Here is a 72,089-nt window from a genome sequence, read left to right as displayed (position 1 = left end):
ACTGAAATCATAAACAAACAAAGTTAGGAAAGTAAAATATAAACAGACAGTAAACAAATTTTGATAAAAGAGGCTTTCATTTAAATTGAAAGACAAGCACAAACTTTGGCCATGGCCGAGGGCCATATTGCCTTTTTAAACATCACAAAGGAATTTAAAAGCTTCAAACAAATAATAGTTGCATAAAGGATGGGTCTCGGGCCTCTTCCGAACTACCACCGATTTTAAAACAAACAAAGACACATGTCTTTTCTACCCAGATGAGCGGGAAATCAAGAGTGGTGTGGAGGTCCAGTTCTTTAATTGCTCTTCAGGTTCTGCATCACGGATGCCTGATGTCCCAGCCTCTTCCTCGATGACCGCATCAATCTCCTCAAAAAGGCCCAGATTCCTTCCCCGAGACCACATCGTTGACATTTTCTCGTACCGGAATGATTGGTATAGATGAGGAATTGGCCTGGCCAATGCTTGGTCAACACTCTTGTTCTTCATCTCTGCTTCGTCATCTGTTGGGACATATCCCAAACCAAACTTTGCTCCTTTGGCGGGAATTTGGATAGGCTCGACGATTCCTTGGAAATGCTTCCCCAATCCAAAACCTGGTTCGAAACCATTCTGGAGCATGACAGTAGCAATCATCTTGTACACGGCGGCATAGGAGGCTGTGGAGCCAAGTCATCACCGGTGGCATTTACCAGCTCCACTGTGTAGAAATCACAACCTCGAGAGACATCATCAGCAATCGGTGCATACCCATTGGATGACTCCCTTCACCATAAATGACCAATTCCTGTCCTTCCAAACAAACTTCATTAGTTGGTGAAGGGTAGAAGACACAGCCCCAGCCATATGAATAAACGGTTTCCCAAAAGCAAGTTGTAACTGGTGTTGATATCCAACACCTGGAACTCCACATTAAATCTGCAGGACCCATCTGAACATCCAAATTTACTGCCCCTATGTGTCTCTTTGTACTCCATCAAAAGCCCTCACATTGACTGGTTTTGGTGAACCTTTCCCAAGTCGAATTTCAACTGCTGAGAGTTGAAAGCGGCAAATATTAAGACCGGACCCATCTCGACCAAAACACGATTATTATCTTTTCCGCACTTATGGTGACGTGCAGAGCTTTGTTGTGCATCCTCCCTTCAAAGGGCACTCTTCGTCACAAAACTGATTCGATGTCCCCGATGACCTGGTTTATCATGGCTGCTAAATTGTCACTATTAGTACCCACAGGCACATAAGTATCATCCAAAGCCCTCATCAAGCTTGCCTATGCAACTGTGAACTCATTAATAAAGCCCACACAGAAATCTGAGCTGGGTCTTCTCCAAATGCTTCACAATCGAATAATCTTTCGGCTGCATTTTCCTCCAGAACTCCTCGGCTCAGCTTCACTGATCGGCCTTTTGTTGATCCTTCTTCTGCCCCCTTGAGCTAACTCTTCCGGTGTGTAGCACCTCCGGATCTGGTCATACCTTGGGTACAGCCGTTTCAATCACAAATTTTGGTCGGGTAAGAGTTTCTCGTGGCACCAAGGCAACAGCCTTCTCGGGTGTCAGAATCACAAACTCTTTCTTCTCTCTGATGCTCAACGAAGCTACAGCCTTTCCAGTTCATCAGGAGCAATCGAAACTATTGCTTTGTCACGCACCAGTCATCATCTGTCTCTATCATATTGATAGTAGCGCCTCCATGATTTGGCAAAGGATTTATTGACATTGGGCGCGACTGTCTGAAGAGAGACCACATTCTGGTCAATTAGGTCTTGGATCTTATGCTTTCAGGTTGATACAGTCTCGGTATCATGTCCAACACTGTTGGAGTGATACGCGCACCTCTGATCAGGTCTGTAAAACTTTGAGCTAGTGTCAACCGGCTTGGGCCCCACTGGGTGAATATATCCTGCCGCAGTTAATCGTCGAACAACTTTGTTCGGCTTTCAATAAGCGGAGTGAAAATTCTAGCAGGCTTCTTCTCAAATCTAGGACGGGGGGGATCGTAATTGCCTTGTTGAGGAGGAGGCATTTGACGATAATTTGGAGCTTTGGACGGGGGGCTTGATATCTGGGATATGAGTTGGTTTGGTAGTTTGGTTGTGGAGCTTGGTAGTTCGAGGGGGTATTTTGGTAAAGTGGAGCTGGGGTTTGGTACATTGGGGGAGGCGTTTGGTAATTTGTCTGAACGTTGGCACAGTTGGGGCGCTTTTCGGTAGTGATGAGATGGAGTCTGGTAAACTGGAGGGGGAGTTTGGTAATAGTAGGGGGAGTTTGGTAATTAGGAGGGGGTATTTTGATAGCTAGGAAGAGGGGTTTTTGGTAACTGGGGAGGGGTATTTTGGTAATCAACCTGTGCATAACATGCCGGGTACAAACTCTGTGAAGGTCGAGAACGACCTTGGTATGATGATGATTTCCTTGGGGTCTTCTTCCCCTCATAAGAGATAGAGGACACATCCTCTCTTTTCTTTTCAACAAGCCCGAAGATCCGGGCGAGGCAGCAACACGGGCAATCTTCCCGGTTCTCAATCCATCTTCGATAGTCTCACCTACCTTGACTATCTCAGCAAATTTTGCTCCAACGAGCAACATAATTCTGTCATAATATCGGGCTCCTGCACCCGCACAAACACTTCACAATTTCCTTTTCTGACATAGGAGGTCTAACTCTAGCTGCCTCCTTTCGCCATCTATATGCGAATTCTCTGTAGCTTTCGGTCGCTTCTGCTTCATTTTCTCCAAGGAGTAACGATCAGGAACGATCTCCACATTGTAGGCGAATCGTTCTATGAAGTCCTTAGCCAAGCATTCCACTAGACCACTGTTTCGTTTCATGAGACGTAAACCATTCTAGAGCCTCTCCGCTCAAACTTCGGCTAAAAAGCCGCATTAACAAAGCTTCGTCTCTCCCAACTCCCACGAGTTGGTCACAGTAGGCCCTCAGGTGCGCTAAGGGGTTCCCTGTTCCTCCAAAGATGTCGAATTTTGGCACTTGAACCCTTCCGGGAGGTCCAAATTTGGGTGAATGCACAGGTCTTCATAACTCAACCCGCGACCTCAGGAATGCAGTTCAACTCCTTCATGGCTTTTCTAATTTCCTCCTTCATATCTATCTTGGTGGTCTCTTTCTTTGACCTCCACTCTCTCTCCCTCTCCTCATAGTGGTCGAGCTCCGAACCATGGGCATCATGCTCATTGGGGACCGGTATTTGGAAAACAGCTTTTTGCGGTAGTGGTGGAGTGATAGAGGGACTCTGGCCATTTAAAGGGGCGTGATAGTTTTGGGGATAAGTCTGGGGGTTGGTGTACAGGTTTTGGTGAGGGAGGGAAGTGCGTGGGTTATTAGCGTTTTGGCCGTGGGGGGCAGGCTAGTTTGGTGGTTTGCATTAGGGGGAGGGAGTGGTGCTTGGAGTTGGTTTTTGAGGAGGGGGTGGTGTTTGGTAAGAGGCTGAGGCGTAGTGGGGGTTTTGGGTGGTAAGGTCAATGACGGAGGGATTACGAGCAGGACTTGAGAGTGGGTTTTGAGCTTGTTCCACGCTAGGAGGGGAATTTGAGCTGGAGGTCTTCCGTCTGGTTGAGTGTTGACAGCAAAAATCGGAGGAGGCAAATCTTGTCTTTTCTGCATCTCGACCCTCATCTCAGCAATTTGTTGCATCAACTGCAGGATCAGTTCATTCTGATCAGCAAGGGCGGGCTGAGCCACCACGACATCAGTAAGGCCAGGTTCTTCGTTGTTATCACTCATTGTTGTTTTTCCCTTTTGTGAATTTTGGCTGGGAAAGGAATCTGTAGGCCCTTTTGATATGGTAAAATAGGGATGATCGGCCAGTGTATCAACACAGATCAGTTCTAACTACCTGTAGAGAAAAACAACTCAAAGGCAAATCTGTCAGTATTAGTTATGGATAAATAATGCAAGATATCACATAGAAAGCAGATAAACACATAGAAGTTGCTTCGTTTGAGGACACGTTAACCCACGAGTAATGGGGACTGATTTTTTTTGAACAAGCAGGAATTTGCTCGTTTTATTTTGGGGCTAGTGACTCAGAAAGGCTAAATTGAGTTAGTTAAGGTCTTCTTGCTGCATCTTCTGTCATCTGTTGATCTGAACTTAATGTTTCCATGTAAAATTAAAGAGGGGGAAAAGAAAATTTGAAAAAGATAGGGGCCGGGCCTTGAAAGGCTGCCTACGTATCCCCGAAGGAGAATTCAGGCCCTACGTAGTTCGAATACAAAGGAAATTTTCATTTTCATTCATTCATTTCTGGTGATTACAAGGAAAGTGAAAAACAAATAAGAAAGCTCCTAAAAGATAGATGGTTCCTTCACCGAAGCTTCTTCCTTTGACTGCTATATTAGCCACGGGGGGTAAACTCATATGTTTCGGGGGCGGTTTCCTCATTCTCTTCTTTCCATCGTCCCTTGAAAGGAGGTCTATAGACAATTTCCTCTTCAAGTTCCTCTTCAACAGATTCAGGTCCAGTGCCTTCAGGACCACTGTTGGTGGCCTCTTGGTTGAAGAAAGGGAATTTTTCATGTAGTTTCTGAAGTCTCATGGTTATATCATTGTTGAAGTCGTCATGATCTTTCCGCATAGCAACCGTCTTCTCGTTCATGACAGCATATCTTGCCATCTTAGCCGCTAACTCCGCGTCCAGTGTTGCACTTTTGGCTTGCGCAGCTGCGGTGGCTAATTCTACTTCTATTCTTCTTTCTCCCATCTCTCGAATCTCTTGTTTGAGTCGGCGCAGTTTCATCCTTAGACTCTCCTCAGTCGTTTTCACTTCAACATTCTTGCCCTTTTCCATCTTAGCAGCAATTTCACCTTTCCTGAGATGATAGAGTAACGTTTTAGGATTTGGTAGTAGGATTTTATTTCTGGCTGAGAAACTCAAGACTCGTGGAATTTTGGTAGGACATTTTGGTAATGACTTGTATTTGGCATTGGGGAAATTTCAGAAAATTTTCGAAAAGGAGTGGGCTAAAAATGTCCTCATTCAAAGCAACAATACCACATAAACAGTTTAAAGCACACAAGCATATATCACGTCCTAAACAGATATGTGACCCTTTTGTGCCCAGGGTAGGCCTAGCGAATTTGAAGGATGTATTGCGCCATTTAAAACAATTGTTGCACCCCCCAAAAAGATTCATAAATAATTAGAGAATTCATTACAAAGTCAACGAAAAGGGTACATCTTTTAGGGAATGGATAAACTGCAAATACAATAAAATCAATCCCTCGCAGGGGAATAAGATAGCTAAAAGGCTGAATGTTCCGCTCCTCCTCTTGCTTTTTCCACTTCTTCGCGAATGAGGAACTTGCTAGTCATCACATGGGGCTCGGCGAACACAGCTTTGGAAGCCATCGGTACGCCCTGGAGAGTGTTAAGTTGACCATCCAAATTCGAGTCCAAACGTACCAGGCAGACTCTTGCGTTAGCTAACTCTTGTGTGGCAAAGGCTAAGGCCCTTTGGCTTTCATATTCACGATGTTGGAACTCTTGTTCCCTACGCATGTATTCTTGCTCCCTACGTTGAAACTCTTGCTCTCTTCGATCCCATTCCTGCTGAAAGTGGTAGGCTTGGATTTGGAGCCTTACCTGGACATCTTCAATTTGTCGGCCCGTGCGTGGCGTCGGGTCAAGTGTACCACGCAGATCATCCTGTAACCACTTTTTGTACTCGTCAACATACCCAGCGTCATATCTGTCTTCAGTCATGCTTTCTTTTAGGTTATCCCGCCCGACCCATTCATCGAGAATTTCCTTGGCATGAGGTATCTTGTCACACCCGTTGTAGTCAAAGACGTAGCGGCTAGCGTCTCCTTTGAAAGGCAGAATTTGTGTTCTGCCGAATTGCCGCATTACCCTGCTAGGGTTGTAAGGTCGCACACCTCTAATGCCAGGAAGAATTAGGAAAGGACACTTAGCCCCCTGAATGGCTATTTTCTCTGACATGAAATCTTGAAACATCCACTGTACATCTCCATCTTTTAAGCCGTGGAAGACTTTAGCCTATGCTTTCCTCGTGCTGTGGATCTCGAATCTATTGATACTCAAGTGTAACTCGTAATGGTCAAAGTGACTTTCTTTTCGTGGTTCGGCTAATTTCTGTTTCTGGGTCTCGCATGTCTTCACTAGATGTTTAGACATCCACCATTGCAGCAGGATATTACACCCTTGAAAAAATGGAAACCCATTTTTGCATTGACCCAAAGATTGATAGATATCAGCCACAATGATCGGGGACAGGTTGAAGTATTTCTTGACTTGTCCCTTTTTACCAACGCCTTCAAAGATAGCGTGAGTTACCATGACAATTCGAGTATCAATTTCATTCCCTCCGTCCTGGGGAAATACCATTGTCCCTAAGAGGCATACGGCAAATGCTAGGGTTTGGGTTTGACTCCAACTACTGCGATTGAGAAACTCATTTGGAAAATTCTTGTAATAGTTTTCGTGTCCCCATCGTTCGTAGAACTTCATAAGCGGAATACTCGGGGTGTCTAGCCAGTCTGCATTTACTAGTAACAACATGTTCTTCAGTTCCTTACTGGTCGGCTTATCCGGTAGCAAAATGTGATGATCTGGATGATTTTTCCTTTTCTGGCACATTCCTACGTTGTCTAAGCAATCCCTGATTTCTTCAACAGTTGGTGTCATTTCGATATCTCCGAAGCGAAACACCATTCTCTCATCATCCCAAAATCGAGTGACCACCTCAATGAACTCAGGCCATACTTTGAGATTCATTATCGACGGGAGGTGACCCAAGTGAATGGAAAGTTCTCTTTTCTGATACGCATTGAGATTGTACCACCACACACGGAGAAGGTTTGGCGTCTCGATGAACATTTTGAAACTCAAGTGTTGCTTGGCCATCTACAAAAACAAACAAAGAATTAGATACCCCCCAAACCCAAGACACAACAATTTGTGAAACGACGCATACATCCTTCAAACACGTAAGTATGAACGTCCGTTCGGGCCGTGGGCCCTTTGGACTCAAGGTGGTCTTTCTAATGGGCCCAACACGCCTTGGGTATTGGGTCATCTTAGGCCAATGCGCTAAATTTTGGGATTGAGTTTGGCTCTACGCTAGTCTTGACTAAGAGTGAGCTTTGTTTATAGTGGATAGGTGACCCAAGCGGACAACTTGGGCTGGGACAGTTAACGACTGTTGACTATCCAGTAGCCAACTACATTCGTCAGGGTGTCCCGAGAACAATTTGGTTAACGAACGACTGCGGCCCGCATAATCGTCCTTTAAATGGAAATTTAAATAATTGTCGTTTGACGGAGTATGTCATGCCATGAATGCAACAGTTCAATATATACGATAAATAAAACAAGTAGACAGTTAAATCACATAGCCAAATAAATAAATCTTAAGGTTAGAACCATTCAAATCCCCAGCAGAGTCGTCATTCTGTTTTATTTGGAAAATATATTTTGACTGGTTTAAGAGTCGCCACTTAATTTTTAAGAAAAATCAAGGAAACTATTGTTTTCAAAAAGACTAAAACAGGAATCTAATGAAAACTTAAAAAAAGGTTCGAGGTTCTTATTAATATTCTAGGAAGGTTTTTAAAGCACCTAGAATATCCGCTAATGCGGTTATCCGACAATTAATTTATTTGGCTAAAATAATTTTAACTTAGCTTAACTTTGCAAAAATTGAATTAGTTTATAGTTAGAACTATTTTTTAAGGGAAAAGGGGAAATATTGAAATATTATCTAAGTGAAATATTTTGTGAATTTATTTATTTATTTTCTTTTACGTTAAGTAGAGATGAACAATTTAGTTTTAAAAAAATGGGTGTCTTTTGGGGATTTGAATTCTTTTTAAAACCTTAAGATTAATAGCAAATAATAACGAGTGAACAAATATAATAAAAAAAAAAAAAAAAGAAAGGAACTTGGGCCCAAATCCGGTTTTCCTGTCCGCCTGGGCCGGCACTTGGGCCCATTTTCATATTGGGCCTTCGGCCCATTTGAGCCACCTGCACCTGTCCTATACTAACGTTAAAGAAATATTATTATTTTTTCTTTGGGTTTTAGGCCCAATTTTTCACCTGTCTTAAGCTTCTAACAAAATAAGAATAGCAACTAAATGGGCTTAGGCCCCAATAGATAACAAAATACAAATTTTGGAATTAAAAGTGGGCCTTTGGCCCAATCTTTCAATTCTCTAATTTGCTCCAATATTTTCCTCGACTCCGGGACCTGTACGTCGGTTTTAGGAAACCTATTCTTCGATTTTTGTGGCGGGCTGACTTGAGGGAAAGGGTTTGAGCCTTTAGGGCTCTCTCGAAATATGAGGAGAGGAAAATAGGAGTTCATGGCGAACTCGGGCAGATTTTACATGCAAACAAAGGAGAAATAAGGAGTTAAAATATTATCCAAGTTGATAACAAGACTAAACTAATTTAAGACACTTAACCCTATTAAAGTATTTCATGCCGAGTAATGTTGAGCATTAAAAAAACTTTGATGAAGTAACCACATTGATCATTGGAAACCGACAAAATCAATATAGTAGCTGGCAACATAGGCATATGGACAACAAAATAAAATTTTAAAAAAAAAGTAAAAATAACAAAAGGATAAATAGAAGCAGATTCGAAAGAAACAATTCAACCCTTCCCAAATACACACATTTGTTTATAGTCAGTTGAGCAGGGAGCAACTAAGGACAATTTTTTTCTATTTAAACCCATGAATAAACACATTCCACGTGAATATATACCAAACAAGGATGTGTCCGAGTGAGTAATCGATCAACACTACTTTGACCCAAAATTATTTTTTGCGTAGGGAGACAATATTGCTATATCCAAATAACCAAACACGATAACATCATTATTCAATTATTGAATCAAGCACGTCAAGCAAAAGCTCAAATAGGCATAAATAGACAAGATATTCACTGGAAAGGTCACTTTTTTGAGCAATATTATTTAACACAATGACAAACTATGCCAAATGCATGTCACACCCAAGATAATGCCATTTTTAAATCATACGGAGGAAAAAGGGTTGTTTTAACAATTGGAAAATAGTATTAACATAGGCAAATTAGCCATCACAACATCAAAATTTCACACAAGTCATTTATGAAATAGGAAGCTAGGGGGGTTCGACATTAAAGACGAGATCAAAGGAATAGAAAGCCGTTTTAGAAGCTTAAAATTGCAAACATTTCTCAACTACTACAGATTCATAACCGATGAAGGCAAACCAAGATTAACAGAGGAATATAAATATAAGATGTGCATCTATAAAGCTTCGACCCGATCATATAATGGAGTCACATAGGACAGATATATCACGTTGAAGCATTTAACAAACCGGCAATAATTAATAACAAATAGCCACATAACAAGCTTTTCCGACATCGAAAAATATCGAATCGACATAGGAGCAGATGTGAGGAGAACGCTGAAAGGGAAGGAGTGTCACCTTCTTAAGGGCAGCGACTGAGGCGGAAAACGAGCAGGGGCGACTTCACACCAAAAGAGGATCCGAGAACTTCAAAACTCAAACCACGAATTAGAATGTCCGAACCCTCTGCAAGCAAACACCCTTTCAAGAACTTAAGCTTAGAGGATTGTATTTAAATTTTCTCAAGTGTAAAAATTTAATTGCTCAAGAAACTCCTCCTTTTCAACTTCCTAACTTGGTTCAGAAAAATCTAAGAATTTCACTCCGAAAAAATAAAAACCCCCCCCTTAAGACTAAATGCAAAGAGAGTTTTTATACAAGGAAATTAGGGTAGAAAAAGGGGGGAAATCCAGATGGAATTTTGCCATTTGAAATTCGAAATCAAAAAAATCCTTTCACCATTTAGGGGATACAACTTTTTCTCCAAAAAAATGTCTCATTCCGAAAGAGGAAAAAAGGGGAAAAGCTCGTGCTAGCTGCTCACACAGTCTATGTGATGTCCTTCCGTCATTTGGTTGCTCTGGTGTTTAACATTATGAAAGCTGGAATTGTTGTCGTTTTCTGGGAATGGTACGTTGTCTCTGGGTTCCTCTTTGGAATAAAGGAAAAGGAGTATTGGAGTGGGCTGGGTCGGGTTGCTATTGTTGTAATATGCTGATGGGGACAATTGAGGTGGGCTGGGAATTGGACTGTGCTGCTGAAACGCTGCTACTGAAGGAGGGCCCAAAATTTGGCATAAATTGATCTAAAAAAAAAAAAAAAAGGTTTAAGGTGAGGAGAGAAAATTGGTAAGATTTGTAATGGCCACATAAATTGCAATAATGGCCAAGGGAAATTAAGAAGTTAGCCGACTTGAGTTAATTTAGTGAATTCGACTAGAGTTTAAATAGGATGAATTAATAGAATTAATTCACGAGCTTCTTGATCTTAACGAGATAAAATAATTAACTTAATTACAAGCTAATATTTTAAAATATAAACCATTATATAACCAAAATTGATTAACCAAATATTTAATTAAAACAAATCTTTTTGAGACTATTTTCAAATATTCATAAAATATACTAATTAATATATACATAATTATGTAAAACAAGCATATTATTCAAAAAATTGTAAAAATAACGAAATTACTTTAAACTAACTTGAAAAATATTTTGAATTTTATAAAGTCAATTATTTCAACTCGTTTGGAATTTTAAGAAACTCAAAAATTAATGATTATCGAGGAGGGTCAAAATTGGGGTTTCAACAATGGGGAATACAGAAAGTATAATACAAAATTTAGTAATGCATGATTATAACGTTGAGACAAACTAGTACATGAGATATGGTTTAAATCATATGTTTACATTTAAGCAAAATAATAGTATGTGTTTTTATTATTATGAAGGTTAATCCTTTCTCTAGGTGTTTAATTTATACATTACTAATATTCTATGTTTCTTCTTTCACACTATAACTTATATAAATTAATATATAAATTCATTCTAATTTACACATGTATTATAAATTATGAGAAAAAAAAAAGCATCAAGTGGATATTACTTATAATGATAAAATAAAATAAAATAAAATAATAAAAAATGCAATAAAACACAGAACATCACGGTAATCAAACGAAGGTTTGGTTGGAAAATTAGAACAGTTAAACTCCACATAAAAATTTGTACATTATTTCATATAAACCTTAATTTCATCATTTACCCCCCACAAAACCTTCTTTACGATGTTTGATATTTTTTCTTCCTTTGTATAATTAATTTCCTCATAAATTCTATGTGATTGAATGTAAAGATTTAAATAAGATTTATTTAACAGTATAAAGAAGATTTAAAAACTGAATATTCTAAATCATTTGAAATCTAAGAAGCTCAAAAATTAATTTCTACCGGGGGAGGGTCAAAATTGAGTGTCAACATATGAGACTAAAAATATTACGTCTCCAACCTAGGATTTGTACACAAAAACCATACTCCCCGGGTTTAATTTGTTTATCATGTTTTGATTTTGCACGCAATTTAAGAAAATGAAGAATATTTTTGAAATTTTTGTTGTCTTAAATGAAAGATATATCAAAATGTCCTTTAATTTTGTAGTTAACTCTTAAACAGTGGCGGAGCTAGGATTTTTAATAATATAAATTTTAGGAATCACATAATTTTAATATGAAATTACAATCTATCCCTATTTAGTTTGTAATTACATTAATCCTTGAAAAAGTAAAATAAACCAGATGAGGGGTTCAAAATCTAAAGAAGTAAACACACGAACTAACCGAAGAGGTTCCACAACTACTAGATATACATACAAATAATTTTAACCATGTATAAATAGTAATATTTTCCACCGAAGGAGGTTCAGATGAACCATCTAACAGTTTGTTGGCTCCGCCCTGCTCTTAAACATATCACATCGAAAGTTGAAATTAAAGAATTGTAATAGAAAACATGTTTTTAAACGAACTAAAGAGAAAAACAAGACAAACAAATTTGACGATTTTTATACTATAAAAATGTATATATATAATATAGCCAAATTAAAAAAAATGACAGTAAAAAAATAGGGATAATTTCGGAAAAATATAATTCTATAACTTGTATCACAATAAAATATAGCTCATAACTTACCTCGCAAATCTTTGACCAAAAAAAATGTGCAGTTTGTAAAAACAGTTTTTAAAACATGTATAACGATGTATAAATTTGTATATAAAAGGTAAGTTATGGACTATATTTTTGCACACCTAGTAGACAATATTTATAATTGTGTATACTATCGTACAATATTGTATACATTAAGGACCATTTTTTCTCACGAATTAGACAACAAATTAATAATAATAATAAAACTTGTTGATCAGTTACTCAAACACTAGTTGTGAATCTTGAGCTTCAGTTGTCAACACAAAGCTTGGAAACATTTGAGTTATTTCCCTGAAATGCCATCAACAATTTCTAGTTATAAAATGAAGGAATCATGTTTCAATATTGAGCTAATAATGGTCAAAAAACACACCTGAATTATCGCGAGTTTCACACTCCAACTATCAGTTGTTTTCTTTACTACTTGAACTATTACTCTATGTGTATTAAAACACACCTCGAAGCTGATTAGGCCAACTATTAATGATAGTAGTTGGTCTAATCAGCTTCGAGGTGTTTTTAATACATAGATGGTGATAATTTAGGTAGAAAAAAAGGAGTGAAACTCGCGAAGAAATGTTAGTTGAGATGTGTTTTCGACCATTATTTCTTCAAATATGAGATAAACAGAATTTCCACTCACTTCAGGAATGGTAGAGTCATGTTCTTGATGATAGAAGGATATCTTGTGACCAATTCCTTCCACTCTTCTGGATCAATCCGTCCATCTCCTTTCGTGTCAGCCTCTACGAATGTCTGTTTATTATATCATCGACATCAGAGCATATCGAAACTAGACAGGATACATGACTGACAAGGGAGTAAAGTGATCACTCTTCTGCACCTTATCAACAATTGCTTCGATAGCGTCATCTGGAAGTATCAATTCTGATTCCTTCAGTATAGCAAATACCATTTCCTTCAACTACAAGTTCAACAGTAGTGATAGTTATTCAACAATGTAATACAAAAGTACAACAATGACTGTGTTCAACACTTTGTGTCAAGAGTATTGTGTACTATTAACCGTGCACCACTAGCCCTCGAGGATTTCTGAGTTAAAAACAACAACAAACCCAGTGTGATCCCACAGATGGGGGTCTAGGCAGGGTACGTGGTGTGTATGCAGCCTTACCTTTACCTTGTTTCTGATAGACTCTCGGTTCAAGTAAAACATATCAAACTCAAGTATATATGGAAATGAAATGCAGTAATGAAGAAGTCATGTTAAAAGTAAAAGGAGAAGAACAGTAACAACAACAAACAAGGCGTAACTGAGACAAAGGAAACAACAGGTAAAAAATCGAAGAATGGGGGAAACTAGACAACAAGCAAATACGTACTAACAAATTTCTGTAGAGATTACTCACCTCATCGCGTTCTATGAATCCAGTTTGCCTCAAGTCATACAACTTAAATGCAACTGAAACAAAATCATGCCTGAAGTTAGTATCAGCAATACTAAAATGCCTTAACATGTTGCTCTACTTTTAAGTACAAGAAAATATGGCTTATAAGAGAAATCTCAAACATATTTCTTACATTCAATTTTGTCTGCTTGAGGAGTCCTTGGATGGAATATGCTTAATGACCGAACAAATTCTCCAAACTCAATAACTCCGTTATGCTTAATATCAAACAAATCAAACAACTGCAATAACGCGATAAGAATTAAGGAATAGATTCATGTTTGGAGAACGACAAAGATCAAGATACAACATGAAATAAAGAACTTTTCACAGTTTTAAGAATGCATGTTGATGTTGCAAGTTGTTTTTCCAGATAGTCAATTTGGCACACAAATGTTAAATGAATTATGTCAGAGAGATGAAACACGTACTCTCTGTGCGAAAAGATTTTGCTTAAGGCTACAGTTGAAGAGTGCAAGGAGAAACTCTTCCTGCGTAGAAGAAATAGAATTAAATCAATCTCACAAGAGTCTATTGTTCGCAGCCTTATCTTGCATTTCTGCAAGAGACTATTTCCACAGCTTGAACCAGTGACCTCTTGTGAATTTACGCCTAATGATTGAACTTTTTATGATGAAAATTACCTTATGAATAAGACCATCATCAATTATGGAGCTGCTAAGTTTTCCATACAGAACATACAATGCATCCACTTCATTAACAGAAACTGCAACAGAAGATCAGAGCACTCTAAGATGCTTAATTACACAGCTTAACAAACAAAAAAAAAGTCATGGACACACACACACTACTATGCTTGAAGATAATCAAGTGGTTGTTTTCGATCGACTCTTTACTCAAGAAAAAAGACAGTACAGAAAAACATAACGAAAGTGAAGAAGCTTGGCAAAAACACTATAGAAAACATGACAACAAAACATTCCGTACACAGTAATTACAACAAAATAAATGATAATCGAAGTACAAGAAACATCAAATAGTAATAAACCAAACTCAAAGGACAAGAAACAACATGAGTAATACTACGACTACCAGTATAGAATGATAAGCGAGACAATGCTCTACTGAAGGCGATGCAAATAAAATACAAAATCATTAACAGCATATGAAACACTGATCAGTATATGTCCAACAAACACTACTGGTGAAACATTTAAAAGAATACTACAATTTACCATAATAAGTTCAAGGTAAAGAGGCATTCTTTAACTCACATGAAGTCTCAGAAGCTAGTAAATCATGGTTCTCGAAACCAGGTGGACGTCGAGATCTCATGGAACGAAAACAGCCCGTTAAAGCAAGCATTGTCCTGCAGAGGACTTAAAAGATACAGAAATATATATCTGTTCAACACCTGCCACACATCCAACATGAAGAATTATAGTAAAGCATTGCTTCTTCAAAAGCAATTGTTATAGGGCTGTAATTGGTATATACTCCCTCCGTTTCAAAAAAAATGATCTCCTTTCCTTTTTAGTCTGTTTCAAAAAGAATGTTCTGTCTTTTTTTTGGTAACATTTTAATTTTAGCTTTCCACGTGGCATATTTAAAGTCACAAGATTGAAGGGCAATTTAGTACATTTGACATAACTTTAATTTAGGACCACAAGATTCAAAAGTCTTCTTTATTTTCTAAAACTTCGTGTCAAGTCAAACCAGATCACTCTTTTTGAAACGGAGGGAGTATATATGAAGGAAATGCTTTTCACCAAGAAAATCATTTTCTTTATAAATGAACATTCTAATTACAGAGGCGGATCTAGAGTAAATTCATCTCTACAATTGAACCAAATACCCTATAGGCTATACAACATATGAAAAATTGAAATATATATACACAATATAACAAAAATTGCTAATATTTTAGCATTAGTTAATTGTTATTGGATTCAATATCACTATACGCTTTAGGGACATTAACAAAGAGTCTCTAACAATACATATTTAGCAGCAATTAAGCTATAGCTATTAATTTATTTATCGTTAAAGATCATTTTTCGTGGAGTAACACAGAAACAAACACCCATTTAGACGCACTCATGCTAAATCATGGGGATGTAGGGACCCAAGAAAGATGAAATCACAAAATGTCAAAACCAAGCATATATCCATGTAAAAAGTATATAAGAAAAAAAAAAAACAATATCTTATAAAGTTGAGTAATCCAAAATAAAAATAACCTTTGGAAATAGAGAGCGTATGAACTTACCTCACTGGTTTTCTGCTGTTATGGTGGAGTTGTTAAGTGAAATATATAAATAAAATCAATGCGTGTTTACAAATTTCGAAATACGACGAAAACTTTATATTATATGCATTTTATATTCAATATAATGACTTCATGATTAGTACTATTTTATGTTAGCTTCGATTGGCTGCATATCGGGAGTAGATCGTTGACATCATTTTTTTAAATATATGTCTCCGTCAGTTTGCGCCCAGCTTAATTAATTTATAAAAAGTCAAATATATTCTTGTATTATTGAAAATAATTTAACTTATATCTCTTATTATATTATTAATCTAAATGTACTCTTTATGAGTATAAGTTATGGTTCAAATATACTCTTTCAATTAAAATATACCCCTTTCATATTATATTATGATATAAATGCGTTCTTTAATTTTCATTTGTAATCTTATGATCACCAAATAGATCTAATCAAAGAGCGAGTTTAAGTTTATGATTTCTGAATTTTACGAAACGTAATCTAAGAATTTTGAATAAATTATTTATATGTATTAAGTAGTTTTTTTTTTAATACAAATAAAAAAATTGAGCCAAAGAATTTGAGATGCATTATATATTTGTGAATTTTAAATTTCACACTAATAACATATTTATCTATAATGTATGTATTTCCTCTATTCTATATTACAAATCATGTTTCTCTCTTTGGTATGGTTTTTAAAAAATCAAAAATAAGTAGTGTTTGTTTACTGGTTGTGTCTCATATTAGTTGATCACCTTACTAAATTAAGAAAATATTAATTGATTTTTTTTCATATTATCCGTGCAATTAATTTTTAAAAAATTGTTTACACTTGTCCGTTGTTTGTAAAGTTCCAAAGAAGTTCTTAAGGATGAATTGGTAAAACTATCCTTTTATTTATGATTTCTTAATATATTTGTAAAAGAAGAAAGTGATCAACTAATATGGAATAGAGGAATACTAATTTACCCTTATCTCTCTTCATAAGTTAGACTAAACTAATCTTATTAAAACGCCTAGAAAATACTTCCTTTGTCCCTAATTACTTGTCCACTTTTGAATTGACACATCTAATAAGAAAATAATTATTGACATAGTGAGTTTACCATTTTACCCCTATTAATTATGAAGTGGATGAACTAAATACTTAAGATTTTCAAAAAATTCTACCTTTTTCAAAATAATTAATTGAGGATATAATAGATAAAAAAATTGTTTTTTCTTGATTTATCAAAATGAACAAATAATTAGAGACAACTAAAAAAAAGGACAAATAATTAGGGACAGATGAAGTATTAATTAAAGAATTAGCATTTAATGAAAGAGTCTTGCTTAAATGTTTGACAAAGCTAACCGAACTTCAAGGTGCATATTCCCTAGGAATCTGTTCGATTCCACCTTCCTAGTACTACTATTTTATTTTAATAATGGACACAAATGTAGATGAAGGATGAAAATAATAATATTGTAATTATCATTATTATTAGTATTATTGTTATTATTATTATTGTTGTCGTTGTTGTTGTTATTCTAATATTTTTGATTTGATTGATTCGAATTTATAATGGTAGATTCCCAAAAACATAGAGGAAACAATACATGGAGATGGTCATTTAAATTCAATATTTTAAATGTGGAGTATCTATAAATTTATATGTAAAAATTTACTAAAATTATAATTAATTCATAAGTTTTAAAATATAATGAATTCAATGATAAAATTTAAATCTTGAATCTATATTTAACATACATATTCATAATAGGTGAAAATCATATTCCCTACGTGAAAATCAAGTTCTCTTGTATTTTTAAAAAAAAAAATATTATTATAAAAGTATTCTCTCTACCAAGTCAAGATCCAACTAACGATAGGTGATTTATAAATGTATATTCTATTTTATTTTATCAATCTCTCTCACATTGTAGAGTTTTTAATGTTAATTATGTTTTTCTTTATCTCTTTTTGAATGAAATTGTCGCTATTTATACATTAATGACTCAAAAAAGTAGATAATAGTCCTACATAGTGGTTTGAGTAACATATTTAAGTATTTTAAAAATGCCTCCTAATTTGTAATTTATAATGACAGTCAAAATTTATAATCATATCTACAAAAAGTGATACAAAAGAACAGAAAAAGGGCAAAAAAAGTTCGACGTATGAAAATGATTTACAAGTATCTTTCTACATTTATTTATTGATCCAAAAATATTCCAACCTATTTCTTGTTGGCTCAAAAATATCCCTCAAACTAACATTGTAGTTATTTCTTTTTCCTATTTAAGAATTATGATTGATTACGTATATTATTTTATTTTGAAAATTAAACTCAATCACTTTAATATTTAAATCAACTTGACCAATTTACTCTGGACCCATTTCTTTGTTGGGGTTTATTTGCCCTGATTTCTTACCATAAATAGGTTTTCCTTTTAGGAAAATGTTTAATATTTTACTAGTCCTTGTCTTGTAGGAAAGGTTTAGGACTCTATAAATATAGGTTTGTTCCTTCTAACTTAATTAGCATTCACAATGTAGTCCTAGGGTTTTGAGAGTTGTGGTTATGGAGGAGAATTTTGTGTACCTCCTTGTATTCCGAGTGAATTGATTGAGGTTATTTCTCTCTATAATTTGTACTCTCATATTTATAGTGGATTGCTCATCTCCTTTGTGGACGTAGGTCGATTGACCGAACCACGTCAAATCTGTCTCTTTTGGTGTATTTCTCGTTTGTCTTCTTACTCGTGGTCTTTCGAGATTTGCTTTGTTAGCTTCCGCATTACACCTGCTTATTTCGATCCTAACAAGTGGTATCAGATCCATGGTTCAATGATGGAACTAGGTTACATATTGGTGTTCATCTTGGCGGGTGTAGTTCTAGCCGCAACCTTTTTGACAGTAATGAAGATCTTTGTTGGAGAAATTGTTTCAGAGAGGTTCTCTGTGTCGAGACGTAGATTTGATGGAGGAGATTATGGAGAAGAGATGCAAGATCCTAAGGGGTCGTTTGGTGTGAGGGATAATACCATATAGTCCCGGGATTAAATTATAGTACCGCTTATTTTGTTGTTTGGTTGGCAAGTTCGGGATAACTTATCCCGGGATTAATAATTAGTACTGGGATAAGTTATCCCTCTATTTGGGTGGTATAGTAATCCCGGGATAACTTATCCCGGGATAAAATAGGTAAATGACAAAAATGTCTCTTTCAACCCTTTTGTTATATCACTTTTTACATTAATGAAGGGCATTTTTGTAAACAAATAAATTGTTCTTAAAATTTATTATTTTGAATACAACAAACCAAACACTCAATAAAAAATAATCCCAACACAACTTATTCCATCATAACTAATCCCAACATAACTTATCCCATCATAACTCATTTTCAAACCAAACGACCCCTAAAGATTATGTGAAGAAGGTGGACAAATTTATTTTGTCAAAAATTCAGGCCAAGGGGGAGATTTGTTGGGGTTTATTTGCCCTGATTTCTTACCATAAATAGGTTTTCCTTTTAGGAAAAGGTTTTAATATTTTATTGAGATAAATAAAATTTTGATGAAAAATTATTTATAAAGTTTAATATATTGTTTGTTGGTTTTTTAATCAGTTTTTTACAATAAAGCATTATCGCATAGTCAAAAGGATAACGAATTTTTGAATTGACTAAAACAAACAAAACGTGGGACTTATAGTGACAAACAAATTATGTTGACAACTCACCCAAACGGTTGTTTGGACATTAAAATATTTTTCATGATTGAATATAGTCATATACGACTCTTTCAAAAAAAATAAAAAATGAATTCCTTCCTAATCGTGCTAAAACATGCGAGCTATTGCGGAGTTTTACCCCCAAAGGATGGCGGTTTGCGGGTTTCCTTCTCATAAAAAAAAATCTCTATATTTTGTTATCTTTATACAAACTAAGACTTAGTTACAATGTATGTTCCCACCAAATGATGCAGCATTCTGCATTTAAAATTAGTGTATGATCTAAAAGAAAATGTCTAATCGTTTCATTCACTAGATGTTGGGACTCAGACTAAATTACAGCTACATCACCCTAGTCCCCTAGTGTAACACTTTAAGCTTCAGTACAAATACAAAAAACAGAAGCAATATGCAAAAGAAGAGGAAAGAAAAGCCAGGAGTCAAATGCTGTACATCACGTAACTATCAGTAGGAAGCTACTTATTTTGTTGTATGTTGAGCTGTCTCGACGTATTGCTCAGCAAGTTTCTTAATTTTATCTCCTTCCTTTATGAGAAAATTAGCATTTTTGTCCTTTGGGTGATACTTCATGACTTTCTCAGTAGTTTTGTCCACAGCCCACCTGTATTGATCAACAGAGATCACACCACTCTTGCAAAGTGGTCTGATGTGCTCCTTCACGTATGCTTTGACCTGCCAGAATATCATTTAATTAGAACAAACATTCCAGGAAGATATCGACAAAGCATGCTACATGAGTCTTTAGAATATTCCCCTTAATTGTTCGTGAACCCTGATAATAAACACGAGAGTAAGTGCTCATTTAGTACCTTCGTTGATACAGAGCTATTGCTGCCTGATTCCTTGTTAGCAGAGGATTTCGATTTCTTGTTCATTTCTAGGTTTTCACTTTTGGCAAGCTTGTTAGGTGAGTTTGGGCATTTGGAAGCAGTGGAGCTGCTACCATTTCCCTGTTCTGAGGACTCTGAAGCCTGTTTGGATTCATCATCTCCATTGCTTTGTTGAACTTCATTGTCAAGCTTGACTGATGCCATCTCAGGATACTTCTCAATCAGCAGCTCTTTATCTGGTCCGTACAACTCTTCACAGTCTACAACAGAGAGGTCTTCATCAACAGGGGAACTATGACCAAGGCAATTTTCAGTCTGGGTAGCTGCAGTTGAGCTTCCAACCACACCACTTGTTTCGCACCCACTCAACAAAGATGTGTCTACAGGACCTTCAAGAATGTCCTTTTTTTCGAGATTTTGAAATTCCAAAGAGCCATCAGATCCCATAGGGTTGATTGTGGAGAAGACAACTTTCAATTTAGATTCTTCTGGTTGCAGCACAGAGATCATTGAAGTTCCAGCACCAGAAAAGTCATCATCATCCAAATTATATTCAAAATCCCCATATATATCAAGTTCTGGAGGATCATCCACTTCAAACACATTCTCTGGCCCGTGATCTTCAACTTCTTTTGATATGCAAATTTCCTCTTTGACTTCCTCCAAGACGCAACTTGGACTATTTGGAGGTGAATCAGACAAAAGTCCAGCATTTCTTAGCGCTTCATTGACTGCTGGATCAGAAGAATTGACATCGCTTACTTCTTCTGATGAGTTGGTTAGAACTTCCGAATTTTGGCAAGGACTTGACTCGGCAACACCAACATTACTGGCATTGTCTGATCTGCGCAGTTCTTGTGAGCAGAGGTTTATATATACTAGTTTGCTATTAGACCTATCAGCAACCTCCTTTTCAATATTAACCGCGTCTGCAATTGCCAGTTCTGTTTCTGCTGTTCTGCGCATAACTGGCAGATTTGCTTTCTTTAGAAGGTGCTCAGTGAGACGGTGAAGTTGAGCCTGAGAGAAAAAATAGTGGACAAAATTTGATAAATGATATATAACCAAGAAGAGTGATTTGCTGCGGTTATAGGAGAAAAGAGAAAATCCCCTGAAGTGGAAGCTATATACTGATTAAAGACGGATAACATTTTATAAAGAAAAAAAAATCCCCTATGATTCATATCTGTTTATATTATAGAGGGAAAAACTGCACTATTTTTTGAGAAAGGTAACATGTAATAAAAATGCGGCACCATTCATCTCTGGGTTTATCAATCTGTAATCCAATAAGCAACATACTAACAAGGGATTTTGATATGTCATTATTCTGTATTGTTCCAATTCTACCCAAAGTGATAAGACTTTGAATAGATCCTATTATGACAAGTGAAGGATAAACAAGGGTCAATCAACATATGGAATAGATGCTGGCGGAATTGTGGTGATAATGTAGATATCTAGTGTGAGAATGATTAGCTACCTAAGATAATATAGCTATCTCCTAGAAGTTCAGGGTTATCCATTATTTGAGAATCAAAGACCAAATAGGAAACAAAATACAGAGACATATTTCACAATAGTGCTTTCAGTAGCAAATGCCTCGCTGCTTCAATAGAGTGTTAAGCAGATGAAAAACAACAAGAAAAAGAAGTGTTGTGAATTTTCCGGCATTAAGCGCAAAGCACGAATGAAGTGTGAGCTTTAAGGAAGAAAGATGCAAATGAAGAAAAAAAGAAACTGTATTCAATTCAAGAATGATGACTATAGTATAGACACAAACAACAATTATATTGACAAAGGAACTGAAAAAACTACAATTAAGTGAAACAGTTTTTGTTTCGTGTGGTCTCATTCAAGACAAAGCCAATGGGTGACAAGACGTGAGTCTTAATGTTTTGGTGTGTGAACTGGAGCTATCTGTGGAAGGTGAAACACTCAACCTGCTTTGCACCTAACTCAAGAGCTAAACGCACCTCCACCTCCGTGTAGGAGTGAGCCTAGTATACTTAGCTAAGGAAATATAGTGATGGCTAATGGTGGTGATCATCGGTAGTGATTAGTGGATGTAATGGTGGTTGGTGATGATGATCGTAAATGGTGGTTAATGGTAGTGACGACTGACTGTGGTGATTGGTGGTGGTGGTGGTGGTGGTGGTAGTGGTTGTGGTTGAGGATGGTGGCAGTGGGAGATGGTGATTTGCGGTGATGGTGGTTGTGGGCGATAGGTGAAAGTAGACATCTTAATTATAATAAAACTTTGTTATAGATCTTAATCATTCATATCTATTCAAACCCAACCCCTTAAGTGCTTGTGGATTTTAAAATAAACACACTTAATGATTAAGATGCAGACCTAAGAACAAACAGACTTAATGACTGAGATCTGAATAATTCAGATTAAGACCTTCACTAAGTGCAAACAAATCAGGCCTTACTCTAACATTCTAACACCTTGAATATCAAAGAGAATAGAATAACAAAATTGTCACCCTGGGGAACGAGTAACTTGGAAAAAACTTTATATGAAAAGGATAGTGCTTACCAGCCTGACCGACATGGGGATTTTATTATGACGACTGGGTGCCAAAGCTGGTCGCATGTCTTTTGGTAGTTGAGCCTGCTCAAAAGTTTAGAAACAAGAAATGAGCAGGTGCAGAACAATAGGCAGCAAACAAATGGTACAGAAGGAAAAAATATTAACATACCAGCAAAGGATAATTATTTTTCGGCACTGCACTGTCCTCTTCATTTTCCAGGGTTCCACTCTTGCTTGTTGCTGCTGTTTTTCTTGCAAGCACCTCTAAGGCCCACTTCCTCTTATCACTCCTTGTATTATCACATTTTACTGTTATTTCCTCCTTGGTACCCAATTTCAAACCACTTGAGATTGATGTAGACGGCCTATCAGTGCCTTTGATTGGAAGTACATTTCTGGTATTATCAGCCTTAGTGGTCGGGACACTTATCTTGGTCCCCTTAATTTCCAAGGAAGAAGCCACCACCAGAGAAGCCACATTTGCAGGTGGAACTACATTGGATGGACTAGGAAAAGATGTTGCTGAAGTGTTTGATGTTGATCCATTTTCTTTGTTTTGATCAGCAACAACAGTAAGGGTAGAGACAGGCTTGATACCCTCCTTTCTTGGGAAAACCGAATTATCTGCTAAATATAGCCTTGAAAGAATGGAAGACTTTCCTTCCCCTTCATTCACAGGCTTTGTCGCTGCATTCTCTGAATCATCTCTCAGGAGGTCAAGAACCGACTTCAACGTCTGAATCTTCTCAGGCTTTGACATGTTTGAGCATCTGTATTTCCAAAATTCTACTTCACAATCGCGAGTCCATGCTCGCCGTCGTCTTCCTCCAATACCATAAATTTTTTTGGTTAGGTTTTCACGTACTTTTCCCTTCTGCAACAGTGACCTCTTTGCCTTCAGATCCACAGAAGGCTTCTTAGTTTCAGTTGAAGATCCTGTCACAACTGCTCTAAAAGCAGTCAGAAGTTTTGGGTCAAGCTGGTTTTCCCCTTTATCCCCATAAGACTTGTTACGAACTGCTTCTCTAATTTCTTTCCTTAGATTTTCAACTAGCACTGATGAGTCCTCATCACCAGTTCTCCGCATGATCTTTTTAACCCTTAGGCGAGCTGCACTTTCTCTTTGTTTAGAGGACATTCCATCCTGGTTGCTATGAGCAAGCTTCTTCAAAGTTTTACGACCTGTTCCTTTAACTATATTCATTATGTCAGAGCTAAGATCTTTATTTTCAGGTTTGCATTTCAGTTTCTTGTCCTTCGAGATGATTGCTCGAGGTTTATCGGAGTTGTCTGAAGCAGATACTGGAAGTTGGTCCTTTGCATTAATTTGCTCACTGCTTCCCTCGATTTTTACTCTCTTCAAATCATAGGCAAGCTCAGCTTTGGCTCTAATGCCTCCATCATCAGTATTTCTGCAATCACTATCAGAACTATAAGCAATCCTAATAGTAATGAAAGGACAAAAGCAAACTTAATAAAGAATGTCGCAGCTGTTACATATTTGGTTCTACCAGGTTTCAGATAGAATGATAGTAGCTACTTAGAGAGCTTAACTTCTATAACTCTTGATGATTATTATATCTCCAGAAAACTAGCTTATCATGACAACAAAACAGACTAGTGATAGCTACTTTCGATTCATGCTTCATAGGATTATATTTTATGTGAACCCAATACAGATGAATATGGGGAAACTGGAAAGAAACATTGAATCATTTTCAAAAATTGATTAGGTACATAAATTTGGAATAGTAAAATACCAGATTAGGCAATTAAGATCTTATCAGTATGCAAGAAGTTTCAAAAAGAATCCCAGGTCAGGTCCCGAAGAGTCTGAGCTTTTCCGGCCAAATAATAGGACTTGACATGCCTTTATCACTTACAGAAAGAAAAACTGAAGTTCCAACCAGTACAAAGAAAAAGAAAATTGATAGGCAACAAGCAGACTGCATGTAACATTTGGAAATATCTAGATGTTTAAATATATCAATCACAAAAAATATGAGGATGCATTACAATTCGATGTCTATCCTTAGTTTCTCTGTCCTAAATAGTAATAAAAAGATCAAAGTTGTTCAATGACTTCAGTCACATGGAACATCGCAATTTTACTAATATGTATTACAGGGGCAAATCCAGCTCCAGGAGAGTCATGCCAAATGATGCACAACTATTAGCCCACACGTTTTTTTTCAATTAGTCACTGGCAACTGAGCTGAAGCCACTTAAGTAACCCATGTAAAACAAAGATCATCACAAAGGATGTTACAACTTTGTAAGACTGGATGCTAGCATCAGGATTTAAACCTTAAGATAATAAGAAATAATGATCCTATATAAATCAAATGAAGAGGTTTGATTGCATAATACCTGTTTTCTCTGCGCTTTCTCTTTAGACTGGAGGCCACAACCTTGTCCTCGTTCTTATCAGGTATCACTTCTTCACCTGACACATCAACAGCAAACACTTCAGAGAAGAAGCATATGCAAGCATGTATGTACATCTCAATAAAGTTTATAACGAACTAACAGTTTTCAGGAAGCAACAATGCTCATCCAATATTTGTATAAGTTGTCTGCTACAGCCTACGGTCATATACCTGGACGAAGGCATTCTGATGTATTCTTCGGTCGTGCAGCTTGAAGTACTTGATCTCCAGCAACCTTCATATTTGTTATGTCTACTGGAGATGCATAGAACATTAATAGCTTAACTATTTTATCTGCCCCAGCTTAAGATAGATCTCCCAATCCAAAGGAACAAAAGAAATTCCCGAAACATTGTAAGCATACCAGTAGATGCTGAACATGAGTTCTCAGACAATCCCAGATGAATATTTAGATTTGGTTGAATCAGTTCATTATTAAATAACTGCGTCGATGCATCAGACTTCACATCCGCGGGGGTAGCAGGCTGCGCAGAATCTGGACATTCATTTTGTCGCAAGGACAGTTCTATACTGGGAGTATCAGGAACAGGATCAGGTACCAAAATGCCAGTATTTATAGACTCTTTAGTATCTAGATTTGAAAGTTTTCTGCCTGGTATTTCACCCTGATTGTTCCTCTCAACAATTGAGATGACAACAGCCGTCTCACCAGCATCAGCAACAGATACAGACACTTCCCCTGAAAAAGAAGCCTCAAGCAAACAGTTATTGCTGGCATTTTCTGGACCTAACTTCTTGTAAGGTGCTGACTTTTCGGGTAGCTTGTCAACACATCTGCACAGTGAGATAACGATAAGAATTATGTTTAGAACCACAGCAGGTGCTCAAGATGAAAATATCAACTTACCTCCATCCAAAGATACATTGACTAATAAAAGTCTATGTCGAAGGCATTTTAAGAAGGACTTTTTTAGAGGTGGTATTTTATGCAAATTACACATTTTATGTACAATTCTGAGCAAGACAACAGATCGTAACCAATCCTGAATATTCTAGGCATGTATTATGTCTAGACTTGTAAAAATACATTCAATCCGAACACTTGTAAGGAATTTTAATAGAAGGATCTACAAGTTGGTAATTCGAGATAGCGAACCAATGACAATACATCCAAATTTAATTTTCTGTCTAGTATAATGTGAAGTCACCTTTATGAGTTTTTGTTCTTTCATGAAAAAATGGATTGGGATGATCTGAAGGGCCAAATTAATTACATATCAGTTTCATCTGTTTAACTTCATTATACATACACTCTTGTAGAAGCTGTTTTAGCTAGAGAAATTCACAAGCAAAAAGGGGTACAGCTCTATCTTCTACTTCCACGCTCAATAGTCTTTATAAAGGAGAACTTACTCAATCTACATCATAGTATCCAACAGTTTGTGAAAGATCCATGTCTTGATATAACAAACATTATGCTAAAGTTTACTCCTTTGATGAACTTGAGAATGCATAATTAAATGGAATAGACTGAAAAGATTGTAAAACTCTGTTATTCCCTCAAACATGGTTGGACATTCTTAGTAAATTAAAAAGATTATACAAACCATATGATAGGAAGCCTTCTCTAACATATATAGTGTATCTTGTCAGAGAGATGACAGTCCAACAAATTTGTAGGTCTCATGAGGGGTAATTCACTGGAATTTAAGATTCAAAAGAAACCTGCAGGATTGGGAGATAGAAGAATTTCATAATTTGGTTGAGATGCTGTATGGGTTGGACACACCAAACAATACATCAGATGCAGGGAGGTGGTGGGAGAGTGGAAATGGATTTTTTAGTCAAATCTTATTACAGGAGCTTATTGGTGAGAGAGGAATGTATATTTCCTCACATGCTATTTGGATTCCTAGAGTACCGAGAAAGGTGGGTCTTTTCGCATGGTTAGTGGCATGGGGTGCGATGTTGAGTCTTGACAGCTGAAAATTTGAAAAAGAGGAGGATCATTTGTGCCAGTTGGTGTTTTGTGTGCAAAAGCTCAGGTGAAGATGTACATCATCTACTATTGCATTGTAAAGTGGTTAAGCGGTTATGGCAGGTGGTTCTGAGTTTGTTTGGAAAGCAATGGATGATGTCGGGCACAATGAAGGAGGCATTGTAAAGTTGAACTCACCGGAGGGGGAAGAGAAGTCCAAGGGCATGGAGAGCGGGACTCCATTAGCAACTATGTGGGTTATTTGGAAAGAGAGAAATAGGAGGACAGTTGAAGGGGTGGAACAAGTTTTTGTAAGCTTGCAAAGTGGCCTACTGTGTCTACTGTCTAGTTTCTTTTTGCTGTACTTAAGAGGTCCCTATTGGTATAGAGGATTGGTCTCTTTTGTTGAGAACCATATTTTGGTGTAGGTTCTCTTCTTTTTGGTATACTGCACTATACAGGGTTTCCCCAATTGTTAGTAATATACTTTACCTTGTTCAAAAAATATAAACTACAATTTATGATTTTAGGCATGATTACAAACCCTAACCAATTATAAGTATCCTAGGCATAATTGCAGTAATTAAATACAAATCATCATAATATTTGCGTAGTCTCAAAAAAAAACACGTGGCTGCTAAATAAACATATAAACAAAGAATGTGGAACTAAATATTCATGTTTGCTTACCTTGGGCATAGCCATGTACTTTCAGAAGTGTCCTCAGGGTCAAATCCAACACAAAAGGCATGATACCTACTCAAATATATGCAAAGAATCAATCAGAGGAGAAACCCTTGAAGAAAAAAAGCAGGGAAATTAAGAACTTCAGCTGCATGAAGCACTTCCTAAGTTTAAGTATACAGTCAGAGAAAAGTAATGGAAAACCCCACTGCTGGAGAAAGTGATAACATCATTTAGAAGATACATAAGCAGGCTTTTAGATGGGTCTGTCTCCGTTACCATCCTAAGCAAAATAGATGTTGGATTGAACTCAACTCTAGGTCATGAGATTAGGATTCCCCAACACTATATGAGGAGACAACAGTCGATTCCAGCAACCAATGTGGAACAGTCTAACATAGGCAACAAGAATATCCATTTGGGTACCTTGTGCAAGTCAAAGTAGGCCAAATTTTGAGATGGATGGAGTAAACTATTGTAGAATATGTAAAATATTTCAAGAAATTCCACAATAAAGAGTATGTCTGGCGAAGCCCATGCAGTACTTCTCAAGCTCTCATCGAATGCGCCATGTTGCAAAGCTTATACCACCCATCTGTAGATCACTCTCCTTACTGCATCTTAGGTCCATAACTATGATGTTATCAATTTTATGCAAACCTTCTGAATACATCACAACATTATGTTCCATCAGTGCTTCGTATAAACACAAAGGCAATCATTCTTTCAACAGGCAATGAGGAAAACGGAGAAGGAAAACAAAATAACATAGGGCTGTATTCATCTTTTCACATAAACCAGAACATAGAATTATTCAACTTATCAGTTGGCAATTATTTTACTAAAACAGTCAATATTAGAGTAAGAAAATTGATTACCATACCATAGATCACATGAATCACAAGCAATTGACGTATCAAGATTCAGATCTCCTTCATTTGTAACTGATCCAGCTCGAACTTTGCAGCCATCTCCATCCAAGCAGACAACTGCCTAGAAAAGACAAAGCATAGTAATTACAGACCAAAAGTTCATTTCCAAGATAAGAACGCAATATGACAAAAATAGTCACCAAAACCCCAAAAATCGACAAGATTTCAAAGATTTCCAAGAAGAGACAACCACTACTAGAAATACTCTGTTTCATTAATATACAAGAAATCTTAATGATATGACAGCAATGAATGTCATAAGAAATATAATCTCAGCTTTCCTAACCATGAAACTATTACATTCACCTAATAGAATTTTGTTCTAGTGTAGGAATTCAAATGCTAGCATCTGAAAGCATGGGAAAACGAAATGAGAACAGATAGTATGTTGCATGACAAAGAAGTGAAGAACTAACACAGCTTTACAAGAGAAAAACAAGGATTCGGGAAAAGGGTAAAAACAGAACCAAGGAGGCTATTTCATGAGTAATTTATTATGTGCAAGGACAACTCTGAGTTGATCAAAAGAAAGTCATCAGATTTCACAATGTATTTATTTTATGTCAGGCTATACAGGTATGGCTCCCTTAGAGATTGGGCCTTGGGGCGCCAGTAAATAAGGTGGACAACAACTATTCACAGTCACTGGAACATGTTAACTCACATTCTCGTCGATATAGTACGATGGGAATGAAAGAGTATTAGTCTTCCCTTCAATGGACCAATCATCATCTCTGCAAAGATCAGAGAGTTAAACTCAATAGTAATTACTTGCAATTAACTAGTAGATAATAACTAATCAAGCCACTGCTAGAGAATGAGCATTATTAAATTAAACTTTCTCAGAAGATATACATGATATAAGATTGAAGATCTGTACTGCAAGAAGAAAATATCTTTTTTGGACAATGTATCTCAGAAGAAATTTTATGAAGTTAAATTTTAAAACTCGACTATGGCTAGAAGCTTTCACCATTTCCCATACTGGCATACTCAACAACATTGAACCTCAAGATCCAAACTTTTCAAACTAAGGAGGAACAATAAATGACAGAGAAACCTGCAAGAGCAATTCAAATAGCAAGTACGAGAATCAATTGCAGTAAATCTAAAAAGTTCAGCATCAGCTTCAAAAAGAAAATTGAGATTTCTGATGATAGTGAAAAAGTCATCTGCAAGTGTATATTTGCAGCATCATATGAGCTGCAAATATGCAGCCTTATGGAAGTGTTTGGAACACACCGTCAAATGCCATTAGCAAAGACCAAAACATGCACACAGAAAGAGCTTATAAGTAGATTTTTGTAGTATTCCAGATCATCATTAGGTCAGCTGTGTACAATCATGAAGCACAAGAAAAGGGCCTACACAAACTGTAGAAAATCTTTGGTGTCCATTTTGAGGAGGGAGGAATTGTGCAAATCTTAAGGATTTGCAAAAAGGTTTTAAATTTCACTTGTGATTGCCGAATATTTCCTCTGAACCAGCACAACTGAGGCTTTCTTCAGTTCTCACATTCGTGGAGAAATATACAGATGGGGTCTTCAGCATTTGCAAAAAAATTCACTTTTAATTATCATGTGATTTACTTTGAACCAACACAACTGAGGCTTTCGAGTTCTCACATTTGTGGAGAAATACATAGGTAGTGCTTCCAAGGATTTCAAAAAGATATTTCACTTGTGATTGCCAAGTGATTTCCTTTGAACCAGCCAAACTGAGGCTTTCTCAGATTCTCTCATTTTCGGCTTTATTTCTTAAAGTTCTTTGCATTTTCCTTATTTTTGGCTAGTATATCCACATTCCAAGTTGTTCAATCTTACAACTCGAACAATTTCAAGATCACACATTCACTGACAACCCTCCTTTGGGTGTTGCATCTTACATCAAGTGTAGAGTTGCAGATAGTGGTTCTGCCAATTATATGGTTCTCTTTTCTTTTCTCCAATCAAATTAACAAATAATGAATTTAACTGAATCTTTCTTTTCAGTAATGGATATACCATCACTGAAAGACGTAGTGGACTGATATAAGTTTGATAAAGAAACAAACACGACAACTATACCTGGTATATAAATCCTCATCAGTCTGGCTGCCCCCTATGGTATCATATACCTTCACGAAAATTGGTAAGAATTAATTGGGCTCCTTGAAGATCTTATAATATAATTTTACGAAATGTCCCAGCAACAAAACTTTGTTTGTCTTCATCAAAAAAAATATTATGAAAGTAAAATAGCATAGCTCACGGAGTGAACACAAAGCTGTGGAAGAACATATGGAAGAAAGAAGCCCCCACCAAAATAAAATGTTTCTCATAGTTGGTGGTCAAAAAGGCTTGCCTCACACATGAAGTACTTCAAAAGAAAGGAAGGACCACCCTTCGGGGTGGCCCAGTGGTTTGGGCTTGGGACTTCCATGTTGGAGGTCTCAAGTTCGAAACCCCTTGCCAGCGAAAGCAAGGGGTTTGCCTTTTGGGTTGAGCTCGTCACACCGGGCTTGCCTAGTGCGGGTTACCTCTCCTATGTGGTTTGCGAGCTATTGCATAGGAGCGGGGGTTTTACCCTGTGCGCACCCAAAGGGTAGCGGCTGCGGGTTTCCCTTGTCATCAAAAATATAAAAAAAAATTAAAAGAAAGGAAGGACCCAGATGCTTTTTGTGTAATGAAACTGGGGAGACCAACTATCACCTCTTCCTACACTGTAAAGTCACTGCTCAACCATGGCATATGCTCTTCTCTCTCACCAAGACTGAATGGACAATGCCTGAGCATACAGCTGATCTAATAAGCTGTTGGATCAGAAGAAGGGGGAGCAAGAGTCAGAAGAAGTAGTGGAGGATAATCCCATCCTGCATATGGTGGTCAGTGTGGAAGGAGAGAAATGGGAGTTGCTTTGAAGACAAATCAAAGTCCATCCATGTTGTGAAAGGGAACTGTCTATCCACACTGTTTGTATGGTGTAAAGGAAATTGTATAGAGGAAACAGAAGATCCTGTAGATTTCATAGGCTCTCTGTAATCTAGATTCTATTTTTACTTCCCTTGTAACACTTTTGGAGGTAGCCAGCATTCCTTAATGCTGAGGAATACAACAATACCATTTATCCAAAAAATACGAAAATTTCAGAATGACTTAAGATGGGAGAAAAAATCTCAGAACCATCGGCAAAGAAAGAGAAAGTGCTAAAAGATAAGGATGTGACTAAGACACTATTGAACACATTAATGAATTGAGAAAGAACATAAAAACAATGTGAAGCAGCCCCAATAGATCCAGTTACTTACAGGCACACAAGTGATTAATTGAAATTCGCTCTGGCAAAGTGGGCATAAGTTTGTGATGGTAGCCCAGTTGTCAATGCATGTAAAACAAAACCTGAAATTTAAATGACGAGTTAGGGTCATTATTTGTATCTGCGCAAGCAGCTAGTAGAGGATGGATGAAAGACAAAATTTGACGTGTTCATCTCAGAAATGTCCACATTCACAAACGTTTACTAAAGCCTTCCTATGGTATGGAGGTATGGTAACTGGCTCCACGATATCACAACTCATCATAAGCACTAACAGAAGATGAAGATAAAAGTCATGGAACTGGAAATTTGCATAATTTTGGTGATGTGGTACCATAAGCAAAAATAAATATCAGTGTCACATAAACAACAAGACCGATCAAGAATACAGCTGATTTGGAGAGTGAAACTATGCTGAAAATCATAGTTTAGATAAACAATGAATCGTCACAACTGAACCATTCTGCAAAACGTCTACTCCAAGAGAATAAACCATAACTAACACCCAAGAAAAAAAAGTCATGTGTGCTGTCAAGCATAGAAATTTCTGATCTCCAGATACTGTTACAGATACATAGACGGAGTATGCTGAAAAGATCACATCAAGAGTAAATAAAAATAATAAACTTAGGAATGTCGTGAAGGGAAAGGGTTGAGTAAATGGACTGCAATACGAGAAAAGTAAGTCAACTAACTGCGTTTCAGGGAAAGAGGAAAGAGCACAACACATAACAGGAAAAAAGTGAGAAGCCAACGGTCTTTCAAAATAAAAATGCACTGAACATCCATTTATGCCTAATTATAGTCACTTCCTTCTCTATAATAATGTCACACAGAGTGATGAAGTCGGCAAAATAAAGTTTAGTTAATTACCAGTGTTGACAGCAGTCTAGAACTCCTCTATCAATGACAACATCCATACATATCCCACATCTTTCACCATCTAAAGTTGAATAATCCTGCAATGAAATCCCTATATGCTTCAATATAATCTTAGATTCAGAAATTTAACTCATTAGGACATTAGTTTTTAGACTACATAGTCTGGCTCATCTACCGTCATCTTTGAACATATTTAAGACAGTATTCAATTCTCCTTCCAAGAGTTTGCACACCATCTTCGTCAAGTTTCTGATTTTGACTTGTAATACAAAAAGAAAATATTAATCCATGAATTGTACTTCATAAGTTAGTCATTGGGGGTTTAATTTGAACATTATTCATGCATACGCACTGCAAGCACACTTGTATGAGGAGGATAAGAAGAACTTTTGGGAGGTTTTGGATGAGGTGGTGAGAGGTATACAGCATGCTGAGAAGCTTTCGTAGGAGGAGATTTCAATGGACACATCAGGCAACCTCCGAGGGTTATGATGATATATCGTTTTGGGGACAGGAACGAAGAAGAAGTCCCACTCCTGGATGGCGTACTTTTGGGTTGGTGATAGCCAATTCAAGTTTTCCAAAGGAGGATACTTGGATACCTTCCGTAGTACGGTGAGTAAGACTCAAATAGACTATTTGCTCCTTAGGAAGGGTGATAAAAGACTTTGTAAAGGCAGTAAGGTTATCCCAAGTGAGAATCTTATGACCCAAAATGAACTCCTAGGTCCTAGCATTGGATTTGAAGATCAAGAAAGAGAGGAAGAAGAGGGTTGTGGATGACTGACCAAAGATCAAATGGGGTAGCCTGACTATGACCAGTACCCTGGAGATGAGAGAGAAGTTGATGCGTATGGGGGCTTGGGAAGTAGTGTGGCAGTATGTGGGATAGGACTGCTAGATGCATTAGGCAAGCGGCAAGAGAGATGTTGGGGTCTCGAGAGGTCATTTTGGTCGGCATCGAGGGACTAGTGGTGGAATGAAGAAGTCCAAGTAAAGGTGGAGTCAAAGAAGATGACGTATGCGAAGTTGGTGGAAAGTAAAAACCATGAGGAAGAACGGATGAATAGGGAAAGGTATAAGATGGTGAGGAAGAAGGCTAAGTTATCGATTATGGCAGCAAAAAGGGCAACTTTTGAATGTTGGTATGTAGAATAGGAGGACAAGGGTGGGGATAAGAAGTTGTACAAGCTAGCCAAGGCTAGAGAGAGAAATGGGAGGTAATCTACACCAAGTGAAGAGCATCAAGGATGGAGACAGCAAAGTATTGGAAAAGAAGGCAATCATTAACGGAGATGACAGCTATACTTCCATGAACTCTTGAAGAAAAAAAAAGGGGGACAAAGGCATTGTAGGAGTTAGATCAGTCAGAGAGGCGTTGCGATTGTAGGTATTGTAGGTGACTAGGTATATAAAGGTTTAGGAGGTTAAGTTGGAAGAGCATAGGCAGGGCAATTAACAGTAGTTGATTAGAGTTATTTAATGTCATTCTCAAGACAGTGAAGATACTTGAAGAATGGAAATGGAGTACAATGATTCCGTTGTACAAGAATAAGGATGACATTCAAAATTGCAACAACTATAGGGGTATCTAGCTATTAAGGCACACTATGAAGGTTTGAGACAGGGTGGGGGAGATGAGGGTGAGGAGGGACGTGACAATTTCTAAAAATCAGTTTGGATTCATGTCGGGTGCTCAACTACAGAAGTCATTCATCTTGTAAGGAGACTGGTGTATCGGTATAAGGGGAGGATAAAGGCTTATGCCAAAATTCCAAGGGAGAATCTTTGGAGTTGCTTAGAGGCTAGAGGTGTATCTACGGTATACACTAGGGGATCAAGGACATGTATGACGGAGTCAAAACTCAGGTAAGGACTGTGGGAGGAGACTCAAGAGTACTCTGTTGTCTTGAAATATAGAGTTGAAATTTGAACTTGGAGCCTTAAGGTAAATTTGAACCCCCCCCCCCTCTCCCAAACCATTAAGCTAGCCTGTAGTCTTGTGTTTAGAGGATTCAAAATCTATATATGTACATAAAAAAATTACCTTACGTATACAATGTAATTTTTTGTCGAGGAGCTTCGGATGAACACCCTCCCCTCCCCCTAGATCTACCCTTGGGATCAACTCCAAGCCCACTTTTTATTTGTCTTGGTGATGGATACATTGACGAGACAAATTCACGATGAAGGGTCATGGTGTATGTTATTTGCAGATGACATAGTTCTGGTTGACCAGACTCGCAGAGATGTTAATGCCAAGCAGAAGGTTTGGAGACAGACCCTGGAGTCTAAGGAATTCAAGTTGAGTAAGGTCAAGATGGAATATTTGGAGTGCAAGTTCAGTGACGTAATGCATGAAGATAATGTGGAAGGAAGGCTTGATACAAAGGTCATCCAAAAGCGAGGAAGTTTCAAGCATCTTGGGTCTATTATCCAAGAGAATGGGGAGATTAACAAGGATGTCACTCGTCTTGTGTGATAAGAAGATGTCACCAAAACTTAACAGCAAGTTCTACAAAATGGTAACTAATGGTAACTAGACCAACTTTGTGGTATGGGGTGGAAATGTGAATGTGTGGGCATACATACCAGGAGAGATAAGATTTCTGCTTTTTTTTTTTTTTTTTTTTTGAGAAGGTAACAACTTGTATTCTATTCCAAGAAATCAAACCTACCACAACATGTTATAGGTTTACTAATTACAAATGTAGGAGAGTATCAGGAAGATCTTCAACTCTATTAGCGAAATTACTAAGTGCCTAAAACATTCATCATTGATTCTAAATCTTCCATATACTCCTATTTACACCAAAAATGAAACAAAACCAAGCAATTCATCTTCATCTAGTGGATGTTGTTACTTTTGTTTTGGAAGCATGTGAGATTCCTTTATTTCCATACAGACCACTAAATACATAGTGGAATGATCTACCATCTTTATTTATGGTTAGAAATATAGCCAAAGCTACTCTAAATCATCAGGGACTGGACTATATTCATTGGCATCACCCAATATAAGCCCTTCAAATTGATGTACGCCACAAAATGTTACTGATCCTACAGTGAAGAAAGAGGTGATTCATTGCTTCAGCCTCACAGGAAACATCTAGGACTCAGTTAATATATCCCTTTTCATGAAATTTTCCTGAGTTAAGACAACCTGCTTAGCAAGTAGCCAAGTGAAGCAGGACATTTTGAGAGGTATTTTAACTTTCCAAATAAGTTATCATGGCCTCCGGCTACTTGATAAGTTAAAAGGCTTGAACTTATTATAAGCTTCCTTGATATTGAAATTGCCCTGGTTGTTGTGATGCCAAATCAGCTCATCTTGAGAGGTAGATATTCCTTTGAATTGCTCTAAGATTCTAAAGAACTCTACTAATATTTGGATCCTCTAAAATTCATATTTCATCCCTGATTTGACCATACTTCTGCCATAGTGGCCATTTGCTGCTAAATCAGAATGTAGATATCTGGGAAGAGAGCTTTTAAGGTGTCTTTTTTTCTAACCAGCTATCCTCCCAGAAAGAGACCTTCATGTCATTTCCAGTTCTTATCCTGCAGTTTTCTCTTAATTTTGGCCAACGTTTCTGATGACCTCCAGAAGATAGGATTAGAAATGAGGATATCCGGCACAAGGTGGGAGCGAATTCGGTGGAGGACAAGATGCAAGAAGCGACGTTGAGATGGTTCGAGCATGTGAAGAGGAGATGCACGGATGCCCCAGTGCGTAGGTGTGAAAGGTAGCTTATTGATAGTTTCAAGCTATGTTGCTTGGACTCTTTAAAAATGTCAACGAGTGAGTGTCGGATTCTCCAAAAGTAGTGTATTTTTGGAGAATCTGACACGGGTGCAGCATCAAAAGTGAAGAGTCCGCATAACTTAGGTTTCAAGAGAGGTAGAGGTAGACCGAAGAAATATTATGGAGAGGTGATTAGACAGGACATGACACGATTTCAGCTCAGCGAGGCCATAACCTTAGATAGAAGGGTGTGGAGGACACGAATTAGAATAGAAGGTTAGTAGGTAGCAGTGTGTTGTCTTGTTGTCCATTGATATTAGTAGTCGTAGTATTGCTCTTGTAATTTCTTGTCCTTTGATTTCTGGTACTATGTGTTGTTTCTTGTACCTTGATTATAGTATTGTTTCATTGTAGCTTCTCTTTTGTTACTATCTGTTATTTTGGTTATTATATGTTGTTTCTTATTCTTCTGTTACTTCTTTTTCGAGACTGCTTTGGATTATTTTTCCTTGAGCCGAGGTTCCATCGGAAACAATCTCTCTACCTCGACTACACTGGGTATATTGTTGTTGTTAAATTGTACTTCATCTGTATAAGCAAATGATGACCCATATTTTGGTCTTATCAAGCTTTAGGGGAGAAACCACATTAACTGCTGAATATTTAGTTAGGCTAACTAACAGAAATTAAAAACCCTTTTAGTTTTTCAACCTAAACACAAGGATTTTTTTATAGCAATACCAATTAACAGGACCATGATAACCAAACTTACATCATTAATTTCATCAATGCAACAGTTTTCTTCATCCATCATTGCCTCCGTGAACAATTCCATCTCCATAGCTCCCGCATACACCTGGAATTTTTTTTTAAAAAAAATACATGAAAAATTAGAGATCAAAAAATTGGAAACAAGTATAGCATAGCTAGGGTTTAACAAATACTTTGGATCATTGAAACAATGAAACTAGGTGCGTAGTGTGTTCATAATCGAAATTCTAAATGTGTAAGCTGAAAATTGAAGATTAATTACCAAATTGTGGAAGCAGAAGTGAATTGGTGATTGTAATGAGGAAATTCGAAGTTTTGTCAGAAACGGGTTAATCTGTAGTTAATCATGTCGATGTGAGGAAAATGGACTCTGGTCTGGACTATGGAGTTCGGACTATAACAATGGATAGGCCCACATTCTTGTATAATCACAAATATTAATTATAAATAAATATTATATTATTAATATTAATTTTTATATATATATATCTTGATTTGTGGAGTTTTTAGAATTTGATCGTTACGTTCTTGATAATATGATTAAAAAGAAAATGTACAATTTAGTCAGCTTATTATGTTGTTAAAAAAAACAAATATTAATAAAATGCATGATAGGATAGCAACAGAAATATCTAAATTTAATTTATTTTAGATCAAAAGAAAATCTCAAATATATGAATAGCAAAGTTATGGGACGGGGCAGGACAAGGCGGATTGGAATGAGACCAAGTCGCAAACTTTTTTCTTTTCTTTTTTACTAAAATGCACATTGGTTATTTACATAAAATAAAAGGGTTGATATTTCTAAATAAGAATTATCAACCTTTCAATTAGATTGTAAACACAAAATTATCAGTTATCACATATATAAGTAGTGCATTTCATGCAATTAAATTATAATGATGACTTGCATATTTATAGATAGATCATTTACAAATTTTATTTTATTTTTTTAAAAATAAAAAATCAGGGTTAACCTTTTTAATTTTCTCTGTAAAGATAAGGAAGATAGCTTTGGAACATGCTATTATTAATATATGGCTATGGGTGTCATGTTACGTTTGATTGGGTGGACAAACTAAAGTAGAATAAGAGATTTAGTTTTTCATTATGTGAGCCCAAAAAAGAAATGTATCCTAAATTGAGCAAGTTTAGTTGATATAATGACACATACACCTACTAGAATGAAACATAGTGGGAATTGAACTCACGTCTTGTTGAGCTCCTCCAACAAGCACCCCATTTGAAGCTTGATTTGTAGGACTGGGAAAACATATACCTTTTGAGTAAGCACAATATTTTAACTTGAATAAGTGCTAGCCAAAAAGTGCATATGCATACAAGTATAATTTTTAATGTGTTTATATAATTAAATTTTTACGTTATTTTTTACTTAAAACTAAAATCAAATTAAATAATATCAATTTTTAAAATTAGAAACTAAAATCAAATCATACCAAAAAAGTGCCAATTTTTTCTTTGGTTTTCGTTTTGGTTAGACTTTTCAACTTTTCATAAACACCTCAAACCACATGATGAAAGAATATTATAATAGTAACTGATCAAATTATCAAGCATAGTCATTTTAATTAACATGGACTGTAAGTGAATTGAGTTTATGAATTCAAATTAATTGTAACCAAAATCATGACTAAAACGGGTTATAAGTGACTCTAGCTTGTGATTCATGATGTTCTATGTTGGAAAAAAATATAACTAGATAGTTTTTAAATAATTATTACAAAAGCATGGCAACTTTAACTCGTTATTAATCCGGACATATAAATATTAATGAGGAACTTTCACATATAGCCATTTAAAAATAGCCTAATTATTCTTCATAGCTATAGTTTGATAATTATAATTCGTAGTTATAGGGAGGAGAGAGGCAAGCGAGACTGGGAGAGAGAGGAGAGAGGCGGCGAGAGAGGGCAAAGAGTGGGAGAGAGGTGAATTGTATATGTATATCGATTAGATAATTATCTATTATACATATATGTATTTGTATATATGGCAAGCGAGATTGGGAGAGGGAGGAGAGAGGCGAGCAAGAGAGTGCAAAGAGTGTGAGAGAGGTGAATTGTATATATATATCGGTTAGATAATTGTATATTATACATATGCATTTGTATATATGGCAAGCGAGATTGGGAGAGGGAGGAGAGAGGCGAGCGAGAAAGGGCAGAGAGTGGGAGAGAGGTGAATTGTATATGTATATCGGTTAGATAATTGCATATTATACATATGTATTTGTATATTCTGGCGAATTATACATATACAAACGTGGCTAATTATACAAACTCGAAGTCAGCCCACGTAATTAATGTATAATGTTAGTCGTGAGTGGTAATTATAGCAAACTATAGCTATGATGAGTAATTAAGTAGTATAAATTTGCTTAACCGCGTAATTTTCTCAATATTAATAACCTAAATAGCAGATCTAATTAATATACATGGAAATGAATCATTAATATATACACCATAAATATATATGTATGCTTTAAATACAAAAGGCTTATTTATCATACATATACTATAAAATATATATTTAATATAAGTTATTTTCTACAAAAAAATAAATTCTTTCGATATAATAAAGGAAAAATCACCCCATATACACATTTAAGAGCCAATGTTACAGGTTTTAAATTTACTTTTAAAAAATTCTTGCTTATAATAGTTTAATTACGGGTTATAATATATCACTAATTATTTATAAATTAATTAAATTTTACTTTATTAAATAAGCATTTTTTTTTAATTTTATATTATTATTAAATTATTTAAATAAAGAATACTCCATAATTATCTCTTACACAATTATAGAGATTTACATTGATTACTGTTCTTTTTTTACAGTTACAATTCACACCCTCACACCCCATGTCAATTCCACGTTAAAAAAAAACATAAATTCATCTTTCATCTCTTTCATCCATACTCCATTGAAGTCGGTGTTTCAACATCTAAAAACTGATTAGGAGAAATAAATTCTCCATACAATCAAAACAAAAGGGCAGATCTCTAAGTTGTAATTTTCAATAATTTTAGTATTTTGGAGAAACCCTGTTTGATAATTGTATTGCAAGAAAGTTTATTTTATCATTTTTATGGAGGTGAATCAGAGGTGTTTTGAGGTTGATCCTTTCTGAGTTTTGCTGATTTGAGTTCTTACTAAATGGGGAATGGTCAAAAATTGAATCTTTATTAATTTTGCTAATGTTTTTGGGAGATTTATGGCCATGTGTAGTGTAGTTGGAGTTTATTATAGGAGGTAAAGATGTTCTTGAAACCTTATGTTGTTTGGACTCTTGGAAAGTACTGTTGAGTGTGTGTTGCATCCTCCAAAAGTTAATTGGGTTTTTTACTACATGGGATATGGTTAAATCAATTTAGTAGATTTTTTTGTTAAAATTATTATATTATGCATATTATTGATATGAAAGCTGACTTAATATACGATTTATGAATATGGTATGAATTTTGTCTAATGTTGGTATAAAATTTGGTATAAAAATGGTATGATGTATTACTTATATTTGGTGTGAAGCTTGTTTAAATCTGGTATGAAGTTGGTACACAGTTTAGAGGAAATCTATTTTTTTTCAAATTATTCTCATTATGTCTACTAATCTGGCATGAAACATGAATAATATTGGTATGAAAGCTGACTTAATATATGATTTATGAATATGGTATGAAATGTGTTTTAACAGTGGTATGCAATTGATTTATTGTTGGTATGAAAGCTGACTTAAGTTGTGTATTATTTTTATCAAAAAATGGTATGATATCAGTGGTCCAATTATGTGAATTGATTGTAGTTTGTTAAATCACCCATTTTTTTTTTTTGTATAAATTATGACTAATGTTGTTATGAAATTGATATTTTCTTATAATACCTGTTTTTTTATAATACGAAGGTTTCTTTTTCAATTTCTCCAACTAGGTTGATGGCAATGCGGAAAAACAAAGAACGATGATGGCGCGATCAGTGAGAGTGAAGTAACTGGGACTGTTGCTAGCAAATTTGATGGTTCCCACATAGCAAAAGAACATGCTCTAGATACCAGCAATTATCCTACACCAAGACTATGGAGAGATCAAATATGATATAGTTGATTGCAGCTAAGACTCTTTAGTATTTCATGTCTTTTTAACTTTTGAACGATATATATTTGTTTTTGATACAGTTTTAAGTATTGAATTATATAGAATATGCATTGTTTTCTTCAAGTCAGTTATCAACTACATATGAATTACAGATTGACTCTCATAATTTCAGGATACTAGTTATATACAGACTGCATATCAATTGGATACAAATTTCTGGATATCAGTTATATACAAACTACATAACAATTGGATACATAAACAATATAGTTTTGATATTTAATTGGAGATCAAAATGAACACCATATAATTGGTATCCAAACTGTATATAATTAACATCCAATTATTCATACCAACATTTATTCAACCTAAAGGATCTCATCTGCCACCATGTTTAATTAATACAGATAAGCAGTACTCGTCAGTGACAACAATCTGGAAAAAAACCCGAAGAGAGAGTAACGTAGAAGAAAATAGATAAAATCAGACTTTTTAATTAATTTTAACAGATTAGAGCGAATTAAGTAAACTAAATATTCCTAATTAGTTTGAATCTCCTAAATTTATGCTAATTAATAATTATCATCAATCAATTCAAATTTTATTAATACACCTATTTCCATTTTTTTCTTCAAAATTGATTTATTTTCCTTTTTTTTCTTTTTATATTTTTTCAAAATAGATTTTTACAATTAATTAAAAATCTTTTTTTATTTAATAAAATGTTACAACCTGAAATATTTTATTGTTACAACTTGAAAGTTTTATTCTGATGCTATAACTTGAAAATATTAGTCTAATAAATGTCATATATAAAATTTTCACTATAATAAATTTATACCATGAATATTTATCCCATAAATTTACAAAAAAAAAGAACGTAACAATAATTTGACGTTGCTATAAATTATATTTATACCATAAAATACATCATATATTTTAGACAAAACAAGTCTATATATTAGGTATATAACTAGAACAACATATATTCATATTTAATAAATAAAAGGATAAATTTGATTCTTTTCCTTCTTCAAATATTTCATCAATCTCGATTTATATGACTCACTTTTTAGTTAATCTCCAAAAAAAATACATTTCTAATAACAATATAGCTTTAAAATGCCTATTTTTTCTTTAATGAACTGATTCATAGTCATACAAATATCTAGGACTTATTTTAGACCACAAGTTTTTAAAGTTTTTTTTTAAAAGAAAAATCATGTCAAGTCAAACTACATCAAATAAATTGAGACGAAAAAGTACTATTTTACAATTTAGTTTCAAATATATTATTTTTTGGAATATCAACGAAATAATGTGCCCAGTTAGTATTTCAACTTTTGTTAGGTAAGTTTTTATGATATATTACTAATAATTAATAATGTGTAGAAAAAGTTGCACAATCTAGCTAGTGATATAAATAGGTTTTTTTTTTCTTTTGACAAGAAAAGTGAAGTTGTTCCTTTTTTTACTTTTTTTCTTATCTTCCATTTGCATGCAAGAGAAATAGGAAAATGCTATAGTCAAACCATTTTAATTTTTTAGCATGGATTATCGACCCATCTTTCCAGTACTAGAACATGGGTCTATGACCCTATTTTAAAATTATTATTATTATTTTTTATTATTATTACATTTCTTTAATTTTATATTATTGTTATTACTTTTAACACTATTAACATAGTATGTGTCTTGTTTCAATAATTTTATCATAATTTATCTACTCTTATATTCTTTTTAATTGGAATTTGTTTTGACAAAGTAATGTTTATTGAGTTGAGGATTTACGGGAGACAACTTCTCTACTTTATAAAGGCAAAAATAATATTTGCATTATTTATCTGTTTAAAATCTAATTTATAAGGAAACACTAGATATGACATCCATTAAACTTTTATATATAATTATTTTAGGGCAATGCCAAATGACCAGAAAAATTGGTTAGAATATGGCCAGAAATTTAAAAAGTCTATAATATCCCTTTTATTTTAAAATAAACTGATCTTTTTTCTATTTTTTAATTAAAAGGTATTAAAGTTAAAAGGGTAAAAATGTTCAAAAGGTAAAATAACATAGTGTGAAATATGTTATTTTACCATTCTGGCCAAAAGAATTTTTCCATTATTTTATTATTTCTTTGGTTTCAACTTTTGAAGATTTTTAGTTCAATCTTCATTGTGATTTTTGTAACGACCTGCTTCCATCATTATAGAAAAGCCAATGAAGAAAGAATTTGAGCCAGAAAACTTCTGAGCAGCGACTTGGAAATTTTCAGCCTAGGCCAGACTTGGACAAAATCTGAGTCAGGTGAGGTCTAGGGAAATCTGGTAATGGATGGGGGATTTAATTATGACTTTGATCATGTGAGTGGATAGCCAAGACGTTAAGGAGCATGTACGGCTTTACGGAATCGAATTCGGGCGAGTAGAACTCCCGAAACTGATCGTGGCGTGAAAGGTAGTTTTAGAACGTCCAGGTTTGAAGATGTGTTGTGAAATGGGAGCTTGGAACTCAAATTCTGAGCTTTTGTCTCCGTGCAAGCCGTCGGGGCAGGATTAATCCTGCCAGGGCGGGGCCGCTGTGGCGGGATGGGGTTCGCCGTGGCGGGCCAGTCGAGAATTAAGTCTAGGGAAAACCCCAAAATTGATATTTTCTGCAAAACTTCGTTCTTGAGAGCTAAGGGATGGCCCAAAGCAGTTTCTTATTAGTTTTCCACGATTTTTAGCGCTAAAGGTAAGTTAATTACTCCCTAATCCGTATTTCGATTCTTATAACTTAGAATCTTGGGTAATTATCATTGGGGGGGGGGGGGTGGTGGCCTAAAGTTAATGGTGAAAAAAATCCCTAGTTGAGTATTAGGATCTTGGGTTTGGCCTTGGATTGATAGTTTGATTATTATCCGGGTAAAATAAGACTTGATTATTGATCCTTGTGTTAATTACTTGTTTATAGACCAAGAGCGAGCTGAAAGACTCTGAAAAGGGAAGGCTCACGTGTCTTAGGAGTATTCGATTTCGAGGTAGGTGATGGTTCGATTTCCTGTTGTGTGATATATGCCGGTTAATTGCTTCATTGTATGTGTGCATGTATGTAAATGGGGAATGTGAATCAAATCTAATGAAATGATTATGTGTGGACAGTTACATGCCATGAACCTATTACTTGATTGTATGACTAGTACTGTTCATTATGGGTGTGATTGTGACTGTGGTTATGTTGACTGGATTGAGTGTCACGTTCCGACACATATATTGGATCGGGTGTCACATTCCGACACATCTATTGGACCAGGTGTCACATTTCGACACATGTATATTGGATCGAGTGTCACGTTCCGACACATTAACAGTTTGAGCGTGGTTCTATGAGAGGACCACTTGTGATTATTATGTTCATATATAATTGTCATTGATATTGGGAAATTGTATGTTGCTCCTAAAATGATAACTGAACTATGCATTTTTGTATATGTGTATTTACTGTGCTGTAATTGCTTGCATATATTGTGCTTACTGGAGTAGCCGCGTGATCCCACCAGTACACCGTAGTTTGTGTACTGATACTGCAGTTGCTCTTTCTTTGTTGATGTTTAGTTTTCGGGGTTGCACCCCCTTTTCTTAGACTTGTTGGTTAACAGAGTTTTGGTACAATGAATTTCAGTTCTAGGGGTTGAATTTCCGCGATAGTTGTTGTTAGACCTTCAGAGTTTATGGAAACTCCGTATTTATTTGAAAAAAAATAAAAAAAATGATTACTTTCCACTTTTATACCAGCTAAAAAAATTAAAACAAAAAATAAGTTTTTAAGATATTAATATTTTATTAGGAAAATAATGTGTTTAAGAAGAAAAAAATGTTTATTAGAGAAAAGATTAAAAGCCACAGAAGGGGCATTCTAGGATCAAAATATTAATGATGGAAATATTTTTGGACCAAATTATTAACGAATAATATTTTTATTCAATTTGACATAATTTAAGAACACGTGTGACCTTTTTTTGTTTAAACTATTTCGGATAGTAGATGAGATGATATTTTAATTGATAAAAAAAGATGAAGAAAAAAAATTACTTTCCACTTTTATATTAGTTAAAGGGATTATAAAAGAAAATAAGAAGAAAAAGGTTATTTAAAAAAAATATTTTATTAGGAAAATATTGGCTTGACAAAATATTTTTAGGAAAAAGGCATTTTAACCCAAAAGTAATAATGAAAGTATTTTTGAACCAAAACATTAATGACAAGAATATATTTAGATTAATTTATTAATAAAAAATATTTTTATTCAATTTTATATAATTTAAAAGAATTTTTAACTTTTTTCTATTTAAACTATTTCGAATAGTATATAGGAATATATTTGATCATTTTCCCGTTCTTTATATAACTAAATTAGAGTAGAAATATTTTATCTTTAGCCTCTATAAATTGCATGTCTAGTATTCTTCTCTATATAAATAAAAACACCATCTTCAAAGCTCTTTTTTTCCCCATTAGTTTCATCAAAATTAAGAAATACCACCAATGACCATTTGGATTTCAAGATCAAGAAGAATCTTTAACCATTTTGTTCAAAGGGCTTGTCCTTTGTCCCTTCTTCACCCAAGAGGTTCAAGGCCATTTTCCTATTTTGAGTCCAACCAACAAGAACCACAATGCTATCATGAGGAGGAGGATTATCATGTTGATATTAAACATGATGAGAATCAAGTAATGTTTTATCAACTCTTTATATAATATATACCATCACTACTATGTGGTGATGATATGAAATTAGCTATGTTGGTAATTCCTAGTTAATTTGTCACTAAAAAGCTCCTAGCTAATTGAATTTTCTTATAATCCATTGCTAATCTGTAGTAAAATGGGATTAGCATGAAATTTTTGCTATTTATCAACTAAACAATTTTGTCTGATTATATCTACATTTTTATTTCATGTTGATTAGTTAATGTTCTTTGATTTTTATTATTACATATTATTTTCTTTGTTTTGGTTATCATATTATTTGTTGTTGCATGGTGGGAAACAAATAATATTTTCATGCTGATTAATTAATAGTAATGTTTTCATACGGAAAATTAGGAAGTTTAATTCTCACTATTTCAGTGAGAATATATTTTCCATTATGGATTTTTCTAGTGAGCTGATTAGGTGAGAAATGAGAGGGAAAATCATGTTCTGTAGCACAATTTTTCCACTGATTCGCGGTAGGAAAAGACTTTGTTTCCAGTAATGATCTCAGACCAATCATCCCACCACAATCCATGTTGATTGCATTCCTTATTGACGTTGATGTGACATGAGCTAGCTTGACCATCTCAAAAGGACACAATCAGGTTCAAGTCGAGCACGACCGTCATTTCTTTCTTTTAATTCTAAGAAGTTGAATAGAGATAATATATAGTTTGATATTGTATTCAAAATATGATAATCTAAGAAGGTTTTATATTTAATATTTAATGATTTTCATCATTTTAATGAAATTTTTAGATAATACTATTTCTTATAAACAGGCCATGGATTTCCCAGGAGGAAAAATCCCATTTGTTTCTCAAATGAAATTCATTTCAGAGTCATCAGAAACAAGGTTAGCTTGTTATAGAGTTCTTGACAATAATGGCTCTCCAATTCCAGGCAGTGTATTTGAACAGGTAATTAATTCTTGTTTGGTAGAATTTTCAATCTATGTATAACTAATACATAGCAAATCATATGGTATTAATCCTTTAATTTGCATGTTTTACTATATATGTAAGTTTCTGCATTTAGTAAGTAATTATTTAATGGAAAAGACTCAAATATGTCATCAAACTTTGAGAAAAGGCTCATTCATGCCATTATTATTTATTTGTTAACTGAAATGGTGTAGATGAGTCAAACTTTTAATGAAGCACATATATGAGCCTTTTCTCAAAATTTGATGACATATTTGAGATTTTTTTCCTTTTAAAAAACTAATTTAATAAAAGACATGACTGAATCATAATTGACCACGTGTAAAAAATAATTTTGCAAAATTGAAACTATTTTCAAATAAATAATGACATGGATGAACCTTTTTGCAAATGAAAATAACACAAATGAACAAAACTTTTAACCAATGACATTAATGAGTTTTCTCTCAAAGTTCGATGACATATTTGAGGCTATTCCCTTCTTTAATTCCGACCTACTGCATGACATGTATATGAACACAAGATTCAACCGCGCGCCTGCATGACATGTGGTTTGGTGCTTTGTTAGGTGAGGAAAGATTTGGCAGTGAAGATGTATAGTACAATGGTGACCCTTCAAATAATGGACAACATTTTTGATGAAGCAAAAAAACAAGGGAGGTTATCCTTTTATATGACCAGTGTTGGAGAAGAAGCCATTAACATAGCCTCTGCTGCTGCCCTCACCCCAGATGACATTGTCTTGCCTCAGGCAATTTTTTGGCCGTCTTATTTCTCAGACAGTCGCTCAACTAATAGTTATTATCTCAAAAAATCACCTTTCTTTGTTGAAGAAAGCTAAAATCAAGAAGAAAAATGACTTTCTAAAATAACAACTGCTTAGTTGAGTAACCATCATCTAACATATCAACTCATAAAATGCACACAAGTAATAAATAGAAGAAAAATGAACATTAGATTTATGAGGTTTGACTAAAATCTGCTCATATTCTCAAGTAAAATAGGGAAAATAAGTTTGATGTATTTTTTCTAAAAAATAATTTAAAAAATTGCGTGTTTAGCTCATAAAAAAGAATCAAGCCCAAAGTTACAGATCGTGCTGAAGATATAAATTAAGCAAAACTAAAGTACCTGACCACCCACATGAACTTGTCACTATGTTTGTCCTAATTACTCTTAAATTCGACTTCCCTGTTACGTGTTAGGTAAAACGCTCTGCCTTGCAAGTACCTTTTAAAATGGTAGATGAAAATGTAAACACACATTTTTATTATGATTGCAGTATAGGGAGACCGGTGTTTTGTTATGGCGTGGCTTCACCCTGGAAGAATTTACCAGTCAATTGCTTGGAAATAAGGGTGACAATGGAAAAGGCAGGCAAATGCCAATACATTATGGTTCTAACAAGCTCAATTATTTCACTGTCTCTTCAACTATCGCGTAAGAATCATTTATCATTATGATTCAAATTATATTTATGCTTCACTTGAGTCGAGGGGTAAGACTGCATACACACCATCCTCTCCAGATTACACTGAGTATGTTGTTGTTGTTGTATCGTCTAATTAAACTACTTATATTGTTCATTTCACCAGCACACAGCTTCCACAGGCTGTAGGCGCAGCTTATGCGCTGAAAATGGATAAAAAGGAGGCTTGTGTTGTCACTTATTTTGGAGATGGTACCACTAGTGAGGTGATTTTGAATAAGTACTACTCCCTAGTCCCTTCGCGCTATCCCTTAAGAAACTACTTATTCCTAGAAATTAATACGGAACGGAGGGAGTATAATTTATGACTTTTTCGATAAGAAGATAAGGTAGTTTTATTCAATGAGTTTTTGTGTTGAATTATTTTCAGGGAGATTTCCATGCTGCTTTGAATTTTGCGGCAGTTCTTGAAGCTCCTATTATATTTCTATGCCGCAACAATGGATGGGCCATTAGCACCCCTGTCGCTGAGCAATTCCGAAGTATTCCCCTTAACTCAATTCAATATGTTTTAAGGGTGAAAGATGTTCAACGAAAAATGTTTTCTGTAATAAGTTATTTTCTAGTGTTTGGTTAGTCAAGAGTCATTTTCGAGAAATATTTTCTGAAAATGACTTACATCATATCAAACACGGTTCCTAGCTATCTCAGATAACTTAAGCTACATTTCTCCTAAATATTTTCCAATGGTAGGTGATGGAGTCGCGATTAAAGGGCAAGCTTATGGAGTTCGAGGTATTCGTGTGGATGGCAATGATGCTCTTGCAGTTTATAGTGCTATTCGTGCAGCTCGCGAAATGGCAATAAAGGAACAAAGGCCAATAATAGTAGAGGTGTGAAATTCAGCTATTCCTATTAGGGAAATAGGCTTGATATACCCCTCGTTACAAAAGTGACTCAGATATACCCCTACCGTTACAAAAGTGGCTCTGAGTCATTTGTATAACAGTAGGGGTACATGTGTACCACTTTTATAACAAGGGGTATACCAGTTCTAAATCGCAAAGTTGAGAAATATATTAGGCCCTATTCCCTTCCTATTATTCCTGTATAAGGTTTTATGCTTATAGAACTTACCTTTTGTAACACTTATTAGGCCATGGCTTATCGAGTAGGCGACCATGCATCGTCTGATGATTCAACCAAGTACCGATCCAGGGAGGAAATCGAGTACTGGAGAAGACGATGCTCAGTAGCCAGATTCAGAAAATGGATACAGAAAAATGGTTGGTGGAGTGATGAAGAGGAACTAGAATACCGGGGAAATACCAAAGAGCAGGTTCAAGATTCAAAATCCTAAAATGTATTTGATTTGAATTTTGTTCTATTTTATTATTTGTTGATTTTTAAAAAATTAATGTAGGTGTTGCAAGCACTTGAAAGAGCAGAGGAAACAGAGAAACCTCCCTTGGCAGATTTGTTTACTGATGTTTATGATCAAATCCCATCAAATCTTCAAGAACAAGAGAGGTATATTAGAGACGCGATAAAGAGACGACCAAATGAATATCCTTCTAATATACCTCTATAGGCTATATATGAAAATGGTAATAGATAAGTGCAGGAGCTTGCACCATTTTCAATTTGAAAATGGTTCCTTTGAATTCCAGTAATATCCTCTATGTAATATGAATATACGATGCAGTTGTGGGTGTGTTCGTTAGTATCTTTTGCAGAAAATAACAAATCTGAAATTAAGTTGTTGCCGTTAAAGATCATTTTTGGTATAGTGAACTAATCAAACTAACTGTTGTGCCTAGTATTTTATTTTCCTTATCTTAAAAGTTTCCACTTTTCTCTCTTGGTATAAATGGATTCACCAACTGCAGAACAGAACAAACTAAGGCTACTCTAAAGAATCATATATACCTACTAGCTAGAAAACATAGAAGAAGAAAATTTAGATTTTGAAGGTAAAGAATCATCATTCAACAATGTGTAGTAGGGATAGAGGATTCAAAAGCCTTTCCCTAACCATGGTGCATGGGCTTTCCAAAGACCACATTTGGCTAACAATTAATTCAATGAAACCATAGTACATAAAATCCCATTACTAATAGTCGTAGAACTACTCTTGTAGTTTCTTATCCTTCAATTTCTACCACTATCTATTATTTCATGTAGTTTGTTTGTAATATTATTTTTGTTGTAGTTAGTACTATTCTATTATACTTTCATTATGTCTTTTCTAGACTGTTTTTCCCTTGAGTCGGCCCAAGTTGAAGTCAAACAGGAGGAATATTGGGGTCCAAAGTTCAGCCTTGAATAAGTCCAAAGTGGTGCAAAAAGAAGGCTCAAAAGGAGGCTAATTTCAGCCCTTGCGGAGCTGAAAATCCACATGGGGCTCAAAAGCCACTACCAAGAGAGCCCACAAAGTCCTTAATCCAGCCACAATTTTTAGGGTTTTAGATTTACCCTAGCCACCAGGCTAGAGTTTTATTTTATTAAGTTCTAGATTATTCTTTTAGGGTTTTATTAGGGCTAGCAGCCACCTGATTTATTCTATAAATAGGCGTGTTTTCCATTCATTAAAAAGACATTACATTGATATTAATAATATTTGAGAGAGTTCTTTTGAACCTTTGTAACTTGTTTTTGAGAATTTATCTTTAAATTTTTACTAGTTTTAAAGTTTAAGGTATAAAGTAATTTCTTCTTGTGATATCTTGAAGTACAGAAACCCTATCAATTTGGTTAATTACATCATATCCTAAAAGTTTCTCAAATTAAAATAATTTCAATTTTTTTTTGAAAATTTGCAGATACATTGCTTCTTCGTCCGATACATAGCAAACAATATACATAACTATAAACCAGATTGCTATTGATTTAGGTTTGGATGATTTGTGTTATGCATCAACAATAACATTAGTATCAAATACATAAATATATTTGATAGAGATGGAGTGATGTATCCGTATGTTAAGAGAGAAGGAAAAAGAATTTTTTTTGTAGTTAATTCAAATGGTAGAGATTTTTTGAGATTATGTTATCTTAAGTCGTAATTGCATAATTTTCTCTTTTATTTATATCTTAACTCTGTACAAAATGGGCCAAGTGAACCCAAAAGGAAAAGAAAATAACGAAAATAGAAAGCAAAAAAAGGCCTAGTCCAAAGGATCCACCTCCTTTTATATATCAGCCCTAAGAAGTAGGATTTTCCATTTTGAGCTCGTGATCATCTCCCTCTATATCGCCACTTGGAGCTTCTGGTAACTTGAGCTTCATTTTCCTTTTGTTGTGGGTCATCAATACTTATTATGATGATGATGAAGCTTCCTTTTCTTCTCAGCTCACAAATGTAACTATAGTTTTCCTTTGTTCTAATATGATTTTGTTCTTTATTTCTTTCTAATCTTCGCTTCCTTATCTGTAGAGGTGTATTCCGATGGATATAGTGGGTTTCTAGGTGGAATCGAGAGAGAAATCCACTATCGGGGAAAAGTTGCCAAGGTCGTTATCGCATAGAGAAATGATGCATCAGAACTGTGAACTTCCAACAGCTTACAAGGTGTTGTTCTTCATCCATGTGTTCCATTCTGAAAAATTGAATGAATATGAGTTGTTCACCAAACCTCTTTATCCTCGTTATAGCAGTTTTATCGTCAACTTCCAAACATCATTCAGGTATTGTAGTTAGCATCAATTAGATTCTTTTCCTTAGATCTAGCTATCAACATGCTAAATCCTCTAAGGATATTAATACCACCATTGACATTTTAATCCTCAAAAAGACTTCTAATTTTAAATGTTTTTTGAGGTTGGAATCGAGCTGCTTTAGAACGATTATGCTTCATCTGCTCATACTTGTCAAGGATGTATGAACCAAGCTGAAATCTTCATGCCAAAAAGGGCTATGATCCTGATCTTATCTCTTTTTATAACATATTAAATAAGTACACAACTAAGTTAGATTTTACAAGTGTGTAGTATAGATACATGATTTTTGACCCTTTCGAGTTTCAATTCATATTTTATCTTTAAGTATCTATTTTAAAATCTTTTTTTTTTTATTTTAGTTTTATTTTTTTAAGAACCAATCCTAATTTTCCACCTACCCCAAGATTCCTCTAACGAACTCATCATTACTCATTTTTCTTGCTCACTAAGGAAGAAAGAGCTACAACAAGTTCTTTTCTTGAACAATGAAATTGCAACAATTTATTGTAATTACAAAACTACCCTAATATAATGGGCCCAATTTGCAAGCAACCATGTTGATGGCGAGCTGCTTGCTTATTGGTCTTTCTTAGATAGTACTAGTAAAGGTACAACATTAGCATCTGTGACACAAATATGTACAACAATGAAATACTCAAATTCTAGATCGAGCAGAAAGTTTCTCTTCAACTAAGGGGGAAAAGCAGCTTGAAGAGTGACAAAAGGACTTGCACAATTTGATGAGAGTTTCAAAGACGGTCTCATTCTTTTTACCACATCTGCATCTAATATGCCAAATAAACAAAAGAATATTACAATGTTGTTTGGTGGAAAGAAGCACATGATGAGCTATGGTGGTCTAAGATGCGGAATCGCGAAGACTCATGGATTGTCGGACAATTATTATATGGATATAGCTTCAACACTTCATGCAGGCAGAAATTCCGGGCAGTGAGACCAAAACTTCGAAGTATGTTGAATGATTCGGGTACTCCTTTTGTAGTGTGATGTTTACGTTGCACTTCCTCTTCAAATTTATCTTCAATGGCATAGTCTGCATCATTGGAAGAGAGGGAAAAAGTTCACCATTAAAGATCGCTATTAAAGGGGAATAAGTGCATATGTTACCGTCAATGTGAGTTTGAGGATTTTTTTGTCATTTACATTTACTTTATAGATTTTGATGTTCAACTTGTTGCATCTCTTTTAATTTTCCTAGAATTTTCTTACAATTATAGGCTTGACAAATCATTTCCATAAGAAAATCAATTTTTTGTTATCAAACCTGAGAGCCTTCGATTAGCATGTGTTGGTTGATCTGCAGTAGGACATATCTTTGTGCAAAATGATAGCATCCAAAGAATCTCTACTCCATTGAAGGACAAAGATGAAGATTTAAAAACTCCAAGGAGGCCATAACAAGATCTCAAAACAAGGAGTTCAATGATAAGGTCAACGGGCTTCAATCGTTGATCCAAATGTGTCTTGTTGGGGAAGAAGAGCTCAAGCTTGAGGGAGATGAATTGTCCAAATGCTACAACTATTTGGTGGCCCAAGTTGAAGTCCAAGAGAAAGAATATTGGGGTCTAAAGTTTAGCCTTAAAGAAGTCCAAAGTGGTGCAAAAAGAGGCTCAAAATCAGCCCAAAAGGAGGCCAATTTTAGCCCTTAGGTACAGTTGAAATCAGCAGCCCAATAAAGGCCCAAAAGGGGCTCAAAAGCCACGACCAAGAGAGCCCACAAAGTCCTTAATTTAGCCACAACTATTAGGATTTTAGTTTTACCTTAGCCCCTAATCTAGGGTTTTTATTTTATTAAGTTCTAGATTGCTCTTTTAGGGTTTTATTAGGGCTAGCATCCAACTTATTTATTCTATAAATAGGAGTGATTTTTCATTTTTTAAAATACATTAGATTGATATTAATAATATTTGAGAGAGTTCTTTGAACCTTTGTAACTTGTTCTTTGAGAATTTATCTTTAAACCTTTACTAGTTTGATAGTTTAAGGTATGGAGTAATTTCTTCCTCTGATATTTGTGATTTCTTTTTGGTATTCTTTGGAAGGTAATAAGTTTATAAATACTAATTATTGTCTTTAATTACTCATAAAACAGTCAAGATCTGAATCTATTATTTTGATTCGTTTCTCAAGTAAAGGCATTAGATTTCTTCCATAAATCTATGTGTTGTTACTTGGATCTTGACAAGGCCTTAGAACATTAAATCCTTGGAAATTCTTGGATCTTCCTTTAAGTTTCTCATATCCTTTTACGTAGTTTATGTTTCTTTTCTATAACAGCTTCCGCACTCTAATTTACAACTCTATATTTGTGATCCCCTTAACCTCGTTGTTATCAAAAGGTCTAGTGAGCAAATTTATCATGGAACCTATACATATAAACAAATCATTGGTTCATTCGCTAATGAGACTTTCTAACATAATCTTTCTAATAAATCGAGTATACAAAATCAGTTAATGAATCATTAAATTTCAGGGGTTTTGAAGAAGGGGTAGTGATACAAAACTTCAAGAATCAAGAATAGAACTAGAAAATGGATGCCAACATCAGAGAGTAAAACACACTCATCAGAGAAGTAGCTAAAACAAATCAAATATTAACTGATGTGTTTTTAATTACTCTAATCAAGTCCATTTTTCATTTACTCCTCTTTGGCTAAGTCAATCACCAAAATCAAAACCAAGACTTATTTGACACCTTTTATTCAATTTTTCTCAACTGATATTGGTTAGAGCTGTAATAGTATTTGCCTCCGTAGCTCGCCATCCAACCAATAGTTTTTTCAAGCTTACCTTTGACTAATGCCTAGTGGTTCTTCAAAATGCTCACATGGCTCACATTTTAATCTTATAACCAGTGTCGTTAGAACATGATCTTATATTTACACTTGTATAAAAATTAGCTAAGTTTTCGGAATCAAAACTTCTTGCAAAGAACGATGAGACTCTTATGTGCAGTTAGGAGAAACATATTTAGCTAGTAGTACAACTGTAAAATCATTAACCATATTGTTTAAGAACTGTTTTCATGTTGCCTAACCTTTTTTGTCAGCATGCAATATTTTGGAGGTTTGATCTTCCTTTAGAGACATACATCTCAAAATTAGGCTCTAAAAATTGTCCAGGACAAATTCTCAACTCTACAACTACATAAGGAGTCACATAAGATAAAGTAAACATGTATAAAGAAAACTTAATTACATATAGATGAATTTGATCAAGGCGAAACTTGTGAGAAGACAGTATCTCAATAATTGTAGCTTTAAATTGATGTCATGATTAGGAGATGGTTTCTATTAACATATGAATTAGGTTACCTTTTTATGTTTCTTTAACGTAGTTGGTTTGGCTAAAAGCCTCAGCGCACTCCGCCCAGTGAAGCTAATATTAACTCAACTTATTTTTCTACTACTCTGTCTTTAAAAAAATATGGTACAATGCAACATATTATGAGAGGTATTGCCTAATATGAAAATGTGAGGGGGGACAACTAGTATTGTTGTAACGACATGTTCCCATCGTTATGGAAAAGCCAATGGGAAAGAAATTTGGATCAGAAAACTTTTGAGTCGTAGCTTGGAAATTTCTAGCTTAGGTCAGACTTGGACGAAATCTGGGTCAGGTGAGGTCCAGGGCAATCTGGTAATGTATGGGGAATATAATTATAAGTTTGATCGCGTGAGTGGATAGCCAAGACGTTAAGGAGCCTGTACGGCTTTACGGAATCAAATTCGGGCGAGTAGAACTCCTGAAACTGATCTTGGCATGAAATTGTAGTTTTAGAACGTCCAGGTTTGAAAGTATGTTGTGAAATGGGAGCTTAGAAGTCAAATTTCAAGTTTTTGTCTCTGTGCTAGCCGCTTGGACAGAATTAATCTCGCCAGGGTGGTGCCGTTGTGGAGGTATGGGGACCCACCGTGGCGGGACAATCGTGACTTAAATCGAGGAAAACCCCAAAATCGTTATTTTTTGCAAAACTTCGTTCGTAAGAGCTAAGGGACGACCCAAGAAAGTTTCTGATAAGATTTCCCATGAATTCTCGCGCTAAAGGTAAGTTAATTACTCCCCTAATCCGTATTTCGATTCTTAGAACTTAGAATCCTTGTAAATCATCGTTGAGGGAGGGTTTTGGTCTGAAGTTTAATGGTAGGAAAAGCCTTAGTTGAACATTAAGATCATGGGTTTGGCCTTGGATCGATATTTTGATATAATCCAGGTAAATTAGGTCTTGTTTATTGATCCTTGCATTAATTATTTGTTTTAGACCAAGAATAAGCTGAAAGACTCCGTAAAGGGAAGGCTCAAGTGTCTTAGGAGTATTCATGCTTGGTTTTGAGGTAGGTGATGGTTCGACTTCCTATTGTGTTATATATGCTTGTTAATTGCTCCATTGTATGCATGTATGTATGTGAATAGGGAAACATGAACGAATCTAAGGAAATAATTAAGTATGAACAATTACATGCCATGGACTTTTTACTTGACTGTGTGACTATGTGTACTGTTCATTATGGGTGTGATTGTGACTGTGGTTGTGTTGATTGGATCGAGTGTCACGTTTTGACACATACATTGGATCGGGTGTCACGTTCCGACATATATATTGGATTGGGTGTCACGTTCTGACACATATATTGGATCGAATGTCACATTCCGACACATACATATATAAATTGGATCGGGTGTCACATTTCGACACACTAACATTTTAGGTGTGGGTTCCATGAGAGGACCACTTGTGATTATTACATTCATATCTACCTATTATTCATATTGGGGAATTGTATATTGCTCCTAAAATGATAATTGAATTATGCGTTTTGTATATGTGTGTTTACTGTGTTGTAATTACTTGCTTATATTTCGTTGACTGGAGTAGCCGCGTGATCTTACCAGTACACCGTGGTTTCATGTACTAATACTGCCCTTGCTCTTTCCTTATTGAGTACATGGCATCTTCAGGCAACTACTGATAGACCTCAGTTATGAGATCATTGACCGAGATCGGATTCGAGGGTGAGCCAGTTCTTTCAGGCTTCCATGGATCCATCATTAGTTTAGTCCATTCTTTTCGGACTCAGATTACATATTTAGACTTTTACTTATGTTTAGTTTCGAGGTTGCACCCTTTTTTCTTGGACCTGTTGGTTAGTAGAGTTTGGTACAACGACTTTCATGTTCTAGGGGTTGAATTTCCGCTAATTGTTTTGTCAAACTTTTGGAGTTTATGGGAACTCCTTATTTAATTCGTTATTTAAACCTGCTTTCGTATCTTTAAATGATTTAGTTTCCTTAAGTTACTTAGTTCGGTTGTAGTAGTGGTTCTCCCAACGGAAGGTTAGTGTGGGTGTCAATCACGACGGTCTGGGTCATGACAAAGTTGGTGTCAGAGCCTTAGGTTCATTGATCTCATTGTACCAATACGATTCTAGTAGAGTCTTGTGGAACGGTGCAAAGACGTCTGTACTTTTCTTTGAGAGGCTACAATACTTTAGAAAATCTCTCTGTCTTCTTCTCCTTTCGTGCTATGACTTGATTCCAATTGGTATCTAATCATTTTCACTCTTTTGTCTGCAGATGGTTAACATACAATATAAAGGCGTCAGGCCCGTAGCTCTCATTAATGAGCTAGCAAAGGAGCCCGTAGCACGAGGTCGTGGCTGAGTCAGGGGTAGAGGGAGAGGAAGGGGCAGAGGCCGATAAAGGGTAGCACCCACCAGAGGTGGAGCCCCAGTTGAGAATGTTCTCAGGGAAGAGACCCATCCTGCAACCTAAGAAGAGGTGGAAGAGAATATAGGGATCGAAGAGGAGGAGAATGTTGGACTAGAGGAGGATGCACAGGCTGAGAATACCGGCATTCCTCCCTTAGACCCAGTGTTAGTTCAGCAGATCATGACTTTTCTGAAGGGGTTGGTCGGCCCTGGAGTCCTTCCCATGGTGCAAGTGGCTCAACCTTAGGTCAACCGCCCCATTGCTTCTACTGTTCCAGGGTGGATGGAGCATTAGGCACTGATGCCTTCTTCTGTCCCCTATTGGGTCATGTGATGACTGGTACTGAGCATGAGATGTTGACTAAGTTTTTGAAGCTGAAGCCACCTGTGTTCCATGTTTTTGAGAGTGAGGATGCCTATGAGTTTATTCTTGATTGTTATGAGAGGCTTCACAAGTTAGGCATTGTACACCATCATGGAGTAGAGTTCGTGACCTTCCAGCTTCAAGGTAAGGATAAGATGTGGTGGAAGTCCTATGTGGAATACAGATCGCCAGTCTTGCCCTCACTCACTTGGACGTAGTTCCATGCAATGTTTATGGAGAAGTATGTGCCCCGAACTTTGAGTGATCGCAAGAAGGATGAGTTCATGGCCTTAGAGTAAGGTGGTATGATTGTAACTGCCTATGAGGCGAAGTTCCATGCCTTGTCCAAAGCCATGAACTCATCCTTGCTCCAAAGCCATAAACTTATCCTTCTTGCGATATCTCAAAGTCCTAAGTACATATTTCTCTAAAAACAGAGCATGAAATTGGGTCCAAGTTAGTGGAGGTAACACTAAAGATTTGCATTCCACATAAGCTCTCCACCACTGCTTAGCCTCAGCTTGAAATTAAAAAGTCACAAACTCAACCCCATACTGATGGACTCCCAACTTATGAAGCCTCTCATAGCAATCTAGGATGAACTCATATGCATCTTCACTCTCAAAACCAAGGAACACAAGAGGTTTCAACTTTAAGAACTTAGTAAATATTTCATGCTCATTACCAGCCATAACAGGACCCAATAAAGGATGGAAGAAAACATCATTACTTCTAGTTCTACCCACCTTGGGCACAGTGATAGCAACAGGGGGATTGATATGAGCTTGAGTTGCTTGAACAGAGGGAAGCACTCCAGGACCAACTAACCCTTTCAAGAATGACATGATCTGCTGAGCTAACACTGGGTCCTAATGAGGAATACCTGTAGTCTCAGTCTGCACCTTTTCCTCTTTCCCAACATTCTCCTCATCCTCAACCTCTATGTTCTCCTCTACCTCTTCATGATGCGCATGAGGGGCCTCATTTCTGTGAGCATCTCCAACTGGTGCTACATCCCTAATAGGTGTTTCCCTTCCTCGACCTCTACCCCTAGCTTTTCATCTACCCCTACCTTGATCGTGACCTCTCACTGCAGATTCCTCAGCTGGAGCATTGACGAGAGCTACGGGCCTAACGCCTTTGAACCTGGTATTAACCATCTACGAACAAAAGAGTGAAGGATGTTAGATACTAATTTGAATCTCTAGATACCAATTGGATCAAGTTATAGCACGAAAGGAGACAAAAGAAAGTAGAGAGATTTCCTAAAGTCTTATAGCCTCTCGAAGAAAGTAAAGATGTTTCTGTACCGTTCCGCAAGACTACTAGACTCGTTTTGGTATATCGAGATAAACAAACCTAGGCTCTGATACCAACTTTGTAACGACCCAGACCATCGTGATTGACACCCACACTAACCCTCCAGTGGGAGAACCATTCATGCTAACTAGCTAACCAACTTAATCAAAATACTAAAGTATTTAAGTTACGGAAGTAAGTTAAATGCTAAGGAAAGAATTAAGGAGTTCCCATAAACTCCAAATCAATAGTCTAACAACTAAACAAATGCAGAAGTAAAAACTAGAACCTGAAAGTCAATGTACCAAAACTCTAACAAGATCCATAAATCTGAACAAAAAGGGTTACAACCCTAAACTATTGTACTAACAACTAACTAGAAAGTCTAAGTCCGAAATGTGGACTTAAACAGAAAGAGAACTCATGGCAGCCTGAAAGAACTGGCTCACCCTTGAATTCGAATGATCACTGATCTTCTAAGCGAGGTCTGTCAATAACCGTTTGAAGATGCCCTGTACTCAAAAAAGAAAGAGCAAGTGCAGTATCAATACACAACCATAATGTACTGATAGGATCATACATCTATCCCACTAAGTGCAACATACATACGTTAATACAACAATACAATAACATGCATACACCGAACATATACAATATCATCAACATTTACGAACAACGAACAGTTTTACGATCCTCAAATATCACAGTTATATCAAGTCATTGGTCCTCTCATGGAACCCAAACCCAAACCCAAATTGTTAGTATACCAGAACGTGGTACCCAATCCAATGATTATGTCAGAACGTGGCAATCGATCCCATAATTATGTCGGAACATGACAACCAATCCAAGTTAGTGTGTCAGAACGCAACACTCGATCCATTCAACAAGCCATAATCACAATCACAATCACAAGTATATTCTCACAATTATACAAGCAAGCCATGATTTCATGACAACAATTATTCAATCATCCTCATTTACGAATAATACAACATTCACATACATACATGTATCATAATAAAGCAAGAACAAACTTATATCACACAACATAAAATCACAACCATCACCTACCTCGAAACAAGCTTGAATCCCTTAAGAAACTTGATTCTTCCCTTTTCGGATTCGTTCCGCTTGTTCTTGGTCTACAAACGATCAATATAACACGAGAATCAATAAACAATAACTAATTACCCAAATTACTAACGATTCTATCAACCCTAGATCATACCCATGATCCTCATACCCAAATTAGGGCTTTCTTCACCATAATTTCCTGATTAAAACCCTTCCCCATCGATAATTACTCATTAGATTACGTTCTATGGATTGAAAAAAGGATTTGGGGAGTTAAAATCTTACCTTTAGCCTCAAAAATGGTGAAAAAATGTCAAGAAAACCCTGGGTTCGCTCCTTAGCTCTCAAGTTTGAAAATTGCAGAATAAAACGCTTTTTGGGTTTATTTCCAACTTTAAGTCGCGTCTGCCACGCCATGGTGGCACTCACCCCACTACAGCGGCTTCGCCTTGGCTGTAGAAATCCCACCTCAACGGTTTGCACGGAACCAGTGAGCAAAATTAATAATTCCAAGACCCCATTGCACAACACACCTTTAACCAACGACACTCAGAAACTACCCATTCACGCTAAGATCAATTTCGGGAGTTCTACTCGCCTGAATTATATTTCGTAAAGTCGTACGGGTTCCTTAACATCTTAGCTATCTACTTATGTGATCAAATTCATAATTAGATCACTCAATTGCTACCAGATTTCCCTAGACCTCATAGACTCCGATTTCGTCCAAATCTGAACTATATTGTGAAATTTCAGGTTACTAAGAAAAAGTTTTTCAGCCCAAAATTTTTCCCCGTTGGCTTTTCTATATTGACTGGAACCGATCGTTACAGTTGCGGGGCATAGTGGATCATGTTTAAACTAAATTCACAAAGATTTTAATTCACCCCACATAATATTTTTATGTTATTTTAATTCGCTCTGTCCACCCACCAAATTCCATCCCATTCCGATCTGCTTAACCTTGTTTTTTTAAAAACTAATATTATTATTATTATTAAAACATGCTTCTAGAATAAAGAAAGAAAAGGACAAAGAAAAAAATAGAAAAGAAAAGAAAAAATCATAATTTAACCAGCTCATTATGTTGGAAACAATAAGTACCACTTAAATAGGGTAATTGTGGGGAAAAGTACTCTGGGTTGAAAGTAAATGCGCAAAGATTAAAGATAATTTCCAAATTCTTCCTTTTCTCTATATGCTACATTATCATTCTGGAAAAACAACAATTAATTACGATTTGATTTTCTCTACAGCAAACCCTAGAAGTAAAGGTCTCTCCCATGGTCAGGATCACCACCATGGGGGATATTCTACCGGAGGATTTCCCACCACTGCCTAACCAAGACGATGGTGTAACACACCAATCTGTATCGATAGATCCAAGCACCATCCAATACGCCAACTTGCTTAAACCAAAACTTATGAATCCATCAATCCCAAAAGTGGCGCCTAAACTAGTTGTTATGCTACATGGAGAAACTAATATTACGTGGAAATCATTGGTAGTCAGATCGCTAATCTTTCAAGAAAATTTGCAATATGCTATCATATGCAAGTTTTCGTATGGCAAACCCGACATAAAGGAATTGAGGAGGACAATACCAGGACAATGTGGAATAAAGAGTAAATGCACCATAGGGGTTCTAGACACAAGACATATATTGATAAGACTGACGACGATAGTAGATTATGTGAATCTTCTATCTACGTCAGCTTTTTATATGAAGGCCAAAGAGTGTTATTGGGAGATGAGAACCTTTAAATGGGATCCATGGTTTGAACCGGATGTGGAAACAACGATTTGAGTAGCATGTATATCATTCCTAAATCTACCACCAATTTTTTTTGCAAAGGAGGTAATCTTTTCAATAGCTAATGCAGTAGGTAAACTGTTGACGGTAGATATGGCAACAAAAAGTCAAATGAGACCTAGTTATGCAAAGGTCAAGATTGAAGTGGACCTAACTGCTAAATTACCGCAAAAGGGTTAGAATAAATAAAAAGGACGATATTACTGGCGATATAAAACATAAGTGGATTAAGGTGCAATATGACTATGCCAAAATATTGTAAAGAGTGTTGTTTACAAGGGCATGATGAAACTAATTGCTGGACAATTCATCCGGAGTTGTATGAAGCAAGAAGTGACGAAGAAAGGCAAAGTGATGAGAAGGATAAAGAGAACACGACAATGATTATGGGCACATGAGCGAATCAACGAAAAATTTTGGTAAGCGGAAGATTAGTAGGCAATAAACAAAGTAAACAGGAGTGGATGGTTAGAGAAAGGAATAAATACAAAAGGACTAAATATGGCCATATTGAGGTAGAAATTGATTACCAAGATAAAAATACATTTGAGGCACTAAGGGAGGAAGAAGAGCATGAGCAGGTAGATGACAAATCAATCAATGTTGTAGAGGGTAGCACAAAAGAATGGGTAAATAGGAATTTTGGCAGTAAGCAACAAAATTCAGAAAATAAGGAAGGGGAAAAACTTGGGGAGGAAATAAAATCAAGTGAACAAAAGAAGGAGAATAATACACAAATGAAAGAAGTGATTCCACATGAGCAAAGAGAGGAAGATGAAACACATGAGAGCAGCCAGACAGTGTCACCACAATTTAAAAAAGGTCAGGAAACTGGAGAGCAGCAGAATGAAGAAGCTAAGGATGGGCAAAGTGATGAAGAGATGTATGAGGGAGCAATAGTTCTAGTGGAAAATAATAATGATGGGGTGTTGCCATTGGCAATACGAAATGATAGTTTGGAAGAAAATGAAGATCAAAAGGATGAAGTGGAAGACATATCGCAGAACATTACCAAAATTGTTGTAGAAGGAGATTTGTCACCTACTCAGGTTGACAAACTACAGGAGAAACAACCTAAACAAAGGAAACAAGATATAAGAGAGATGATTGGAGCACAAGCATTATCCAGACATTCAAAAAGGACAATCATAAAAAATACTAGATATCAATGTGAGCAATATTAGATTGGTAAACACTCAAAAGGCGTTTACTCGACTTATTAATTTGCACAAAAGATACCAATTCTACTTTGTAGGGTTGATGGAGCCGTTTGAAGATAGACATGAAATAAAGGAGTTTAGAAGAAAATTGGGGATGCAACAGGCAGTAACCAATGCGAATGGGAAGATATGGGCGTTTATTGATGAGGTCCTAGAGTATGAAATCATAAGGGATGATGATCAAATGCTACCTATAACTGTGAAGAATCAATGGATGGTAAGTGAGGTTATGATTTATTTAGTATATGTTAAATGCACACAAAAAGAAAGATTGCAACTATGGGAGTCGATGTATGATCTGTCAAACACGACTAATCTCCCATGGGTGATAGGCGGTGATTTTAATGTGATTAGCAATGAAGAGGAGAAATTGGGTGGTAGTCCAGTAACTGAGGTGGAGATTAGGGACTTTAATCATTGTATTAATGTGTGCAATTTGGAGGATAAAGGTTTTAAAGGAAGTAAATACACATGGTGGAATGACAGAACAGATGAAGATTGCATATTCAAGAGACTAGACAGGGTCTTATGTAATGAACAATTGCAAAATGTATTTCCAGTAATGGAAATAGAACATTTGGTGCGAAATGGGTCTGATCATACTCCATTATTGATTATGTTAAAATCAAGTAATGAGAATGTGATTAAGCCTTTCAAATTCTTGAACTTTGGTTGAAAGAGGAGACATTTATGGAGGTGGTTAAAAGTCATTGGACGACAGATTTTGAAGGGAACCCATTTTGTTTATTCCACCATAAACTGAAATGGGTCAAAAAGTGTCACGACCCGATTTCTCGAGTCATGATGGCACCTACTATACCCTACCAGTAGGTAAGCCAACCCGTAACCCAGAACATCAAGCAATGAGCAAAATGGCAGAAACTAGCGAAAACAATAATCTAAACAAGGATAACAAAGCGGAAGCAACCCAAAATAAATATATACAGAAATCCCTCCCAGAACCTGGAAGTCACTAGTACAGAGCTATTTAATAAAGAGTACAAGTCCCAAAAGTGGACCACAACATAGCGTGTCTCAAAGACAACAAGACTAGCTAAAACAAAAGAAGGAGACAGAACAAACCCCAAAACGCCAAGTGCTCGCCCTCGTCTCCGAATCACAACTGCAAAAGAAGGCTGGAACTAATCACCGCTGGTAACTGGTACTGGGACCTGCATCACGAAATAGATGCAGAGCGTAGCATGAGTACCAACACAACAGGTACTCAGTAGGCATCATAGGCCGACTGAGCAAAAAGGGTAAAAACAATAAGAAAGGATAGAATCTAGACACGGAAAGGTCAAAGCGGATATGAAAAGAAAGCACACGAGCATACCAGAAACAAACTAAGTACACTAAATTAAACCTAACTGGACCCCCATATGCCCAGAAGGTACACTCGCGCGCAAGCTCAAATGAAACCTGAACGGACCCCCCATAAGCCCGACAGGTGCACAGAAAAGTTAAGTCTACTGAGAAAGAAGAAAATCGGGCTCACAGCCCAAAGTAACTAAGATAATCCATCAGACCCCACCCAGCCAGCAATGCACTCCCAGCCCAGCTAGAAAGAGTGACCCTAGGGGCACCCAACCAAACAGTCCACTCCCAGCCCAGCTAGAAAGAGGGACCCGTGAGTGAGGTAGATATCGCGAGTCGTCCTACCATGCAGTCAGCTCCCAGCCCAGCTAGAAAGAGCGACCCGGGGACACCCAGCCAGCAGCACACTCCCAGCCTAGCTAGAAAGAGAGGCCCGGGGGCGATCGTCGATATCACCGAGTCTACCCAGCCAGCGATACGTTCCCAGCCCAGCTAGAAAGAACGACCCCGGGGGTAATGGTATCTCCAATAGGATCCAATCCCACAACAACCACCGTGGAACGCCGTCCACTCTAAGAAATCACAGAAAAGGCTCCAAGCCTATACTATCTCAATCCCACGCCTTTAGTGATACACTAAACCTTCGAGAATGCGTCGGAACCGCAGAATAAGAGGGAGAAGATACAGAAGTGCAGCAAGCACCGATAACGCCTAATTTAAGGCTCAAACTATCAGACTCAAGTCTGCTACTCCAGTCTACAAGGAGCTAATTCATCCGAACGACGTCGGCAGAAAGTCAAGGCTATCCAGCCCACACGGGTCATAAGTCTAAGGCAATGCTAGCCTAACCTAGACTAAGGCATACAATACAAAGCATACAAGCATACAATAGCATTTAGCACATAGACATGCAACTCTACTAAACCGGATAACATGATACTATACCCGAAATATGGCCAATCGATCCTAACATGAGGTATCTAATCAAAGTAAGGTAGTAAACTGGTACCCACCCCTAATTCACTCCAATCAACGTGTTTTTACACAATTAAGCTCAATCTAAAAGAAGGAAAGCCGTAGCCTACCTTAAGGTCAACCGTGCGCTCTCCAATCACTTTACCGGAGCTTTCCCTTTTTGAACAGTCTCGAAACGCTGCCCCGCTATCAAAAATAGAGTCACAACGTTACTACGGTCATTTAGACACCAAAATCACAACAAACGGAGACGGGTCAATTTTGGAGTCAAAACGGGAATCGTGGGACCCACACCGAACTGTCCGAATTTGACTCCGTCAAGAGACCCTAAACAGCACTCCAAACTTGTGTTCCAAAATGGAACACAATCCGAGGCTCAAAACATAGCAAGAACCAACAAGCAAGAAACTACACTTTAAACAACTAATAGAAACCCTACTGCAGCAGTCCAAAAATCGAAATAAACGAAAATCAAAAGGTGCCCAGCACTCTTTGAACACTCTACGATGAAGCCACGACAATTCTCAACACGTGGGACTTCGAATCACCCAAAACCGAGCTAAAATGAGTGAGATATGACCAAAACAAAAATTCCAAAAACAAGGACTCGAAAAAGGTACAACAGTCAGGTTTTTCGCGAAATTACCTCTAACGGGAACCCCAAACCACTATCCGAGCTCACCAACGCGTTGCCCTCGAAAAATCTCACAACTCTGCCTTTTGAATCGCCCAAATCGGATGAAAGATGAGAGAGTAAAGAGAGTTTGAAGTTTGGGAATATGTTGCTGATTTTCTGCATTTATTGCAGAAAATCTGCAACAATTTCCCAAACTTTAACTCCGACGGGGTGCTCCGATCTCGTTCGGAACCCCGTGCACGCAAACGAGATATGCAACCATACCAAATTCGATATTCCAGACTCAACGGCGCAGTCGAAATTTCCATCAGAGGTCATTTCGATAAAAAGTGGGTCCCACTTCCAAAGGTCATTTTAAGTCAAAACCCACAAAAGGGCTCGGAAAGATATCGAAAACCTTGGGACACAAAAGAAGGGTCAATCTAGACCAAACTCGACATTTCGAAGATAACCGCACTGACGGAATTCTCATCCGAGCGCGTTTACTCAAAATGTTGACCAAAGTCAAACTTAAGCCAAAATTCAAAGGCTAAAACGCCTAATCACACCGACTCACACTGAAAACCTCGGGAGTCATGTCGACCGTGCTACTAGCCTAAAATGACCCTTCTGGAGCTGATGAAATCGTCAGAATTGGATTCCGATGTCATCTTCTTGAACTTTTGATCGAAAATGATCATTCAAGATTCATAAGCTCCAAAACACAAAAACTCACACCAAGACCAAACGAACGACCAGGTGACCGAACTGTCAGTCCCAGCAAGTCATAAAAGACTTGGGGTCGCTACAGGAACGCTCTAAACGACACACAGAAGGCAAGACACAAAAATGACCAAGAGGGTCATTACAAAAAGGCTTTAACATAATGGAGTAAAGCGACTTTTGGAAACATATTTTAGGAGATAGCTACGTTGGAGGAGGTAATTAGAGTGCAAGAAGTCAGATTTGAAGTTGATTCATCCGTTTATAACAGAGAAAGGCTACATAAAGTTCAAGCGGATTTAAAAAAACAACTCCATAGGGAGGAGGAGTTTCGAAAACAGAAAGCCGGAATGGAATGGTTCAAAGAAGGAGAAAGAAACACTAAGTTCTTTCACACCATAATAAAAGGGAGAAGAAGGAGAATGAGGATAAACAGAATACAAACTGAGCAAGGGGAATGGTTAGAAGAACAAAAGGCGATTGCGGAGGCAGCAATAGACTTTTACATAAGACAGTTCACAAAGCAAACATATAGTGAAGATTTTGAGATGCTAAATGAATTGCCTGTTGTGATAAATGATGACAAAAATGAAGAATTACAAAGATTGCCATCAATAGAAGAAGTTAGAAGCGCGGTTATGAGGTTGAATAAGAACAGTACAGGAGGTCCAGATGGTATGACTGGAGCTTTTTTTCAACAAACGTGGGAGATAGTAGGAAAAGATATTCATAACATGGTGAAGGCCTTCTTTTGTGATGTTGAATTGCCAAGATATATCACACACACTAACTTAGTCATTTTGCCTAAGAAGAGTGTGATAAATAATTTTTCAGATTTAAGGCCTATTTCTTTGAGTAACTTCGTGAACAAGGTTTTTTCATGAATTATTCATGAGAGAATCAAATCAGTGCTGCCATTGATTATATCACCTGAACAAGTAGGGTTTGTAAAGGGAAAGAGCATAACGGAGAATGTCTTACTGGTGCAAGAAATCGTCATGGAAATAAGGAAAAGAGGCAAACCTCCAAACCTTGTTATTAAGTTAGACATGATGAAAACATATGACAGAGTGGAGTGAATTTTTCTAACCAAAGTGTTAAGGAGGATGGGATTTGGGCACCGAATAATAGACATGGTGTATAGATTGATTAGTAATAATTGGTATTCAATTCTTCTGAATGGTCAACCTAAAGGTTTCTTTAAATCATCCCGAGGAATTAAACAAGGTGATCCTCTTTCACCTACTTTAATTTGTTTATATTGGAGGCTGAAGTGATGTCTAGATCGTTAAATGCTCTACTAAGGAAGAAGGAATTTAAGTGCTTTGGCATGCCAAAATGGAGTATGGAGGTAAATCATTTGGCTTTTGCTGATGACATGATTATCCTTTGTAAGGCAGAGGTGGGAACTATGCAACTAATCAATGAGACTCTAAGGAAATACGAAGAAGTATCTGGTCAAAAGGTTAATAAAGAGAAAAATGCAATTTATATGCACCATAGTGTAACGGGGGGTGAAGCAATTGTTGCAGAGGTAGCTACAAGAATACTGAGGAAGGATTTCCCATTTACATATTTGGGATTTCCTATTTTTTATAAGAGAAAACAGAAAGTGTATTATCAGCAGATCATACACAAGATTAGAGCAAAAATACAAGCTTAGGAAGGAAAATTACTATCGTATGGTGGAATACACTTATTCATTGTCTTTCAGTGATAAACCCTCCTAGCAATGTCCTTAATCAGGTTCAAAGAATGATGGCCCTATTTTTTTGGAGTAGCTGCGTTGGAGGAAGAGGGAGGCATTGGACTAAATGGAGTAGCTTAGGCTTACTAGAAAACGAAGGGGGTTTGGGTTTCAAATTAGTTCACGATATGTCAATGGATTTGTTTTGTAAGTTATGGTGGAATTTTAGAACGAAGACATCTTTGTGGAATGAGTACATGAAGAACAAATACTGCAAAAATATGACAGCTAATCTGACTATGTGGAGAACTGGATGCGGGGGTTCTAAAGTGTGGAAGAGAATGATACATGTGAGAGATTTAATAGAACATCAAACTTTATGGCAGGCGAGGAAGGGATCATCTTTAGTATGGCATGATAATTGGACAGGATTAGGTGATTTATACACTAGCACAGGGGATAATTTCGAATGGGATCGGACGATAATTATGAGAGAATTGCTGAACTAGCTACGAATGATGAATGGGAAGTAGCTATCTTGAAAGAAAATTTTCCAATGGAATTGGTAGATCATATTATTTCCTGCATAAAACCGCGTAATGGAGTGGATGAGCAGGATAAGCCCTGCTGGATGTTAGATACAAGAGGGAGTTTCTCGGTTAAAACAACTTGGAATTACATTAGACATAAGGAGAAGCCGAACAAAATTCATACACTGATATGGAATAAGGGAGTCCCTTTTAAGATGGCCTTTATGATGTGGAGGCTATGGAAATTCAAGATACTCGTAGATGATAAAATAAGGAGATGGGGTATGGAAGGACCATCAAGATGTTGGTGTTGTGAAAGGCCGGATCAAGAGACATTATCACATGTGTTTCTAAAATCAGATTGTGCTAACAAGACATGGTCCTATTTTTGCTCTTTTGTAGGCTTAAACATGTCTGGATTACAATTAAGGGAAGTTATTATGATGTGGTGGGAGGCAGATGTCAAAGCAGATATGCGAACTTTTTATAGAGCTTTACCGAGTTTTATAATTTGAGAATTATGGAGAAGAAGAAATAGGAGGAAGCATGAAGGAAAAAACAGATCTCAACCAAGAGTCATACACAATATCACGAGAAATATGTACATGTTGATAAAGTGTAGGAGACCATGCATGAAATGTTCAGGAAACTGGCCAGAAATGATAACGAAAGTAGAGGACTACAATCCAAGAGTGAAGGTTACAAGGGTACTATGGGAATTTCCCCCGAATGGATGGGTTAAGTACAATACTGATGGAGCATCAAGAGGCAATTCGGGGATGAGTTCCTATGCATTCTGTCTGAGGAATGAGATGGGGGATATATTGCATGCAGAAGGTGCTACTATTGACATCACAACTAATACAGTTGCAGAAGCTAAAGCTATATTAGAAGTTTGTAAACATTGTAAGCTGTCTCAACACAATCAGGTAATAATTCAAACGGATTCTATGCTTTTATATAAAGTACTAGAGAGAAAATGGGCAACTCCATGGGTAATTGCAGCTATGGTGGAGGAAATAAAGGCATGCTTGTGGAATAAACAATATAAATTCCAGCATATTTTAAGAGAAGGAAACCAGTTAGCAGACTATTTTGCAAACATTGCTTTAGACAAAAGAAGCTGCAGATACTCACAGTTTAAAAGCATAGAGACAAGAGGAAGGAAGATATTAAACAGTGACAGGTTACAATGCCCATATTTAAGAATTGCACCAAACAAGGGATAAGAGGGGCAGGGAAGATACAACATCAGTTTTTTCACAAGCACAACATCTACAAAATCCACAAAGGGAAAAAAGTGTGAAATGTTATCTAGCATAAGCTACTTTAGCCAACAAAAAGGACTCCGCAAAAGGAGAGGAATTGGAGTCAAATTAAATCAATTAAACTTGGAAGGAGAACGAGAGCATGAAGAGACAGAAGCGGTGGTTTCGCCAAGGCAGCATCAGTGGTTCAGATGTTGGGTGGAAGGAAATAAAGTGGGAGTAAATGTTTTAGGAAACCCAAATCTAATGGGAAGTGTTTTGTAGGAAGAAAGTTTATTTAGTTATTTTAATTTTTCGTTTTGTCATTAAAGACTTGGGCAATAGGCCCAAGTGAGTGTATTTCCTTTTTTCCTGAGTTATCAAATAAAAGGATCCCAAATTTATTTATTTTTAAAATGCGCAAAGATTTTAATTTATCCCACATAACATTTTTATTTTATTTTAATCCGCTCTGCCCACCCACCAAAATCCACCCCATTCCGCTCTACTTAACTTTTTATTATTATCATTATTAAAACACACAAGTTTAATATTTCAATTTTTTTAGACAAAGTTCTTTTTTTTCAATATAGAAAATAAAAGGTTAGATATTACTAAATAGTTAGAGCCTGTTTGGATTGGCTTAACAGGGTTTTAGAAGTGTTTGAAAGGTTAAAAATAACTTAAAATAAGTTTTAAATGACTTTAAAAAGGTTAAAAAATGAAAGTAGATTTCCCTCTACTTTTTATTTTTTGACTTAAAAGTCATTTAAATTTGACTTTTTATTTTTTAACTTAAAATCTGCTTTTTTTAAGACCAGGAGCGCATCTCCAGAATAAAGAGAGCACACACCACACTCCTACTAACATGGCCATTAGCTTTCACTGAGAAGAACCTAAATGGACTCTTAATCTTGCAAACTAAGTGCATCTCATGCAATTAAATTATAACTATGATAGTCTGCATATTATAGAAGATTATTTATAATTTTTATTTTATTTTTTAAAAATAAAAGTTAGGGT

At 36.2% G+C, this 72,089-nt stretch overlaps 3 protein-coding genes across 3 annotated transcripts; 1 reads left to right on the top strand and 2 right to left on the bottom strand.

Moving 5' to 3' along the window:
* Nucleotides 1–12,303: 12,303 nt before the first annotated feature.
* LOC125820471 (calcineurin B-like protein 4) lies at nucleotides 12,304–14,881 on the bottom strand. The gene is made up of 8 exons (XM_049499909.1): nucleotides 14,742–14,881; nucleotides 14,151–14,233; nucleotides 13,938–13,997; nucleotides 13,640–13,748; nucleotides 13,468–13,520; nucleotides 12,942–13,022; nucleotides 12,741–12,853; nucleotides 12,304–12,388 (listed from the first exon to the last, which is right to left on the bottom strand). The coding sequence occupies exons 1-8, from the start codon at nucleotides 14,830–14,832 to the stop codon at nucleotides 12,316–12,318; spliced, it is 663 nt and encodes a 220-aa protein (XP_049355866.1). The 5' UTR covers nucleotides 14,833–14,881; the 3' UTR covers nucleotides 12,304–12,315.
* Nucleotides 14,882–19,833: 4,952 nt separating this feature from the next.
* On the bottom strand, nucleotides 19,834–37,604 carry LOC125820428 (uncharacterized protein At4g10930). Its single transcript, XM_049499858.1, has 14 exons — nucleotides 37,526–37,604; nucleotides 33,000–33,085; nucleotides 32,119–32,209; nucleotides 30,899–30,948; nucleotides 29,497–29,566; nucleotides 28,784–28,893; nucleotides 27,907–27,972; nucleotides 25,642–26,072; nucleotides 25,449–25,532; nucleotides 25,219–25,294; nucleotides 23,018–24,269; nucleotides 22,855–22,929; nucleotides 20,289–21,329; nucleotides 19,834–20,151 (listed from the first exon to the last, which is right to left on the bottom strand). Exons 1-14 carry the CDS (start codon nucleotides 37,592–37,594, stop codon nucleotides 19,939–19,941), a joined length of 3,714 nt encoding a protein of 1,237 aa, XP_049355815.1. The 5' UTR covers nucleotides 37,595–37,604; the 3' UTR covers nucleotides 19,834–19,938.
* A 9,553-nt stretch (nucleotides 37,605–47,157) lies between these two features.
* LOC125820483 (2-oxoisovalerate dehydrogenase subunit alpha 2, mitochondrial-like) lies at nucleotides 47,158–50,339 on the top strand. The gene is made up of 8 exons (XM_049499924.1): nucleotides 47,158–47,295; nucleotides 47,888–48,070; nucleotides 48,602–48,759; nucleotides 48,915–49,014; nucleotides 49,179–49,290; nucleotides 49,502–49,641; nucleotides 49,905–50,087; nucleotides 50,172–50,339. Exons 1-8 carry the CDS (start codon nucleotides 47,161–47,163, stop codon nucleotides 50,337–50,339), a joined length of 1,179 nt encoding a protein of 392 aa, XP_049355881.1. The 5' UTR covers nucleotides 47,158–47,160.
* Nucleotides 50,340–72,089: the final 21,750 nt, after the last annotated feature.

Source organism: Solanum verrucosum, unplaced genomic scaffold (genome assembly GCF_900185275.1).
Source record: "Solanum verrucosum unplaced genomic scaffold, falcon-dt-bn FXZP01000229.1, whole genome shotgun sequence".
Taxonomy (NCBI): Eukaryota; Viridiplantae; Streptophyta; class Magnoliopsida; order Solanales; family Solanaceae; genus Solanum; species Solanum verrucosum.
The sequence above is the reverse complement of the archived record's forward strand: the minus strand, read 5'-3'. Positions and strand labels throughout refer to the sequence as shown.

Excerpts from the sequence above, each read along its gene's own strand:
- LOC125820483 (XM_049499924.1), top strand. The coding sequence starts at position 47,161 with ATGGATTTCCCAGGAGGAAAAATCCCATTTGTTTCTCAAATGAAATTC. Across the intron at positions 48,760-48,914 it reads ACTGTCTCTTCAACTATCGC|CACACAGCTTCCACAGGCTG; the intron begins GTAAGAATCATT and ends TCATTTCACCAG. Across the intron at positions 49,291-49,501 it reads TGTCGCTGAGCAATTCCGAA|GTGATGGAGTCGCGATTAAA; the intron begins GTATTCCCCTTA and ends TTCCAATGGTAG.
- LOC125820428 (XM_049499858.1), bottom strand. The coding sequence starts at position 37,594 with ATGGAGATGGAATTGTTCACGGAGGCAATGATGGATGAAGAAAACTGT. Across the intron at positions 32,210-32,999 it reads CTAGACTGCTGTCAACACTG|GTTTTGTTTTACATGCATTG; the intron begins GTAATTAACTAA and ends TTTAAATTTCAG. Across the intron at positions 30,949-32,118 it reads AATTAATCACTTGTGTGCCT|GTATATGATACCATAGGGGG; the intron begins GTAAGTAACTGG and ends ATTTTCGTGAAG.
- LOC125820471 (XM_049499909.1), bottom strand. The coding sequence starts at position 14,832 with ATGCTTGCTTTAACGGGCTGTTTTCGTTCCATGAGATCTCGACGTCCA. Across the intron at positions 13,998-14,150 it reads ATGATGGTCTTATTCATAAG|GAAGAGTTTCTCCTTGCACT; the intron begins GTAATTTTCATC and ends TCTTCTACGCAG. Across the intron at positions 12,854-12,941 it reads TCGAAGCAATTGTTGATAAG|ACATTCGTAGAGGCTGACAC; the intron begins GTGCAGAAGAGT and ends TATAATAAACAG.